The sequence below is a fragment of the Manacus candei genome, unplaced genomic scaffold, assembly GCF_025592945.1.
Source record: "Manacus candei isolate 608988 ecotype Guabito, Panama unplaced genomic scaffold, ASM2559294v1 h1tg000026l, whole genome shotgun sequence".
In the NCBI taxonomy this organism is placed as follows: Eukaryota; Metazoa; Chordata; class Aves; order Passeriformes; family Pipridae; genus Manacus; species Manacus candei.
The window spans coordinates 2,365,587-2,436,372 of record NW_026138074.1 but is presented as its reverse complement, the minus strand read 5'-3'; the positions used below and the strand labels follow the sequence as shown (position 1 = coordinate 2,436,372).

Genomic DNA, 70,786 nt, shown 5'->3' with positions numbered 1-70,786 from the left:
ATAATTGGTGTAATATTCAAGCAATTGTTGATCGAATCTCTATCCTGCAGGCAAGGGCGAGAAAAGGTAAAGGAAAACCTATCGTTTGTTCAATATTAGGTGCAGCTGTAATAACTGCAATTAACAACAAAGAACAGCAGCAAAAAGCTCACATGAAAGTGGTTAACTCACTGCAAGAATCAATTAAGTCTTTGCAGATGCAGTTGGAGGAACAAACAACTACAGCAACTGTCTTCCAGGAAGAGATAAGGAATGAAAGGGCTACAGCCCGTGTTCTCCGAGAGGAGCTGTATGCAAAAGATGCTTATGGCAAAGAACACAAAATAAGCTCTCGGTGAATTTTTCCTACATTTTAATATTGGGCCCTAAAAGGGGCCAGACAGACCTTTTTCTTTTCTTTTACAGGTAACTGCCCCACGGAGAAAAGTATTCAGAACTGTGAATGAATAATCTCAGATTTGGACTATGGTTCAGCTTGCTGGTAACTGTAGTTATAATGTGTTAGTTATGTTTGTATGGTTATTTACCTTGTACATGTTGTCAGCAGAACAGACTGTTAAAAATGAAAATCAAAGAAACCTTGCCTGGGAACTAGTCGAAGGGTTTGCAAAAATATGGAATCATACCGATCAAGGTGTATGTGTATCTTTACCTGAGTCTGCTGAACAAGGATTGCGATTTTTTATGATACCTTTGAATTTATCTTTTGTTTTTAACATGGCTAGTGTGACAGCCCCATTAACCCTACCCGAAAAGTGGACCAGCAAGACCAACGGAGCCCAACTACTCTGGAAAGGTATCCCTATAGTGCATGGTCTTTACCAAACTTACACCCCACCTCCTAATATAACTCAAGACTGGATGTCACGCACCAAATATTGTAAAACAATACGTCCAAAGGTAAATATAACCATCTTATCTCAAATTGAATCCCCTCACCCATCTATTGCATCAAGTAAAGGTGAATTTAAACCTGGAATAATAACCTTTGAGGAATATAATGCTAGACAACCCTGCCTTATTCACACATGGGATCCACTCTTTGACCCATTATACTCACCAGATGTATACGAAAGTAAATATGGCACAGTTTTTAGTCCTTCCTGGTGTGTACAACTTCCTAATGTAACAAATATAACTCCAATTAACCGGAAAAACTTAATGTGGGCATGGTCTGTACAAGCATTTTTTGGATCCAAATTTACAGAACCCAAATTTACCGTGCCTCAGGTAGAAGAAAGTCCTTTATTCAATTGCTCAAAGGTTATAACATGCAAAGAAGGACCAGGAAATCCTCCAGAAACGTGGTTTTCACTCAGAATTAGAACTTTGATAAGAGATATGTGTACTTGTTGGAGATACCCTTCAAAAGGCTGGAGAAATCAGGATGAATCCTGTAACTCGACCTACAAATATCTTCTTAATCACTGTGGAGTTCCCTACACCCACTACCCAATCCACGGTACTCCAATAAATACTAAACCAAAAATCATCATCCTTGACCATGCAGACAATACTGACTGTAAAACTGCAAAATATATAGCCCCTCTGGGAATGGCTTGGGGATGCTCTGATGGAAAGTTTTATTCACATTTGTCATTAGAGCAGCATGCTGGACTTAGGTGTGCACCCGGAATTCCCTCTCTGTGCCCCAGACGTGTCTTTACTTTTACTAAAGTGTCTAAAGAACGTCACCACGCAGTGTTATTCCCTCTCCAAAAGCAACACAAAGACCAAAATGGGCGATTAAAGAAGTTGATTTTCCGGATTATTACACCACTGGGCAAAAAGCATCCCTTTTTCTTGAGAATTTCTTTACCCCCTATGTCACCTTAAAAAGACACCAATTTGTATTAGAAGATATTACCTGACAATTAAGTGTTTTAAGTAATTGGACACAACATGCATTTGAGAATTAAACACTCAAGTCCAGCAAACTACTGAAATGACATTGCAAAACAGAATAGCATTAGATATGTTACTGTTAAAAGAACAAGGTGTTTGTGGAATGTTAAATTTATCAGAAACTGAATGCTGTGTAACAATTTATAATGCTTCAACCTCCATTGAGGAGGCACGAATAACAATGAGAGAAATAAAAAAACACTAGAAATAAAAAAACACTAGAAATTTGTTTTATGCAATGCAACCACCAGAAGTGTTAGATGGAACATGAGTTACCAACATCCTAGAGTCTTTTGGACTTATGGGATGGGGAAAATGGATAGCACAAATTGGAATAACAATTGTCATTGGAATTTTGTTCCTGATTACTGGCATGCATTGGCCTGGTTAAATGCATGATAAACCGCTTGCTTGTTTCTTTCTCCCCCTCTGTTCGCTATATTCGCATTGCCACCACTGAAGAAAACTACCTCGATGTGCCAGGGGGTGGAGTGTTATATGTATGTTATCTGTCCAGCCTGTCTGAAGCTGGACCCCTGCCGTCTTGGAGTGGACCAGACCGGGACCCACCGTGCTCCCTACGTGAGTTCTTTCCACCCCAACGCTATTTCTGACAGGTACAGCAGGACCGAGACCTTTGCACAAGCCTGAGACAGGGCCGGTGTGAGTGACGGCGTGAGCTGCGGAGAAGCCCACATCCTGGCTGCATTCCAGACCCCCTGGAGCTAAAAGAGATAACATCACACCGAAAAGCTTCGGAGCCCGAGAGAAAAAAAAAGGCGAAAGCTGCTTCTTTCTCTCCCTCTCCCCCCCACACTCCACAAATCAGCTCAGACGAATAGGTAGTTCTCGGTGGTAATCTTTTCCTATGCTTCTAAAAAGTAATCTTAGCATTTTCTAACCTTTTCTTATTTTTTTCCTCTTTCTCTTCGCATCTCTTAGCAATTAATAAAAGCAGTTTTGGCATCAACAGTTAACTTGTATGAGTTTTAATTTTGCTCAAGGGAACATTCGAATATAAAAATTCTTTCTGCAATAATTTAGCTGATTGTAACAAGCTGCCACAAGACAGCAGTACCCTCTGCATCAGTCCTTCAAGTGTCACGGGGAGGCTTTGAAGCCCAAGTATAAGGTTTAAAAACATGGCCCAGGAGACTTGGAAAAATCAGGCAGCACTCGAAGGCACTGGGAACCACAGTATCTGTTCAGTTAAATAAAGGGTAATTGATTCAGAGCACACTTGGGTCTGCACATACTGAACTCAGATCAATGGCTGACTTTATTTACCATGATTTGAGTGATGCTTGCAGCTTTAATTGCCGTACTTTCACACTCTTCCATCACTTCCCTGCTCTCTGGAAGAGGCACTCCTATAAAGCATGTCTGTTTCAGGCAGGAGCAGGCATCAGGAAGGCAGGTTTGCCTGAGGAGAGTGAAAGTTTCTTATCTGCTCTCCCAGCTTCCTCTCCCTGTACCGCAAGCAGCGTGGTGCTGTGCTATGTGACTGCCTGCACCTTGGTCTCTGGGTGACAGCACTTAGGGCAGACAAAGTCAAGCTGCTCCTTTAAAGAAAAGTGACAGCAGAGGAGACTACAACCCAAAACTGGGAACATCTATGAAACAATGGCCTCAAAGAGAGCAGAGGGGAACGAAGCCATAGAAGATCTTAGGCCTCTCCTGGGGCTTCCAACAAGTGCTCAGTGACCATCCTGCTAGAGCTGTGGGTAAGACATGAGCAGTGTCCCACGGGAGGTGTGAAGGGACAGGGGAGACAAACCCTTTGCCTTCACGGAAAACTCCCCTCCTGGGAAAGTGCATCAGCTGAAGGCTGGGGACAGCCTAGTGAGGCATGAGAGCAATTTTGGTAGGATAAATTCAACTAAAACATCAGGGCAGAGGGACAGAGGAGCCCCAGGAGGGTTTGACCACAAGGAGTTATGCTGCTGGCAGATGGAGGCCCTCAGCAGATGGAAAAGGGGGTAATGACAGCAAACATTTCCATGACTGAGCCACTGCTCTGTGGTGGCCAGCAACAAGGGACCCCACCAGTGACGAGGCTACAGCCAGAGGGCCTGTAGGTAGGCAGCTTCCCTGCAAATACACGAGGCACCAACAGCCTCGGAAGCCACCAGCAGCTGCTGGACTGCAGGCAGCCGTGGTGGAACAAGCCCAATGAGGGAAAACCCATCCCAGAGGGGCTGGGCCCTGGCAAAGCAGCAGGGAGCAGCCTGACTCAGAGCAGGATGTTCATGACCCAGGGATGACCCCATCACCCCAAACTGCTCCAATTTTGTTGTCGCTTCACCACCCTCAGCAGTTTCACCTGCTGATCAAGCATGAATATTTCTCGTGGCGTTTTGGGGAGTGAAGAAGCTTTTATCTTCTCTGAGAAGGCCACAAAATTCAAGTTCCCGGGAATGCAGGGAAGAGGAGCTAGAGGCCCCCAGACAGGACCAGAGGTTGGCAGCCCCTAAAGTTTGCACACTTGTTTGTTTGCATAACTTGGCGGCTCTTTGGGGCCAGGAGGACCCTCTGACTAGGAGCACCCTCAGCCATGGGAAGGGCTGCTATGGGAAAGCATCTGCCCGCAGTGTGCTCCCTCCTCCCTTGCCCTCAGAAACCTGCCTTCCCTCCCAAAACTCCACCCCACCCCTCATCTCAGGAGCTTAAAGCTGCTGGTGCCTGCGGAGTTCTCAGCTGCACCCCAAGGGTTAGATATGTGAAGTAAACCCTGTTAGCAAAGCTTTCCTTTGGCCTTTTGGAGATGGGTAAATCCTGTCATTGGAAAGAGGTCATGTGTATGGATCCAAACCTGGGAAGGACGTGTGGGCAAGAAACAACCAGTTCATCCTTTTGGGATATGTGACAGTGCCTTTGTTTAGCAGAATTTCAGCTTCTGTTTGCGGAATACAGATTGCAAAAACCCCCAAACTCTTCTTGCACATACAGTAAAAAATATGTACATCTTTGACCATTTTTTTTCCCTAAGGAAAAGTTAAAAAAATATTTTAAAGTCCAACAAATGTATATAGAACTAGAACCCCATCTACTTAGATGTACCCTATCCACTAGAAAAGCAATGCCAAACAATGCAGAAAGCTTGTGTTTATCAACACTCTTTAATGATAAATGCACAATGAAACCACTTTTTACCTGGAAGAAATAATTAACCAGAAAGCAAACTAGGTTAAATGAGATTATTTAAAACAAAACCTCCTGAGCACTATGACTTGCAATTGAAGACTGGGAAGTGGAGGCTTGCAGTCAGGCAGGACAGGCAATGCCATGTCCCTGTGAGGGGATGAGCGAGGCACAATGGACACACGATTTCCTGTGGCTTCAGGCACTGTTACAGAACCAACACTGGCACTCCAAAAGTCCTATAGAAGTTGTGGGGTGCATTACAGCACAGCATTTTGGGAACTGCTGCCTCTGCCAACCTGAAGTCTCATTCCAAATGTCGTTAAGTTTGACACTTAATAATGCTTTGTCTTAGTGGCACCAGGCTAAATATATTTTGTCACTGTTAGCAAAGATACCAGCACATAACTGGCAGTCAGCTGAACCACGGGTTTGGTTTTTGTGTTCTGGTTTACTACAGTTTTGCACCATTCAGAAAATATCCCTGGGACAGACAGTGCAGTGTCTCTGATCCCCTTGAATTTTTACTGTGAGGTGTGATTTGTTTCCAGTACCAAAGTAGGAGCTATAGCATTAATTGTACCAAATTTCACCTGACACCACACAGCTAAACTATAGGAGAAAGGCAGGTCAGATTCTGCAATGACCAGTTTATGAACACAGACAACTGGCTTTTCTTTGCAATAAGAACCACATGAGCAGCAAACAGAGTTGCATTTGCCCCCGCACAGAGAGCAGCATTTGCCCCCTTCAACAAACCAGTGTTGGAGCTAAAGGCTGTTCTTTACAGGGGAGGGGATCTGGTGCAGGAGTCTGGCAGGGCACTGGAGTCTGGCCACCTGCACAGGAGACCTGGCATCACAGCAAATGAAGGCTGAACTCCCTCCTGCTGCTTCCTATGAGGAGGAGGAGTGGTTCATCCTGCTTTATCTGCCTCTGTTGCTGCTGTTACTGGTAAGACTTGTTATTTCAGGCTGTGGTCAGAGCTGCAGATGGGCCAGCTATTTACAGCTGTCACAAAGATAGCTTTTGTCCTCTGTCAGTTCTGCTTACAGCAAGTATGGTTCCACTTTGCTGTTCTCTGCCAAAGGTTTCCTATCTTTTCAGCAAGTAAACCTCAGTTGGGTCCCACACATCAAGTACAGGGCCACCAACCCTTCCTGCTCCTCTGGGACAGTCTTTGGGGTACACAGGTGGTTTCCAAAGAGTCTCATGTTCCTCCGGAGAGGAGAGAGTGAGGACTAACTTACAAGAGGACTTTGCAAGGAGGGGACATAACAGAGGAGGTCAAGTGAGCGCTAAGGATCAGGGAGTTCCTCATCCGCTGCCTCCCCAGCATGGTAAAGGACCAGTTTGAGCTGTGCTCCTGGCTGTCACAGGCAGGGGAGAACTGCTTTTGGACCCTGCTTCGGCAGCAGCCACTGCTTTGCACCATCCTGCCCAGCGCTATCCTGAAGCGCTCACCAGCAAAGACATAGAGGAAGGGGTTGAGGCAGCTGTGGAGGAAGGCGATGGTCTGGCTGACCTGCAGCCCGATGTCCAGCCGATTGGCAGCCTGACAATTGTACACTGCCCCGGTGTAGGTGTCGATGGCTTTGACCAGCAAAACAATATTGTACGGGAACTGAGAGAGGAGGAAAGCCGTGATGATCATGGCGATGATCTTCACTGACTTCTGTTTTTGGGATCTTTTGGCTTGTAGGAGGGTCTTGATGATAAGAGCATAACAAATAACCATGACAAGGAGCGGGAAGAAGAATCCGATTGTGACTTTCAAGACCAGCACAGTAACTCTGAAGATCCTGCTGACATTTGGTGGGTACGTGATTTTGCAAACTATTATGTCACCCACCTGCATGGTTTGGCTGTATATGATTTCTGGGATGCACATGCCCAGCGCTGTCAGCCAGACGGCCAAGCACATGAGGTTGCTGCGCAGGAGCCACCTTCGCTTAGAAGTTTTAGCTTTCATTGCCTGGACAATAGTGATGTACCTGTCAAAGCTGATGCAGGTCAGAAGCAAGCTGCAGCCATAGAAGTTGATCTTATACAGACTGTTGACGACTTTACACATGAAGTCCTTGAAGATCCAGCCATCAGAAGCAGCCTTGGCCCAGAACGGGAGGGTGAAAAGGAGCAGCAGGTCTGCGATGGCCAGGTGCAGCAGGTACCGATCCATCATACTTCTCCTGAAGTGGTATTTGCAATAGACAAGCACAACCAAAGCATTTCCTACTGTGCCCACAGTGAAGATAAGCCAGAAAAACACCGGCAGGAAGGCTTGAGAGAACTGCCTGACCTGCCTCTTGTCGCACGTAAAGTCTGTGTTGTTCACTGGGTTTCCACACAGGAACAGCACTGCGCTGTCATTCCTGTAGTAATCCAGGCTAGTCTTGTCAGGGTGGGTGACCTGCAATACGACATCTGGTAAATTCGTTTTGAGAGGCTCAGTAAAGCATGCATTTGCCCCTCTCCACCAGATGCATTTGAAGATGCCTAACATATTCAGTTTAAATGGGAAAGTGCAAAGGCTGCCAGGGAAACAGTGCGTTTCAGACTGCTTGAAGTGTTCAGCACAGCAGAGACTTCTAAAAAAGACCCACTGAGTAACACACTCTTTACAAAAGAGTAGTTCACCACCTCCAGCCAACTTCAGTTATTAAAACAGCAGGTGGTGAAAGCATTTTCTCCGTCAGCTCATTCAAAACATGGTTGGATTGGCAGCTTCGAATAATACAAAACGCAAAATTCCCAACTTGGAAAGAGGTGGGGAAGAGGGCTTTGTTTTACTGCTACAGTGGAATGGCACCACTGGCTTGAAAGAGGCAGAAAACTGATGGAGGAAAAGAGGGGGGAGAGGAAAACAGTGATGAACAGTAACATAGCTGTATACTCACTATGCTTGCAGCTGCCATCTTCAGCCAGATTGTTGCTCAGTATTGAAGGAGGCTCCGTAGCCTGGAGAGGAAAGATCAGGGAAAACAACTGATTTGAAACAGCTCTGAAGTAGGACTGTGACTTTCTTCTTTCTTCCTCTTCTTCTTCTCCCTTTAATAAAAACCTCAACTCTATGAAACAAGTCTGGCCGGAAGATGAACAAACCACACAGAAATTGATGTTACTGATTTGAATTATTTAGCTATTTCCATTTTACAGATTTACACTTATCCTACTTTAGGTCTTCAACTTCTCTATGGCACTGTGCTGATTAAGTCCTTTGATGCACTACAGTCACTGCAATCTCGTTTTTAACAAGCTGTAGACTGCCCAGCATACACATGTAATAAGGAAGTAATCTGAAAGCACCATATCTTCAAAAAGATTCAGGAGAAAAAATGAAATATGTCTCTTAAATATCTAGCAACCAATAAGGAAAAGCATCTGCCTTTAAGGTAGTTTTCAATCTTAAATATTTGCATCCTCTGCAGCAAATGATTAACCTCTGCCTGCAACTTCTCTTTCTCATCTGTGACCCTGAGATTACCTCAGTTGGTTAGAACATAGTGCTAATAATGCCAGGGTTTGGGATTTGACTGCTGTATCGGCCTTTCATTTAGGAGCTGGACTCGATGATCCATGTGTGTCCCTTCCAACTCAGACCACTCTGTGGTTCTGAGTTTAGGCACAGCGCTCATTGCCGTTGGCTTGTGAAACCTATGCCCCAGTAAACAAGTAAATATTGGGTTTTTTATGCTGCAGATTGTTTTTCTGGTCAATCCACCATCACAAAAGGTAGCTGAGTCTCACAGGCTTGATGCAAAACACATGCACCCAAGTATTATTCAACATGGTCTGCACTAGCCTGTCTGTGATAGTGCCTGGGGATGAAGCCTGGGGCTACTGGGAACCCTCAAACAGCACAGACCTTCCCTCCAGAACCCTTCAAAAGCAGGTCATGTAACCAACCGAGAGGGTGCCTTGCAGAGCCAAACCTCTCGCCACAGCAGAAGCTGGACAGAGCCGAACCTTCTCCATGGAGAAATGGCCCATGTTCATGCTCTGGCTTCCCTCTGGCTGCTTGTTGCCTGTTGACTAAAAGCACCTGTGACTGTGGCTGGCACAGGCAGTCAGCGAGCTACTGATTTCTCCCCGTACCCATTTCTAACATGTTGTTGCAGCATCTGCTAAAGAGTGCAGAGCTGGGCACCCCCAGTGGGCTTTATAATGTCATTTTCTTTTAGCTGTCAGACCTACCCTAAATTGCAGTGACAAAGATGATTGTAACTGGGCCAGTTGAGTGGCAAAAAAAAAGATGATTGTAATTCTGTTTCCTTTCCACGGGGGTTGAATGTGGGAAAGACAGATATGAATAGTGGAGAAGGCAGGGGACTCCCTTATGAGACAGGCTTGAGAGAGTTGGGGTTGTTTGGCCTGGAGAAGAGAAGGTTGTGTGGAGACCTCACAGCAATGTTCCAGTATCTAAAGGGGGCCTACAGGGAAGCCAGAGGTGGACTCCTCATCAGGAACGGTAGTGACAAATTAAAAGAGGGTAAATTTAGGCTAGAAGAATTTTTTTACTGTTAGGGTGGTGAAATACTGGAAGAGGTTGCCCAGGGAGGTTGTGGATGCCCCAACCCTGGCAGTGTTCAAGGCCAGGTTGAAAAAGGTCATGAAACCTGGTCTAGTAGGAAGTCTCCCTGCCCATGGCAGGGGGAGATGGGACTAGGCAGTCATCAAGGTTCCTTCCAACCCTTAACATTCTATGGGTGTGACTCATTGGCACAATCGCTGGGGAGGGGTGGGAGGGGGGCAGCCTGGACTTGGTGCCCAGCAGCCACACCTCTGCATGTTTGCTCTTTAAACCTGTAATCAACCTTTGGGCTTTTTGTAGGCTGAGCTGGGTGTGTGCTCCTGGGACCCCAGGCTGATTAGACCTGTCACAGACTGTTTATTCTGTGGTTTGCAGGGTTTAGGTGGCTCAAACACAGATGGCAATCTTCTTCTTTTTTTTTTTTTTTCCCTTTTTTTCCTGGTAAACTCTTTCAATAGCAAAAGGACAACATCGCATACCATCGTTTTTCTGCTCATGTGCATCATCTAGCACAGGGCAAATCAGAGGCTGCTCCCAGGCTGTGTCCTGCTGCAAAATGCTTTCACTGGAGGAAAAAAATATGCTGGAACAAGAACTGGATCTCTCTGGGCAGCCTCCAGTGTACCCTGGGGAAGCTGCAACAGGAAGGAGGGTCTAGTCCTGCCCACTTCAGGCTGACCCACAGGCACAGCTTCCCATTGTTGCACACCAAGGCTGCAAGCAAGGAGGAGCCAGGGTAGCAGGAACTGCATCATGCCTCACAAAAACTGGTGCTTTGCAAGCAACAGCAAAATGGAGCAAAACAAAAGTACACCACTTTCAAGAGGAAAGGCCAGGCTATTCCTGCTGCAGAAAGTGGAGAGACCCAGGACGGGACTGCAGGTAGCCATGTAAAGTTCCTGCTGGTGACAACCATCCAGAAGAGTGACAGGAAAGATTTTGAAGAAGAAGGCAGTGAGAAGTGGTTAATAAATATATGAATTTACACATCTTATGTCTTCTTTCTGGTAAGCTGACATGCAAATTATTCTGATTTAAGTTCCTGTTTCTGCAGGAAGTCCAAGCATCACAGTATTTTGCTTTAGTGATACTACCATTCAGCTATGACTGATGCTCGTTTGACTCACACTTCAAGGAAACTTCCAAATTGCAGTTCAGGCTCAGTTCCAGTTAAGGAGAAAACAATGATTCTGGCTAGGTTTTGGTTTGGGCTCCACTGTTACTTGGCATTATGCTCCAGTGTCAACAGTGTGGCATCTCCTTCCAAAGGGAAGGAGCCCCAGCTGCTCCACGCTCCACCACTAAGGTGTCTGCATATGCTTAATACTTAGTTGTCATCCTGAAACTCTTCCTGAAACAGGTGTAGGTTTGTATGTGATGATACCTCCATATGACACTTGGCCTCTCTCACAGCCTGGGCCCTCCAGTAGAAAAACAGAAGTGAGGGAGTAGTCTCAGATAAACTCCAGGGTACCTGCTAAGGAAAGCACAGGTGTGAAAGCACAGACATAGTCTCTGGACTCTGGCACAAGTTACTCTGGGCTGGCAAATGGCTGCCTGACAGGGGATCCATGGTAATTATTCCTAATTCAGGCTTGTTTGGCCCTTGGTGTAATGCAAGCTGATTCAGCATTGGGAGAGCTACATTAACTTCAGTAGGGTAAAGGCATGCCCATGGGTAAAGCCTCTGATGCAAAGGATCTTCACATTCTTTGGTGTCTCCTTCATGAATCTGAGCCCTTGTGCTCAGGATTTAAGTGACTTTAATCAGACTTAATTTAATTCTCCCTAGAGGCAAAGTAATAAATTTATCTTATCCCACCACTTCACACAGCCCATTTCGCTGTATTAAAAGTCCCTGGGGCAGATAAATGTCCAGACCAGAGCACAGGGAGCTACTCATCTTGTTCATTACTTTTCTGTCAAATGCCATTTGTTAAATGTGAGTGTTGCTGACAGCAACAGCTTTTTTGCCCCCAAGGGTGGGAACAGAAGCAGAATGGTGTGAACGTTTGTCCATTTGCCAAATTTCTGCGAAACTTGCTCCTTATCTTCGCTCAGTGCCATCCACAGTTAGTTCCTTTCAAACAAAAACTGTGTGATTGGCAGGGTTGTGAGCCTTCAGGTAAGGATTAACAGACAAACAAATACAGCAGATGTCATTGCGGGAGTCTACTATAGGCCACCCAGCCAGGATGATGACACCAACAAATTAGTCTTTAAGCAACCAAGAAGTGCCTGTAGATCAACACAGCTGATACAAACAGGTCCAGAAGATTCCTAAAACACCTGTACTTATTGGTACAGGTACTATGGGAACTGACTAGGAAAGGTGCCTTCCTTGATTTGTTACTTGTTAACAGACAGGGTCTCGTGGATGAAGTGGTGATTTGGGACCATCTTGGCCACAGTGACCATGAAACAATCAAGTTTAAAATCTCCACTGTCAGGAAGAAAAGTGACAGCAAAACTTCAACTCTGGATATGTAGTGAGCAGAATTCAAGCTGCTCAGGGAACTAATTAGTGAGGTCCCCTTTTGAAGGTGCTAGGGTCCATCAGTGATGGTCAGTTTTCAAGTGCCATCTCTGAAGAGCACCGGAGTGGGCAATTCCAAAATTCTGGAAGTCAAGCAGCCGAAGTAGAAGGCTGGTTTGGCTGAGCCGGGATCTTCTTCTGGAGCTAAGGCGAAAAAGGGAAAGTGTATGACCAGTGGAAGCAAGGCCAGGGGACATGGGAGGACTTCAGAGATGCTGGAGTAGTGGACAGCCAAACTGCCAATCATGTGGCCACTGCTTTGCTGGGAAGCTAAGCAGAGGTGGCCCCAACTCCTACCAGGATAGGAGAGTGCCAGGGAGGACTGCCTTCTTGCTTCTGCCTTTTGCTTCTGCCCCTTTCCATTTTGTTTTTTTCTTTTCCATTCCTTCCCTTCTTCCCCTCCCTGGCCCTGGATTTTGTCATCCTCCTTCCAAAGCATCCTCACCCGCGAGGTGGAAATCAGTCACATGGATGGAAGTGAGAGTACGGCCATCTCCCCATCCTCTTTTTGTCCCTTTGGCATCCATGCCACTGTCGCTGTCCTGTAGACTGGGAGATCGCTCTTGCATTTCCTTGGCACGGGTGTGCGAGGCATTTCTGCCCAGCCAAGGTGATGGGGGCGGGTGTTCTGTCATCCCCTCTGGGGAGCTGGGACAAGTTCCGGGGCCTGGAGCCTGTGTGGTGCTGCAGGCAATCGCCTGCCCACGGGAGATAAAGGCCAGAACCAGCCTTCTGTCCGGGCACCTTTTCTGTGGGAGTAATCTTTGGAGATGTATTCAACATTGGAGGTTGTATCTTTATTTCGGTGCCGGGCTCCTGAAAGAGGATGACAGAGCTTTTACATGGGAAGGAAAGCACCTAGCCCCAGTGTGAATGATGGGCTGCCCAGGAGAGGTAAAGGCCAGAAAGACCTTTCTGTCTTGGAAACTTTTGTGTGGGAGCAATCCTTGGACTTATACAATATTGGAGGTTATATCCAAAAAGTCTGCTGTGAGCTCCTGAAAGAGCATGACTGCTTTAGCACGGAACGGAGAGCACCTAGCCCCAAGGGCAGACGATGGTCTGCACAGGAGAAGTCTCCTGGGAAGTGGTGGGAGGCAAGGGCAGGAGGAGCCAGGGCGCTGAGGGCGGTGCCGTGGGTGCCGCTGGGGCGGGAGGAAGGATACCCGTTTCCCGGCGGAGCCGTCAGCTGACGCCGCCGTTTCCTGGCCGTGCCCGCCATGCTGCGGCTGCTGCTCCCGCTGGCCGCCCTGGCCGCGCTCCTCCGGGCGGCGGTGAGTCCCTCCTCGCCTCTCCCTCCTCCAAGCGCACCCGGGGCCCTGGGGGGCGGCTCCGAGGGGCGCAGGGGGCCGGCGTGACCGAGGGCTGGCAGGGGCCTCCTCCCGCCGCTGGAGGAAGGCGCTCCGCCCTCGGTCCGTTTTTAATTAAAGCATGAGCGATTTGGGGCTCATGGGCGGCGAGCAGGGCGCGGGTGCCGGGATTGTGCTGCGCCGAGGGGGAGGTCCCGCGGCAGGGACAAGGAAGGGTCCGTGCCCTTCTCCCGAGCAGGCCGTGTGGGGCTGGGGAAGGGCTGGCGGTGGCGCCCTCCGGGGGGGGATGGCCGGGGTCGTGTCCGGCCCGGAATGGCGGTGCCAGCTGTCCTCCGGCCGGCGCCGGGGCTCCCTGCGCTCCCGGGAGTCGTGGAGTGCAGGGCCTCGCCGAGCAGCCAAGGGCGGTGCGGGAACCGGTGCCGATCCCAAGGGAAAACTCGCTCGTCCTGTGGTGTGTGAGAGGAGGGAAAGGAGTTTTTCCTGTTCTGCATCGACTCTGTAGTAGGCACTTTGTCGCAGACCACTGCCTAAGGACAAATCCTTGGTCTTGACAGTCTTGTGGTTCATGCCTTGAGTTTGAGGCAGTGTGTCTCTATTACCTTGGTAGATGGTGCAGTTGAATTGTGCACAGGTGGTTAAAGTTGTATGAAAAGCAGCACAGCCTCAAGTGAGACCTCTGTGGAATGGGTGACAGTAAATGTGGGGGAAGTTATGGCTGAGCCTTCCAAAATTCTGAAGGTTGGTGGGTAAGAGGAATGGAGAACCAATACTCACCAAATTTGGTGGTATTAGCACTCCTGGGGGATTTAATAGATTAGTTTAAAACAGATTAAATACTGTAAAAATATATAGTGAATTTCAAGAATTTGCTGCCATGTGAGGTTGTAGAAGCAGACAGTGTTTATTGGATTAAAAAAATTGGATTTGCCAAATTTAAATATATCAGGTTCATAAACAACATCCAGAAATGACTAGGCAAGGATTTGCTTTCGAACATCCCTAGTGTAGCAGCTTTATCAGCTGGAGGAGTATGAGGGAGCAGACCACAGACAGTGGCCAGGGTCATGTAATTTCTTTAAACAGCATTTCTTGTTGCTGTTGTCCAGACAGAATATTGCCTGGTGTCTAGAGGACCTATGGACTTGGATCACTAGATTAGCAGGGCATTTTTTATGCTCTTATCCTTCCTAGCTTTGTTTGTGTAAAATAGCAGTTTTTTAATATGAGAGCTTGAGGAACTGAGGGTGGCAGACACGGTTTTTCTTATCAGCCCACATTTCCCTGACACAAGCAATGAGGGAAGGGATCCTTTTAAAACTTGCTCTAGTCTTCGAAATAGAGCAAGGTCCTGTTATCACAGAGCTGCTAATGTTCTTTTAAATTAGGTTGGGAAGGTATATCCTACAAATAAGCAACCTGGCAAACTGCGGTTTTGAGACTTCTGGACTCAGGCTCACTGCTGAGCCCTCCAAGGCTGCTTTTGTGTCCTAGTTCTGAGATATTTTTGGCTGTAATGATTGCTTTTTCTCTAGTTAAAGTGTGGACTGAGAGACAGGAAGTGTGTTGAAAATAAGCATATGGCACTGCATGACTGTTATGTCAGACATGATCTCTATTGTATATTATAAAAGACCATCCAAACTTTTTTCATCTACAATCAAAATGAAACAGTAGGTTTGTTTTAAATAGAAATATGCGTTAGTAGAAACACTGTGACTGAGCAAAATACAGAGCAAACCAGGGAATTCTGGTGCAATTCAAACATAATTGATCCTTGTTTGTTTTCAGTCTGTGAGCAGATATGTGGTAGACTCTGCTCCCTTCTAAAGGAGCAGAGTATGTGACGTTTTGATCCCTTTTCAACTAATCCCTGTTAGAATAGGATATGCTGAAATAGGCATTGAAACTTGGAAACTGTGCATGTAGTGGAAGTGGTCTGGAAGCGAGTAGCAAAACACAATGTGAGTTTCACTGATCCTACTGATTTTCAGGGCTTTGGAGAAGTCTGATTCACAACTGCAGGCAAGGATATCTGCTGATACATCATCTGCAGTTTCTGGGACCACAGTTGCATCTGGTAGCTGTTCCAGTGGGGATTTCACTGCTGCTGTAGCATGTGTTAGTAGAACCTCTTGCATTCAGTAAGAATGAGGTAGGGTGATGCCTGCTTTTCAGATGGAGCCAACTGCTTGGGAAGAAGAACAGAAAACACATGTTAAATTAATATCAGAAACAACTTAGTCCCAGAACATGTATGAAATTTCCAAATACTATAATGATTGTTTCCAGCACTCATTGCATCCCTGTTGCGATTTATTGCCATCTGCTATAAGGAAGTCTTAATGAGAAAAGAGCATATTAAAAAAAAAAAAAAGGGTGGGGGAGGAATCATAGAGGGCTGCAGGCAGGGAGCTTGGAAGGGGACTGCCAGAATCCAGTCTTTTCTGTTGTCTGATTTATTCCACATCAGGACATCTCCTCTGTGTCTTTATAACAGTGATTCTGCATGACCCAGCATCTTGGGTAGTACGTAGAGTAACAATCCTTTATTGCAGTCTGGGAAAAAGGGAATGTGTGTAATATTTTAAAACGGCTGATACTGGTTCCTGGTTGCAGGCTTTGTTGACCCAAGGCACCCCTTCATAACCACATTATTGCCTACCGGAGACTTCTGCAGAACAGAAGGGAACAGTCAGGAAGCAAAGATGATCTCCTTCAAGCAACTGCCCCTTGAAGCAAAGGCTGCAGTGGCTGCAGGAATGGTTTTCTTCTCTATGATGCTGTCGCGGAGTTATCTGGCAGAAAAACTCGATCTCAGGATGCGGCACTGGGTTCTAAGGCTGCAGATGGCACTATTTACCAATACACTCATGCTGATGGGATCTCTTCATGTTTGGAAAAGCACAGTCACCATGTTCACCAGGTCTTCAGCTGCCAGCTCCCTCTGTTTCATGCTGTGGAAAATAGCTGTGTTCATGTTTCTAGCTTTGGCTCATTCAAGCTTCTTTACATTGCTATGTCTTGTTGCAGAAGAGCCCTATTTCTTTTCTTTAGCTGCCTACACCTGCCTTGGGGCCTATATCATTCTCATCTTCTTCCTCTTCACTCTAGGCTCTGTAGAGCAGGCTTACAAGTTCTTGGTGGGGAGAGGCACTAAGGCAGGCACTGGCAACAAGAACAGAACAGCAATGAAACCAGTTTTGGCAGTCGTGCTGACTCTTGTGCTGACTGTTGTCGGGCTGTTAAATGCTTCCCAGCCTCCTGCTGTGAATTCAGTGGAGATTCCAGTTCACAAGCTGCCCTCAACCATGACTAACCTGAAAGTGGTGTTGCTTTCAGATATCCATCTGGGGCCTACTGTTGGGAAGACCAAGCTTGCCATGATAGTGAGAATGGTTAAGGCTTTAAAACCAGATATCACGGTGATCGTTGGGGACCTGACTGACGCTGAGGCAGAGATCATACGACCTGCTGTTGAGCCTCTTGGAGAACTTGATTCCCCTTTGGGGACGTACTTTGTCACAGGAAACCATGAGTACTACACATTAGATGTTAGCAACTGGTTTGAGCTGTTAAAATCTCTTAACATTCAGCCGCTGCACAATGAGAATGTGAAGATTGTTTCGCCAAAGAGCACTGATGACTGGTTCTGCCTGGCTGGCGTGGATGATATTGAAGCAGATGCATTACGCTACTCGGGACATGGCATGGATTTGAAAAAAGCTCTCAGAGGTTGTAGCAGTGAGCATGCAATAGTGCTTTTAGCTCATCAGCCAGTTGCTGCAAAGTGGGCCCTTCAGGAGAGACCAGACATAAATTTAATTCTCTCTGGCCATACTCACGGAGGGCAGATTTTCCCTCTAAATGCTGGAGCTTATCTTCTGAATCCATTCTTTGTTGGCTTGTACAAAGTTGGGCAGAACACCTTTGTCTATGTCAGCCCAGGGACGATGTACTTTGGAATACCCATGAGGTTGGGCAGCAGAGCTGAAATAACGGAGATAATCCTACGTTCTGCTTGAGTTTTCCATTTGACAGACTTCTACTGTTCTTTTTTTGGTCAGTATATTGGCTCTTCTGCTGTGAAAGCAAATCCTTTTTCAGGGAAGCCAGAGAAGATGTACTGGGCTGAACTTCAGCGGGTTCTATTAAGTTTAAGCAGAAAACACTAAACTGTATCTTGGGCCTATGAAAGAAATTTGGGGCATGTTAAAATACTGAAGAAGTTAGTTCTTTGAGTTCACTATCATTGAGATTCTGCATTGAAAGGTAATGCTGATGTCATGCAGATAATGTGTGTCCTGTGCATGCTTAGTAATATCTGTTTCCTGCACCTACTTGATTTTCCAATGTTTGCTATCTATCAGGCAGCTGCCTTATCCAGTCTCAGGCAGGCAAAGTTCTGATCTCTTGCAGTGAAATCACTCATGCATGTTTTGCAGAAGGGACTGCAGAGTGCCCACTGAGTATGCAAAATCTAGAAGTCTTATGCTAGAAACGTTAGGGGAAGGGAATAGTTGAGGATTTTTTTTTTTAATTGAGGCTGGAATCTGTATCCTTCTAGCTGTCTGCAACATGCATGAGGGCTTCCAGTCTGTGCTTACTAGTACAGTAAGTTGCCAGCCATCAGTTCCTGAAATCCAATATTTTCCAGTTAAAAAGTTGGTGAGACTGATATCAAAGGATGAAAGTAGCAGTCATTCTCAGGCATTTCCCCAGAATAGCTGAGCATCTAGTAATTACTTACTGAAAATAGCTCTAATAAAAGCAAATGAGAAAGAAATTTCAAAATTAATTTCTGTTGCTGCCTAAGCATGCAGTACCTCCTGATGTAGAGCACAAAATCCGAAGCTGAAATACTAAGTGTCTTTTCATTCTATGTTTTTTTTTCTTTCTACCTGATTTCTGCTCTGTCATTTTTCTCTTGCAAGAGTAAGGAGATGCCATTTGAAAACAATGCAAATAGGTTAATGCTTGAACTTTGTTTAAAGGCTTTAATATCTCAAGTAAATTGTGCCCTTTTTCAAGGAGACTAAGCTCTGCAGTGGGTGACTTTCCTTAAGAGCATTTGCATATCATTGTCCTGGGTGTCTGTAGCCACAGGGCTTCCCTTGCTCTGCCTTTCTGCCCACCAGCACCTGGGTTCCTCTCAGGCAGACCCATGTAGCATGGGGCAGAAGAGAGCAGTTTTTACGTGGGAGACTGAGGATGGCAAGACCAGAACTGAGGTGTTCAGTCTTTTCCTGTGTGAACCTGAAGCACACGACCATACACACTTCTGTTTTGTTCTTCAGCTTCCATTCTCGTTTTGAAGGAGGTGTATTTGAAAAGTGCTATAAGCTTTGTAAAGTTGAGTTTTTCTCTGAGTTAATAAATTTTGAAGTTTCGCTTCATCCGCTTCCTTCAACCCTCCCCCAGGCAGAGTTTCTAACTGCTAGGCTGGTTTTATATCCTGTTCCTATGTACAAACATCTTACCTTTTTACTCAGGAATATTGAGAAATACTGTAAATGTGTCATGAAGGTCAGTGGAATTGTTGGAGAAGTCAGTGCTCTTTTAGTCTGAAAACTGAACACCTGACCACTCAGGCTCTCTACTGGCCAGACTAGATAATTTCTGTTTCCTGACACCTATAATTTTGTGAACTTTTTTTTTATGCTCATGAGATGATACCTGCTTAAGTATCCTGAAGTTTGCATGTATATTTAACGCTGCCCACTGTCTGTGTGGGCAGTGAGTGCCACCACTTTGCAGTCGGTGGCATAGTGTCAAATGGTCTTCGGCAGTGAGAATTTTGATAGCCTGTAACCCTCCGTTTACTTACCGACATGCCTTCAGTTAAAAGCTTTTCACTTGTTGCACTGAGTGCTTTACCATGTAAAGAAGACTAATTGTTAAGCAAGTTTCCTTAACAGGAGGCATTTGTTGGACTGATTTTAGATGGTGTCAGTTTCTCAGTGAGTTGCTAGTATTACTTTTATTTTTTTTTCCTTGCCCTTTTTATTCTTCTCTTCATTCTGTCCAAGTGTGTGCAAAAACCTAGCTGAAGAGGTCTTTCCATTCCAGGATTTCTTAATTACTTTTTATGTGCCTCACTTGGAAGATTGTAATATGTCCTTTCAGAAGCCAATATGCATCCTTTTAGGAGTGGTCATATTGTCATTTCATAACTTTATTGAGTTCTCCCACTGTAATTTAGTTCTTGTTCAATTTGTTTTCTGTAAGTCTCTCCCTCTGAAAGCTTGTTTGCTTGATGATTACTTATTACTTAACATGTTTTCTTTCTGTGCCAAAACATTTCAAAACCTTTTCTTATTTTGCTTCTTAAATATGAATGGAAAGTATCTTAGATCAACTTTCTTCTTGATAAAAGGAATTAGCTGTTTCTAAAACCTAATAGAGTAATATCTAACTGTCCTTCAAGGTTCTTCCTATACATTTTCCTATTTGACTTGAATGTCCACAATGTAGACCCATGTTCAGTATTCCAGATGAAGAAAAATTGCTGTGCTGCTTATTTTGTAATTTTTTTGATTTTTTTTTTTTTAAATTTTGTGTGTGTGCGTGAAATGTATTTGATCTGGAGAACGTAGCTAAATGAATATGTATTTCTTTCCATAAAAGGCCAGTTCACTGAGGGATGGGAGGGCAGTTAATTACTGTCAGAATTAATAGCAGAATGGATTAGTATCATCACTTTGTGAAAGTTATATTTATTATATAATTACTCTAGAATGGATTAAAAATATGTAAAATGTGATATAACAAATGCTTTAAATGTTGGGATTTAATAAAATTTTATTCTTATATCAAGAAATATGCCTCTAATGACCTCTTATTTTGTACCAGTATATATTGAGCAGTTCATGCTGAATAGTTTTAACACACTCGTATTTACTAACAAAAAGCTACCAACAATAAACCTGACTAGTTTTGGAAAATCTTGCACCCACACTGCTAAGCAAGACATGGGGAAAAGTGGGAAAGGTAAGGCCACTATTAAATTTTCCTGAAGCATATTAGGAGAAAACGGTGCAGGCTGAAGAGATGAGAATGTGATGCAGAGAAAAGGACTGCTGCAAGGAAAGAGAAGGGTTATTAAGAGAATTCTTTGGAAGGAACAGAAGTGGTTTGTGGTTCTCAATTTTGGTACTTATGCTTTGGGGTAGAGGAAGGGCTGTTTTGTGTTTGAATGGTCTAGATAGGAGAGGCCAGAAACCTTCACAGGTGGAGAGGTTTGTTGAGGATTTGTATCCACATCTGCTTGCTTTCCAAATAAGAAAAAAACCCTGCTTTGTAAATTTGGAGAATGAGAGATTCTAGCCACTGTCAAATAAATTTTTTTGTTGAAGTTATGTAATTTTTTTTATATCAGGAGACATATACATTATAAAATGACAAAATAGTGTTAAGATTGCAAAATAAATTCTTCCTTCGTTTAAGAAAGGACAAATTCTTTAGTTCATCCCTTTTTAGTGTGAGTATGCTCTGAGCAAGTAAGATGCAACATTGCCTCTAAGGGTCTGAATTTTCAGCTGGCACTGATGTGATTTGCTATGAATGAGCTGGCATCCCAAACAGTGCTGTTAGGGTGTGTCTGTTGAATCTACTCGCCAGATGAGCAGACCCCCTACCCCATCTAGGGAGATAGAGTGGGAATGAATTCCCTGCATATTCACAACCATGAGTATGCAATATTGACAGAGCCAGACATAAATTCATGATGAGAGCTCTCGTTTTCATTGCAAGCCCTGGGTCATGAATTAACAATAAAATACTGTTGAGTAATTGATCATGAGTGGAAGTCTGTTTGCAATGGGTGATGAATGAGGTAAATCGGAAGTACTCTGGAATCTTCCTCCCTCTCTTCACCCCTGTAATAACACTGTGTCAGGAAGCATATGTGTTGGGAAGGTGACTTACAGCTTTAGAAGCATGACTTCTAAATGGTAACTGGTTCAATGATGACCACTTTCATAATTAATACCTTCTTTTAATTGTTTTATTGCTTTAAGGCAGCCTTGGTTCTCTGCCAGAGGTGTCTGTCCCTGGGGGCGTGTAAACAGTTGTTTCAACATTCATCATCTCAACAGTTATCTGCCACAAATGGAACAAGTGTCTTTTCCATAGGCCTCTTGATGTGGTCTAAAGTCTAAATGAGAGGACTAAAATTCTCTTACAGAGGGAAGCCACAGCAATTTTGACTCTCCTTATTTCCAGGGATAGTGGCCTTTTAATGTGTAATGTGCTTTTATCCCTAATGATGCCTTTGTTTTTTCCTCTTATAGCATTGCAGAACTGCATTGCTGCACCTGGGTTCTGAGTTCCATTTAGTCATGATCATTTGGAACACTCAGCTCTGCATTGGTGCTGTGATTTGTCACAGGGCCCTACAGTAAAAAACATTTGAAGAATGTGAAACATCTGCTTGGTGTTTGTAGGGGAGAACGGTTTTGTTCAGGGGTACACACAGTACAATTTCATCCTAGTGCAGGAATCAAGATGCAGGTTTTAACTGAAAGATCTGCAAAAAGCCACATATATTGGAATTGAACAGAAAGTAAGCAGCTGATCTTAGCATCCTTTGCAGTGATAGTTTACTTGAGGCCTAACAGCCTGGAGTTACTACAGAATACTAATTTCCTATGGAGAATCCCAGCCTTTGAGTTACAATTGTTCCATAGCAGTTGGTTTGTATTTCTGAGCTCTGTAAGGTCCTGATTTTGTAGAAGTCTGGCATGCCCATGCCTTTTTTGAGTCAAGATTTATTTCAACTTTCACGGAACTCTCTGTTAAGTAATCTTAAGAATGGGTCCGTGTTTATGGAATGAGAGCATGAAAAGCTTCTGCTGTGCCACACTTGGCAATCCCTTGCATTTCTGGTGTCCCTGCCAGCTCATTGTTGTATCTTCCCATATCTGTTGTTATATGTTGACCACACTTGCACTTGTTCACTATTGGCAGAATGTTTTGAATTGCTATGTGCATTTAGGACATTTTCCGCAACTTTTTTTAGGTTTTCTGCAAAAAATTGCCTCTGTTGCAGCTGCAACACAATGTAGTCTTCCTCATTGAAATTTGTAGTCTTGAAATGTTTGTAGAGAGTTATCTCACTCAGTTGCTCAATTTAATGACAGTCTAGGCATAGGCATGTTTGCTGAGTAATTTCATCCTCAGTTTTTCAGGAGGGTGTGTTTTTATTTTGAACTATATCTACTAGTTTGTACTCTTGTTCTTTTGTCCTGTGACACACTGCACTGGTTCCTGTTTGCTTTTGTGTTGTGCTGAGGCTCAAGTGGGCTATAGGTAGCTAGTCATTCACCATCTGTTATTTTAGGACCATTGTATCTTCTGTTATGGGCAACCCACAGGTGTTGTATAGACTGTTCTCTGTGTCTTTCAAGGCAGGAAAAAATTACATCGTGTGTTTGTTTGTTTTGTACGCAGAATGTACCCCAGAGGAGTTTTGGGATTGATTATGATTCCAACTGCTTTGTCAAAGATGGGGAGCCTTTCCGTTACATCTCTGGCAGCATTCACTACTCACGGGTGCCCCGGTATTACTGGAAAGACCGCTTGTTGAAGATGAAGATGGCAGGGCTTGATGCCATTCAAACGTGAGTAGCTGATGACTTTCCAAGAGATTTGTAGTCCTGGGAGCTGTATGAGAAGTAGTTAAGTGGAATGTTGCCATTTTTAGTTGGTTTGTTATTTTTTAAGTAATAGGTGAGAAAGCTCTGGAGAAGTGAAGGGTGGTACAGGATGACCCCTGTGAGTGTAAACTGGGGCAATTGGGCAGGTTATAACTAACAGGCAACACCTATTTCACAACCCAGGGTGCAAATGTGACCTGAAATAAATTGTTGGACTGTGAACTTTGGCAGCTATGAAACAGTTGTATGTGCTCTGCCTTTGCCAAGGACGTTGTATTCTGTGGTCAAAAGGCAGATCAGGCGAGAGGACACAATAGCCTATTTAAAGCTCTTTCACCAGGAGCATTTAAATTTAGAAAAATGGTTGGGAACTAGGTGTTCTTGTTTAAAAAAAAAAAAATTTAAAAGCTTTCATTTTTGTGTGAATACCAAACCCTTAGTCCCTCTTTCTTGTCTTTCCTACTTATTGCAACAGGTGAGGCACCGATAAAAAAAAAAAAAGAAGCTTAGTCTTATTTTTGCCAAAGCTTTCTTGACAAGGGGAGCAGTGGAAAAGTGTAAGGCACAGTCTTTTCAAGCAAGGGTTTTAATTCCCAAACATGTTTGTTTTTCTTTCTTAAATCATTGCAAGGCTTAGAGCTTCTCTTTGAAGCTGCCTGCTTTTGTGCTATGGACTGCCAGACAGTGTTGGTTCTTTAGGCCTGTAGGCCAGGGCACTTTGCTCTGGGGGAGTGTTGCACCACCTCTCCTTCCCTACCCTTGAAATCGGTATTTTTGTTAGACCTGCAAGTTGCCTTGTACACTTGGGGGTGTGATTAGTCAGGGTTAGTATGTAAAGAAAATACAGCAGTGAAAGAAAAGAAGTTGTGTTTTTCCAAATTTAGGATTCTCTATTATTTTTGTGTGTGATCTTCTCTGTGTTGAGATGATGCAGTGATTGGTGAGTGGGTTTTGGGTGGTTTTTGTTGTCTTCCATTAAAGCAAGCAAGCTCTGTCTTCACTCATGTTATGTAAGGGAATGAGATTAAGTAACACACTTGCTCAGGACAGGGTTTCTGGAATTGCCCATGTAATTATTTTTTGCTGCAATAAGAGTAATCTAAAGTGGACCTGAAAATGAATACCTTTTGTTGTTTGGCTTGAAGGTCAGCCTGGGTCCAGAGAGTGGCTCTGTGACTCCTGCGATCCATAGTGTCTCATACTTCCCTTATGTCTCTGATTAATTTTCCTCCTCCTCCCAACACCCATTTTCAGCTTTTAAAAACAGTCCCTTCCTTTTTTTTGTTTAAAATTGCCTGTTCCTGTCTCTGCTGTGTCACAGGCCTTTTGAGATAGAAATATTGTCTTTCCCGTTCACCCTATCACTGTTGTTTAATGGCAAAATTGCTGCAGGGCTGGTTTGTTTTCTTCCCTGTTGCTTTCCCCCTCCTCCTTTATAATCTCCCACTAAACCCATAGTTTTTTTCTTATTCCTTTTCCTTTTTTTTTCCTTGTTGAAATCTCTGCTTTACTGTTTTGCATTAGCATCCTTCTGCTGTGCAGGAAGGAGCGGAGATTGTCTTGTTCTGCTGGTGCCAACTGTTGGTCTTGGGAGGGCTGAGTTGTGTCTGCTTTGGCACAGAAGGTGCTGTGCAGCTGGCAAGGGGTTATGGGACCTGTGGGCTTAGGTGTTGCTGGATGACAAATGACAGATAACAGTTTTATTACAACCTCCATTTCTCTCTGTAAGAGCACATTGAGATTCTTGAACTTTCTCCCCTGTTATTGCTTTACCTTTGGATTTTTTTCTGCTGTGGTGAAAGATAAAGTCCTAAATGTGTATCTTAGAAGCAGAAATGACCCCAGTGCCTTGTGTTTTCTACAGGAATGAAATCCATGCATTTTTCTATTTGATACCAATCTCTCTCTCTTTCTCTCTTGATGCTAAAAAAACACCTCACCCACCAAAAACCCCTTTTGTTTTTCTTAGAAGTTTGCCAATAATCAAGCCTTACTGTTCTTTATTATTTGAGATAAAGCAATAAATGTTCATTATCCCAAACAAATCTGCTGTGATTTTGTGGTTTTGTTAAAAAATGAAAATCAATGTACATGATTATTTAGTTGTGCTTTTGTTTTCTCTTCTTCTACATACTCTTTCCTGTATAAGTGATGCTGTTAGCAAGGGATTGTGAAGTCATTCTGGACTAGACTTCCTGGTAGAATGTGGTAGTTGGACTCCCAATCTTGAGGCCACCTCTGAAGATTGTGATTTTGCAGCTTGGGGTTTTTCCCATGAGATAGGAAACAGTCTTGCTATAATTTAAAATATGGGAGCCTTCCTTGTTCTTATCAAGGCGTTCCCAGTAAGGCTTACCACTTCAAGGAACACAGAATCCTTTTGTTATAGGATTGTTCTTGTAAATACCTTGTGGTCGAAGCCAGCCAGACCTGTTCTCCTTCCTATTCTCTGCAGCTTCTTTTCCAAAAGACTCACTATGCCTTGATGCATCTGTGATAAACAAAGTCTCGAGTTTCTATAAGTTTCGAATAATAGTTTATTATATGGTAAAAGCAAGCAGCCGGCTGGGTGACAGAAATGGGACCAGTTTCCCAAATCTGCACACCCCTACTACAGGATACATTTAGTATTTATCTTAGCTACTTCATGCATATTAATTATATCATATACATATACATTCTACAGGTTTTTGCTAAGTTTTTAATATATGGGTTTTCTTACAGCTGAAGCTAAAAGGGTTATCTCTACAACCAGTCATAATTCATGTATTCTTGGATGAACAGGCGCCTAAAGATTTAGTTCTACTATATTTTATTCTTAGGATAGTAAGGAGGTTTTAGGCCTCTTGACCTTGTAAGGGTCTGTTTTATTTCTTTATGGGGGTGTAATTAAATTTTACAATCCGTTTGTTTTATTTTGATGTAATCACCCATTTGTTTCACGAATCACAATTATTTATATATCACACATCTTTCGGCTCCTGACTGAGTCAGCAGCTCATCCTGGACTCTGGAATAGGTGAAGGCAGTACATATATATAACTGCCTGCACCTGGTAGCATCTTAAGCAATAACAGAACATGAGAAAAGGGGTGATAGAAAGCTTGATCTTACATTAAAGCTTAAAATATCAAGGCATACACCTTCTAAATAGCAGGTTGAAATTTAATGTTGTGGTTGGTGTGACATCCCAGAAAATGATGGAAAAGGACACTGAGGAGCTCTACTTCCCACCTCAGCAGGCAGCACACAAAAGTGTCTGGTCACACGAGGGTAATTCTGTGTTACACTGAACAGTAACTGTACGTGTGTGCTGTCAAAGACATCTGGAAAGGTCTGAAAGTTAGGGGTTTGGTTGGTTTTTTGGGGGTTTTTTTGCATGGAGGAGGTAAGCAATTAACCACTAGATGGAGGTAAATATATACAGGATTTACAGATCGGTTTTGAAGCTTCCTGGAAGAATCCACAGTTACCTTTGTGGGCTCATAGAAGGTTAAAGTATGTTGAGCATTTTCTTTGTTGGCTCCATTTGTTGACTAATGAGTGGAAAACTGTAAACCTGTAGAAACTCCTTCTAAGAAAGAGCTGCTGTTTGTCTCTTAAAATTACTTAAACACAAATGACTGTTTTTAAATACTCATATATGTGTAATTTAACTAGCTATAATATGTATAGGTATAATATGCTGCTCATTTCTGAAAGTAGTACAAGTTACTTAATTTTACATTATTAAAAAAACCCACCCTGATATTACAGAGAGAATTATTTTGTACATTAAGGTAGTTAAAGTATGGGGTTTTGCCTGTTGAGAGCTCTGTAATAGGAGAGGAAAACTGTGACTTCTGAAAAGGAGAAGACTATAGGATAAAGCTTAGAAATTGTGTGTAAACGGAAAGTAAATGCTATTACTCAAATACAGAAGAAATACCACCTTTCAGGTTTGAAAAAGGGATGTGGCTTTCCTATATAAATTCATTATTCTGTAGGTAAAGCAATACAGCATTAACCACTGACTGTAAATTTGTACAATGGCATATAAGAATTATACTCATTAATGATAACAATTTCAAAGTAAAATGATTTGAGGCCATTGCTAACTGTAGAAAATATTGGGAATTAAAGTGTCTTAATAACAATTTTTAGACCAGTGTTTATAATACGTTTATATCATGATTCATTCTGTAAAAAAACACTTCACCTACATTTTTTTCTGAATTTTCTTCCCTCCTTCTCCACTAGAATCTGCTTTTTTTCCAGCCTTGTGGTGAAGCATGGGACATAAATGAAAACTGTTTCTGGAAGAATTTTTCTATCTTCTTCCATCTTGGAAGAAGAGCTGGAGAAACCCTCCAGTCCTCACTTGAGATGCTATTAAACGTATTTAAACCTTGAGACTTGTTTCTAGAACAAGTTCATAAAACTCTCCAATGAGTATATTTTCATAACTAACCGATGACAAGGTGTGGTTAAATTGCAGCTAGAATGCTTTTCTCATATTAACCTCTAATTTACTTACCAGTGATAAATAGCTGGTTTGGTAGACTAAAAAGAAAATAGTATAAGTGGTTGCTGTCTCTCTGTAGTCGTATTTTAGGCAGTGAGAAACTGTTATGAAGTTAATACCTAGTCATCTTTATTGAGCTCAAACAGGTGCAGCGCTCTTATAGAAGCATTTTTCAGTGAAAGAATTCCTACATCTACCTCCCTGATGTACAGGAACAGACAAAACTTTGCCTCTTACTGCAGTGTCATGTTGGTGATTCATAGTCAGATGGTACTTCTCAGTGGAACTTGCAGACCCTTTTCCTATTAATACCACTTCCGTATGTCTTCTTTCTCATTTTGTATTTTTTTACTTTTTCAATGCAAGAGAGACTTGAAAAGGGATAACTCTTAATCCCCTGTTGATTTTAGACTACGTTGCTCATTAGTTAAAAGCACTTAGAATCCTCGTCGTGTTCACTCATCACTTTGCAAGTGCTCCCCATTTGCAATCATGCAGATGTCAATAAAAGCTTTGGATATAGTTAGACCTACCAAAGAGACTTGGGATACTCCTCCAAATAACCCATTGCACTCCCAGCATATTGTGGGTTGTTGTTTTGTTGTTAATTTTTTTTCTATGTTGTTATCCCAGTTTTGCTCTTCTTTTTTTTTCTTGCTCACTTATAGGGATGTGGTACAGCAAAGTACCAAAAGCTTTGTTAAGTCAAGAGACATGAATTTTTTTCTTTTAATCCTTTAGGCAAATTTTCCAAAGAACAAATAGATTTAGGTTTATTTGTCCGTGACAAATCCTTAGTCACATATATATGTAAGTTAAAAGAATTCTGCATTCCTAAGCAATAGTTTTGAAAACAACAGAGCTGTTATAGCTTATAGCAAGTTATAATTATACTGCAGTGGTAGCCTGGATGATGGTATGTGGAACACGGAAAGTAAGTACAGTACAATACTCTGGTATTGTCTTTTTTAGGTAGGTTGGGCATTGGTTTGTCTTAAATAGTTTCCTACTTTATCCACTTTGACCTTAAATGTCAGCAATCAGCTTGCTCCTCTGCTTGAAAATTAGACAAAGTGCACAAAACTACATTAACATCGCATGTATTTTCACGTGATTCACGTATTCATTAAATGCACATTTAGTTTGTTTTACAAGCGAGTTATTCGTGTGCTTCAGAAACAATTAGAGCATGTTGACAAAGAAATAAAATATATCACATAGAGGGGAAAATCTGCATTATGATGCCTGAGTGCACTGCTTTGACTCCATCCTGGCATATGACTTTTAAGCTTCATCATCTCAAACAGAAGCTTAATACTGTACTCTTTCAAATTTTGGCATTTGAAAGGGTATGATATTAACTGAGGTTGAAAGATTATAATTTTTTGTATTTGATGTTCATGTGCTTGTTTGTGTGTGTATGGCCATTTCAGTAGTGTACTTATTTGAGGGTTCCTATTTTTCCTATTGAAAGCACTGTTTTATGCACTTTGTTTCCCTCTTGGGTAGTTTTTAGAAAATTAACTATGAAACATATAAACAAATACAGACAGTAAGACAGTGAGAGGATCTTTGCTTGACTGAACACAGTTTTGACTTTAGAAATTTTTCTCAGATTTATTCTTTCTAGAACAGTGGCAACAATTCTCCTAAAAGAAGAATTTGCAAAACAAACCCATGTGCAAAACAGTAAATGCATGGAGAATGAGTTTTCCCATTCCCTTGAATCCTTGCTCAGGCTGTATTCATCCCTGGTTTTAATGTCTGTCTGTGCTGTGATAGCCACTTAGTACTATGCCAAGCCAAAACACTCATGGCTGTCAAGAGGTTGTCCAGCAGGGACCTTAAGCTACAACACCATGCATAGTAGTTGGTAGCTTACATGTTTCTTTGTTGTCTTGCAACCAAGTGGTTTTTTTTTTATTTGTGTGAGATGTTCAGTGCCGAGGTTGCGGTTTCTTAAGTCCTGGAAGTAGGAGAGAGGTGTTCTTTCAAATGGTGATCTGCTTGTTTGGCACCTTTATTACTTAGTTGAAATGAAGTTTTACTTTGTCCAGGCTCTTGGGCACCTTAACATACTCCAACTTGACCGTTCTTCCCACTGTTGTTTTCCAGAACTTGCTTTGCTCCTGGTCAATGAAAACTTTCAGGACCAAGATGCAGTATTGTTTGAGACTTAGATGTTTTTTAGGTTCTTTGTAGTGGCAGCAGCATGGACCTGTCAGCCTAGTTGGTGTTTCTTGTGCAATCTAGGTGTTTCGTTCACGAAGGGTCATGTGCTGTTTTGCTTCCTGACCTCCTCCTTTGTGAGTGGTTTACAGTATTCATCTCCTCATCAACCTCCCCCCACAATATAGCTGGCACCTGACTTGCTAACTTCAAAGCTATTAACTACTTAAATTTTGCAGCAGACATCATAGTTTCAAAACAGCACTACCAAAACATGTTCTTGCGTTGATATGGATTCCTGGAGACATACTGCAAAGTACTAAACCTAGTTTCAGTATTAATTTCAATGTCTTCTGCCATATGAAGTAGCTCACAGAAGGAAGGTTGTCTTGTCTTTTACTGACCTTAAGGACCAGTTCAGCATTACAGATCTCTGGGGTGGGTAGTGCAAATTGTTGTTACTCTGAATTCTGGTTAGTCTCAGTTTCCTAATGGAAGGTGACTTTCTCTCTTAATAGGTATGTCCCATGGAACTACCATGAAACCCAGAGGGGCGTATATGATTTTTTTGGTGGCAAAGATCTGGAGTATTTCCTGCAGCTTGCTAATGAAATTGGATTGCTTGTTATCCTGAGAGCTGGACCTTACATCTGTGCAGAATGGGACATGGTATACAGCCTTTTGTGACAGTTAGCTCATTTCTAGGGTAAATCTAATGCAAGTATTTCTGTCTTAAAGTAGACAAACATACTTGATGTATCCCTTGGACAAGAGTCTTGCTTTAGTATAATTAAATCTATGCATCCTAAGTGACTTCTTACAATACAAGCTTCCTCAGTATTTGTTTTTTCATTAGGAATTACTACTTTATTGTAGAAAATCAGTCTTCATGTCTCACTGTATATTTTGATAAAAGACTAAATTCTTCTTAGATTTCCTAAAAATGTTTACTGAAGTGTTTCCCTTTCTTTTCACAGGGAGGTCTTCCTGCATGGTTGTTGGAGAAGAAATCTATTGTTCTCAGGTCTTCTGATGCAGGTAGAGACATGAAAAAGGTTATAAAAAATACACTTTGGCAGCAAGGCGACTTGCTGTTTGAGGCCACTAGTAGATAATTCATATTTCAGCTTAAGTTTTTTTGTGAGTAAAATTTTTCAGTGCTTTTACTCAGACGTGTGCATTCAAGAGGTATATAGAATGAACAAAGTAGGGTAGAAAGTATCCGAGGTATTGACAAGTGGGTGCCAAGAGGGAAATCATTGTCACCAAAGACAGTAGCTTCAGCTTTGAGATCCTTGGTTTTGTCATGGCCAATTGGCCACTCATCATGGAGATTCCTTCTGGCTGGTCACTGTCCACGTAATTCCAGAACTAGTTAGAGCATTCTCAGGTGCTGCCTGGTCATGGACCAGTTACAGAGGGATGAAATGAGACAAGAGGTTAATGTGTTTATTGGAGTGTGTGTTGGGCAACAAATATATAGATGTCAGTTTTGCTCATTGCAGGTTAAATTATCTATTTTAAAAATAGTACACCTAGCAATGTTTGAATTCTTTTCCTGTTGAAACATGTTAGGACAACCTGTGTGAGACATGATGAAATCCCTTTGGTGATTTTCCAAGTTCATCAGTATTTAAGTGTTTTATTTTTTAGTAAACGGTACTGGATGCTGACATTTATGAACAAGTATAAGAACACATCTATTCAAGTATAAGAGCAATCTGTTCATCAAATGCCGTTCATAGTTTGTATAATTAGAACTATGGTAAAAACTATCCCTGTGTAAACAAAAATAAATAAAACAAAAATAAACCCCCAGAAATTTAGGTGAAATGTTTATGCTTTGTGTATCACAGATTACCTGGCAGCAGTAGAGAAATGGATGAGTGTCCTTTTGCCAAAGATGAGGCCTTACCTCTATCAAAACGGAGGTCCAGTCATCATGGTGCAGGTAACCTTCTGGAAATCAGATGACTCCTAGCAGCATGAATGCCTATACCACTCTTTCAGACACTCCATGGGTCTTGGGTGGTGGTGTCACAGATGCTCCTTAGCAGTTTCAGGTAGCTGAAAGTTTCTGCTGAAATACCTTATCCTAAAGAGCTGAATGCACTGTTTCCAGAATTCAGAGAGAGCTCATCTGCTCTGTTGAAGTTGTTTCCCACAACCATAGAAAGCAATAGAGGGAACTTGTGTAGCTTTTTAGATCTGATATTCATGCCAATTCTCACATAAAGCCAAAATACATTACAAACACCTGAAACAATTTGACAGGGAAAACCTGCAGATAGAAGAAAAAGCAGTATGGAGTAAGCCTAAACCACATGACAAAAACTGCCTGAAAACTTAGGCTTTTTAGTTCTTAGCACCTAACTTAAGTTGTAAATGTTTCCAGATGCAATCTTGTACGTTTGTGGCGAGTAGCTTCTCTCTTAAACTCCTTCTAGATGCGCAGGGGTGATTGTTCTATATTCTTAGAATTTGACCATAATGAAAGCGTTATTTCAATTTTTTTCGAACTCTGTGGTTGACACAGGATGGGATAAGAAGAGGCCCTGCTTGTAATATGCCCAAGATCATTTAGCTGAACAATGTGTTTTGTCTGTTGAGCAGAAGCACTGGGAAAAATTATTCTTTGGCAGAAATAAGATGCTTATAACAGGATTTTCAGAAATAACCTTCAGGTCCGTGTGGTGTTGGAGATCTGGAGCTTAAAAGTCCATCTCCTTGAGAAAGGAGCAAGATGTGTACCTTTCAACAGCAGCATTGTCCTTCTGCCCCAAGTCATTCTGAGTCCATTGCAGGGCTTTACAGTTCATGAACCCTTTGTAGATGTGCAGTTTTGTTGCAGTTTTGGTCATATCACAACCTGTTCTATGGCTTTATTGTTCTCCTTGGGAAGGTGGTTGTAGATCTCAAATTTTAATAGAGATTGTGTTGTGATCACTGTAGCCAAGTAGCAAGGGTAGATACTTCTGGTGGGGGTTGATTTTGTAGGAAAATGGCTTAGCTCTACTCAGTGATTGCTCCACTGTGAGATACAAGTGAGGGGAATCAGTGCCTAGAAGTCTTGTCTTCTCTTACTCCTCAGATCTGGAGTTAAAATGACATTTTCAACATTGCTGTCAAAGGGTTTGGGCTTTCTGGTTTTGGTATTGGATGCAGACTGAAACTGGCTATGGCTTTACTGACTTGCTTTTACTCTACAGGTAGAGAATGAGTATGGAAGCTACTTCGCTTGCGACTATAACTATCTGCGTTTCCTTCTGAAACTCTTTCGCCTGCATCTTGGTGATGAGGTGGTGCTTTTCACAACTGATGGTGCAAGCCAGTTTCACTTGAAATGTGGAGCTCTTCAGGGTCTCTATGCAACAGTGGACTTTGCCCCAGGTTAGAGACTGCTGTTTGATACCAAAAATTCTGTTTTGTGTGTGGTTGTGGCGGAACAAACTGACTTGACTGCTTGACAAACCTGACCGCTTTGTTTAAATGGGGTAATAGGCATTTCTGTGTATTTGGTGTACTCTTAAACTTACGAGAATCACCCATGAGCACCCAGTTAAAGAGTCTTGCATCTTGAAATCATGAATTAACAATTTACACTGCTCATAGTAAGTGTCTCCTAAAAATAAGCAGTAATAGTTGTTGTTGGTTCCATGTATTTTTTTAATATTTCTTTTTGGTCTTTGAGTTTTTTAATGTCCTCGTCTGTCCTAGAATCCAGCTGTCAAAGTACATTTCTTTTTAAGCCAGTGATTATTAGAAAAAAAGTACTGCTGAAGATCATAATTAAAAATGTGCACACTGCCACAATTTGGTGTGATATCGGTCTGAAGAATGGCTTAGCAGCAGTAGTGGGATCAGAAAGTACCCCTTTAATAGGAAAGTTAAGGATTTAAATGTTCATTTACTGCATGGACTTGGCAAAATTAGGCTTAAGGCAAAAATAGGCTTAAGGAACAAGAAACAAACTCCATGATAGATATTTTCTTTTTTTTTTTAATATGTGGCCTGTTCTGTACATTATTCTCTCTACAGCCAAACGTGTGCTTAGCGGGATCTGTTTTCTTACAAATTGAATGAAATTGTGAACTCCTTCATGTGTATCATTTATGAGATGGTGAGATACTCATGGAAGTGGTTGTTTCCATTCACTATGGTTTGAGCCACTAGGAGTGATCAGAAGTGAAAAGCCTCTTTAGAGACTGCCTGGCTTCTGTTCTTCCCCATAGTCTTGGTAATGTAACCCCAGACCTAGACTTTCCAATGATCAAGTAGCAATTCTGACGCATCTCAGACTTTTTCATGCCAGAATGTCATTGCTGAGAAAAGCTGGGTTTTCAAAAGATGTATCTCAAAAGCAAAGGCCTATACATATGCATGCATACATGTATGTATATACTTTAAAAAAGTTCTGCAAATGAAACACTGGAATCAAAAGTATTGATTTGTGTGTTTGCTGGAGTAACTTCTCATGATTTTTGCTAGGTTGAAAGGGAGATAAGACACCTATCTCAGTAAAATGAATGACCCAGAAAGTCACAGATGTAGCAACTCAATTTTATTTCTTTCTGTTTATAGGTGGCAACGTCACAGCAGCATTCTTAGCTCAAAGGAGCAGTGAACCTAAGGGCCCTTTGGTATGTCTTTTCACTTAAATTTCTTGTATACTTTCTAATCTTGAAGTTGTTAATAAGAGTTAATAAGAGTTGACAGCAGTGCATTGAATAGTTTTAGAGACATGTTGGCAAAGACGTAATTTCCAAGTCAGTCAGAAAAAGTGAATAGAGGAGCTTCTGTGGGTGTTTGTCAAACCCACATTAACTGCTGTTCGGCGAATACTATTTTAGTCTCAAAATGTATTAATTTTGTGTCAGTAGTTTTCCTTGCTAAGGCAAATGTTTACAAAGCAGCGGAAACGATAAGTATGATTAGATGAGTTAGTGAGATATGTGTGTAGGTGGAAGCTAAAAGCAAAATTAAAACAGCAGGTTAGAAGTTGTTTCCTGTTTTCAGCTACCCTAGAGGTTTTAGACAAGCCATAATGGGATGTAAGATCACTTTTGACAAAGGGAAAAGGCCCACTGGGGGTACAAGATTATCTCTGTGCTATGAAATTGTTTGTAATATTGATTTGTCATTACATCTGGTCTATGTATGCTATTATGCACAGAATATGTTGGATTCATCGTTATTTGAATGCCAAGCATCTGAAACATTCATGTTGACCAGTTCCCAGGAAATCCATGTTCATTGATACTTAAGCATTTGTTTTCAAAGTGTCCCTATAAAATTATTGAAACGATCCTTTAATTTCTTTGACTCAGTAGTCTGAAAGTTTGACCAGTCTGCTGAAAAGGACTGATTTAGTATATATTTTACTGTATTTGTAGTAGTTTAAAAATGGCTCAGATGAGTCAAGGTGGCTTTTTTCCCTTCCCTCTCACACTTAGTAACCTTAAATCACATTGCATTCTGTTCTTGTTCCCTCTTCATGTTTTCCCTTCCTCTTTTGCCCTTCCTCCTTTCAGGTTAATTCTGAGTTTTATACTGGATGGTTGGATCACTGGGGGCACCGTCATTCTGTTGTGCCCGCACAAACTATAGCTAAAACACTTAATGAAATCCTGGCACGTGGTGCTAACGTTAACCTGTAAGTGTGTGTTCGGTAGAGGTTAATTTTGGGGGGATTTTTTTTCCCAGTTCAGCAAAACCTGATTTAAGTGGATGGCTTTTTTTTTTTTTTTCCTTTTTAGGTACATGTTTATAGGTGGGACTAATTTTGCCTATTGGAACGGTAAGAAATTATTTAGAAGATACTAATGATGTAGGAGAACTGTTTATGAATTAGGTAGTAATGTATTCTGTGAAAGAATAAGCTGTGCCTACTTTCACAGGAGAAAAGATTACTGCACTAGCTATTTTCTGTCTATTGTCCGCATATTGTACTAAACCCACATAGTATTTGTCTTTGCCAAGGCTACTTCTACCTCACTCAGTGCTATGAAACAGTGTTTCTCTTCAGAGTATTTCTGAAGACTCTGTAACAGAGCAGTGGGAGCTCACAAGGACCTTGTCCTCTGTCAGGAACAGTTTCTCTGTGTCAAATCCCACATATCAAGGCCTGCACTGAATCTGAAAATGTAGCTGAGTCTGACTGTGATTGGAAAGAATTCTCAAAGTTGATGCCTTTGGAAAAAAAACAACTCTTCCACTGCTTCTATGGCTTCTTTTTTTTCCTCTTGCCTTAGGTGCTAATATGCCCTATATGTCACAGCCCACTAGTTATGACTACGATGCTCCACTGAGCGAAGCGGGAGACCTGACAGAAAAATATTTTGCCTTGAGAGAAGTCATTGGTATGGTGAGTGCCCCCAGGACATTTTTAGAATGGTTCTTTGAAACATGCCTGGTGTACTGCAAACTCTCTTGTTCTTGCAGTGGTATAAGTCACTTCTGAATTTGCTGTTTTCTGCAAGTGGTGGAAATGAAGTAGAACAAGACAATGAGTCCAACCTAACTGCTTGTTGTTAGAAAAGGGAAAAGATCTTGCACTTCTCTGGCTATCCCTTCTGTCCTGATGGATCCCTCCTTTCTTTTAGAGGAGAGGATACAGATGTAGCTCTGACACCAAATCATTGAGCTGTCCTTTCTTAATGTATTTGCTTTCTTTCAGCTAAAGGTCCGTAAGCTGAATCCGCTCCCTCAGTCAGCTGAGAGCCAGTGCTACCACAAGGGGGGCAGAGAGAGCCAGGAAGGATTTGGCTGGGAGTAGAGATAGGGGAGGAGTGCATAGAGCTTTTTCCTTGCAGCATCAATCAGCCATTCAGTCAGTTTAGGCTCATGACTCAGTATCAGCCTGATGTGTGCTACAGCTTAGTATTTTGGCTGCCTGTATCCCAAGCTTCATGCTGTGGTTTTGGGCCTCTGTGAGAAGAAGCATGCTTATCCAGCTTGGTTTTGTGATTTCACAAACTGTAGCTAGTGGGTGGGACCAGCTTTGCATTGCTGTAAAAATGCAGTGTCTCTACAAACTGGAGACTGAACTGAAACACGGAACCTGTGTCCAGATTTTGAATAGCTTTGCATTGGAGGCTGTTTAGATGAGGCTTAAAAACAGATTCCACATGAATTCCAAGGCTGAGGCTTGTACTCGTCCTGTTGCATGCCAGCAACATTCCTATTCACTAGAAGACATTTTTATGCTGGGAGTAGATCTCCCAAAATAGTACTACCCTTTCTCTAGTGTTGAGCATACCTGTATCTCTGTAAATGTGGAAGGCCTGCTGTGGATTGTTTCCTTCAGTTTCTCAATTTTCCCCAAGCTTGACGGGTTAAATTGATGGGATAATTTTGATGGCCTTTCCAAGGGGAACCTCCTATCTTGATACAGCCCTTTTCACCAGAGACATCTCCAAACTTCCTGATTTACAGTTGATTTCTTCAAGACAAGGTTCCTGTCTGAGATGTAAGTAGTATGCTAGTGCAGTGAGAGAGCCTTGATAAGATCTGAAATGTTCAGTATAACCTCAGGTGTGTTGGGTCATTTTTTGGTTTGGTTTGTTAGTTTCTTACTTTCCATATCCATAGGTTCTCATGAAGTTTTTCTGTCTCTGCTGGGGGTTCTAAACCTGTAACAGTCTATCTACTTAGTTGCAGTTTCAGGTGAATCTGATGAAAAAAATTAAAGTTGCCTGTAACTGATGACTGAGTTCAACATGTTAGCTGTGCTACAAGGCTAACATTATAATCTTCCTTTACAGTTTCCTTTGGTTAAAAATGTAATGAAGAAGAGTTTCAGTTTACAGCTTCTTTCAGTTGCTTACAGCATTCTCTAAGTTTTACTCCTTGAACTGAAATTTCCTTCTTCTCTTGGGTGAATACAGTTTTTGTTTTCTTAAAGTCTGGATATCTTGATTATTTCCAAATACAGAGAAGAAGGAATGAACTTGTTACCGGAAATATAAATCAGGCTTTCATCCATCCATAACTGACACTTGACAGGACAGCATTGAGAATTACACTGCTGTGATCTGTTAAAAAAAAAAAAAAAAGGCCAATTAAAAAGACTCCTTGTCTTGGTGCCAAGGCAAGCTTTTGAGCCTGAGTTTTATGCTGGTTGTGTAACTTATTTCACTTATACCATGTGTAAACCTAGAAAATCATGCCTTGTCCTAAAACTTCCAAACTGAAATCAAAGTAAAATCTCTTTAGAAAAAAATCCCTTTCAGCCTCTCACCAAATTAATTTTTAAAACAAAATCTGCCAAACTGAACACTCAGAATGTGCAGATGTACAACCTTCACAAGGGCAGTCATTTGTGATATGTATTAAAACGTAGGCTTAGACTGCTTGCTTACATGGGTATCTTGTCTGCAGAAGGTTTTTCTCTCTAATGTGCAGACAGGACAATGTTTAGTAAATGAAAGAACAGGTGAGAAGAGTGGACATTACATAAGACAAGTAATGGCAGGAAAGGGAGAAGAGGATGATTGCAAGGAGAAAAGGTTGTGGGCTCACAAAAGAGAAGGCTAGGTTATGGGACAGAAAGCCTGGTCTGGTCTGCCTTTCCTCAGAGTAGTGGATGCCCTTCATCCCTTCTCTCTGCTGATGTCAGGTGGTTATTCCTAGAAATATAAGGCAAGAAGTATACAGAAGTAGATCCATGGTCAGTGTTTCCTTGTCATGTTTCCCTGTGATTAATTGGACAGTTGTCTAGACCAGGACTAGAGGAAGGTAAAGATGGGACCTCAGAGGTTTGTGGAACTCTGGTCTCAAAGCTGTGCTTCTCGAAGACCCCAGCCTAGGAAGTAATGGATTAGCAGGAAAGGCACAAGAGTCTAAAAATTCCCATATGGAGGTGCTGCTAAGGAAGGGTCAGGTGGAAATACTATTTTACAGACTTTTTGAAATGTTCACTCAAGCCCCTATGGACTGGGGAGATGACTGCAGAAGAGTTGTAGAAGTAACTCAGGCTGAAGCCACAGGAGGGCTCCAAGGGCACTGTGATCTTTGGCAGCTCAGTTTATTTGTTATGCCTTTTACCGTTACCTCGAGTTGAATAGTTATTAAAAAATTTTTACCATATGTGATCAAATCAGATTTTTTCTTTAAAAAAAGTTCCTCCATTTTAAGACTAGATGCATCTGTAACATTTAGTGAGATCATTTACTTTTAGCCAAAGTTCTGTTTACAAAGTTTGTAAGTTGTAAAGTATAAAGTGAGAATTCAGTTAAAGTGTGTTTGTATTTAAGTTTTGAGTGTGTTCTTTTTTACTTCTTCTCTTTCCAGTATAAGCAGTTACCAGAAGGTCTTATCCCTCCAACAACACCCAAATTTGCATACGGGAAGGTTCGCTTGCAGAAGGTAAAGTAACATCTGTAATATATATCTTTTGTAATGCTCTGTGTTTGCTTTTTACAAAAAACTGCTTATAAGGGTGTTATGTCAAGCTCTAGATATACTACGAAATAAAGAGGAAAACCTTGAAAGCAAACTTTCAGGAAGGAGGGAACAGAACTTCAAAGTTAAGAATCATGCCCATGTTTGAAAATGAGAAAATACGTCTTATCTGGACATAAAAAGGTGATTTTTACAATATTCAGTATGTACCTGAAGATTTACTTAACTGAAATTAATATACTATTAACACAATAGAATCACAGTTATCGAAGATAACTCATGTATGAGTAATGTAGCTGGGGGAATGTTACCATAAGAGCTATGAGCAAAGATTGTTTCTGTAGCTGGTGATGCCTCTGAAGTAGAGGCAGCAGGTAGGATATATGTATCTTTTAAGTACTTGTATATGTTTAAATTTTGAATATGGAATATTTTTGATAAATTTTGGAGTCTTATGAAGTTTCTTACAAGATTTGTGCAAATCTGTAGCTGACGAGAGAAATTGGTTTCTTGCTGAGGGAGAAGCACACAGAACCTAGCATGCTGAACCCAACCTTGCTGTATCCTGTACAACAGTGGTGTAGCTGGTCAGCTTGCAGGTATCTGGAGTTTGTCCATAGCCCCGTTGTTTTAGGACCAAGGACAATTTTTTGTGACATATGGTTGAGAAGTAGGTTCCTGCAGTGAGTGAAGAGGGTGGTTTAAAGGGAAGAAGAGAGAGCAGGTATGAACTTGGCTATATTCCTTCTGCTGGGCACAGACGAATTTTGAGGTGGAGGATTACTGCAGTTGGTGTGCTGGATACAGTAACTCCTAATGCTCTGATGTTATACTTTGTAATTCAGTTTGGCAGCCATTTTTCCAGTTAGCGATATATCTGATCTGTTATGTACTGCAACTGAAGCATTGCAAAACTTGGTAGTGATAAGGCTTTGCAGGCATTTTCAAGTCATTCTGCTCAAGTGGTGGGCAGAAATACTTAAATGCAAGAAGTGGTTTACCAGTGATGTTGAAATAGATCTATATTATGTTCAGCAATGACTGGCAGTTGTGACTAATTATATGCTCTTATCAGTACATCCACCACTGTGGCTGCTGTTTAGGATTGCCTGCACTTAGGAGCCCAGCTGTCAGATTTTGGCTCTGATCTTCTCATGGATCATGGCTCTCAGATAAGGCTGTCCAGTTTCACTAGAATGATGAACTTTCTCTTTCATGCCTTAAATGAATGCTGCTGGGTCCCTGATCCAGACACCCATCTTACAAAGGAGTCAGATGACCAAACTTGCTCAAATATCACAGCTTTGACCTGGCCATCACATGGGGAGCCCTGTTCCTTCACCTTCTATGCTTCCTGCTTTATTGAGAGGAAGTGTTTTACTCTCCACAGAGCAGTTTTAGGAATCCAGATCACACGTGTAAACTGCCAGGCCTGAGGTTCCTGTCATGCCTGTACATATACTGCCATCTGCACTGAAAGCCTCCAGAACTGTTTTCTGTGAAAAAAGCAGCTTTTTGCTCTCTGACCCATTGCTTAACTTCAGCAACCGTTTGCTCTGCTTGGCTACCCCACAGCACAGGATGAGTCTCAAATCACAGAGGGTTTGTACCATCCCAGCCAAAGCCTTCCTCCCAACTCCATTCTAGCCCCTGCTGGGACTAGGTCCAATGCACCTTGCTGTATGGAGAAGTGAATGTATTTGGGTGAATATCAGAGAGGGAATATTTTAAATAATAGGACACGGCTTTGGTAATAGTAAACTTCCCAGCTATATCATTTGCAGTGACACTGCTAAAACAGGTACTGTGTGAAGCTTCACTGTGCAGCTGAGGTCCAGCAGTCCGACCGTCTGCTATCCAGAGCAGTGAATCTACTGCAGGGAACCAACTCCCTTGTCACTTTCTCAAAAAGGAAAAGGGAAAGGAGACTCCAGAGTATTTTCAGGAGTCATATGTTATACATAACAGAGGTACATGTAACCAGAGCGGGCTGTTCTCTATTGATTCTTTTCCCCACAAGATATTCTGTGACAATTCAGTCTTTACGTACCAACTCCCCTCATCAGGCAGTTGTTCATTTGAGCTCGTTTGAGCTATTAAATTATTTTGAAGAATCCTTCTGGGTGGGAAAAATATAATTTATTAAAAGATACTGGAGACACTGATGTTATATAAGACCAGAAGACAGGAAAGCAGGTGATAAGGAAAAAGTCTTGTTGCATAGATGCAAAAGAGAAGCGCTGAAGATGATGAATGAGGGCAAGCAAAGGCAAAACAGCAGCTGGAGCTATTTTGTTTCTTTTTTCTTTCATGCTTGGTCTTACACTTCAGTTTTGAATACTTTGCTCTAAAGTATTACTATTTTTTATTAGTAGTCGTTTGTTGCTTTTCAGGTTGTTTTTAAAAACTCCTGACAATATTTGTGATTTTTAAATTTACTGTTAGGTTTCTGTTGTGATGCTGATTGTCCACTAAGTAGCAGTCAACAGGAACTTACAGCAAGACCAGATCTTGAGGGGTTTTTTTGTACGCACAACTGAAGACTGAAAAGCTGAACAAAAGTAATACATTGATGTTTCAAAGAAACGAGCTTCTACCTGCCCAGTCCCTGAGTGAATCATATGTGGTTGAACCATATTAATAGAATAGAAGCCCCCTTGGTAGCAGGAACTTAAAGTCAAACAGCCACATGTACAAGCTGCTGATACTCAGTTCAGCAAGGCACAGAGCAGCACTCATTGCCAGTTAGTAGCTCGTTAAGTGACAGTGTGTGTCTTAATGCTGCTTACATTCATTTCTAATTTCGCTGTCCACCTGGGCTAAGACTATTAATGCTCATAGGTTTGTTGTTTAGTTCTATAAATTAACTCTGCCAGTGTCTGTGCATCTCTTGCTTTACAGCTGTTGTAGAAGACCTGGTAGTTCAATCTCTACTGTAGCCTACCAAGTCCTGCATATTGCTGTAACATTACTGACTCCCTTGAAGGAGCACAAGATAAGCACATACACAGTATGGAATATTTGGGGAATTTTATTCTATGCAAGGTGACACTTATTTTAGGTACAATGTTTAAACTGAAAATGTAAGAGCAAACTACCTTCATGAAAATTTTGCAAGCCATTGTGTGACCATCAGGCTTGTTGCCTGAGTGAACATGCTTAGCTGTGGGCTAGTGAGAGTGACCCAACCTGCAGGTAGTGATGACCATTACCTTTTGTATACTTATGGCATCCTTCTGCTTTCTTATTCCTAGCTAGAGTTAAGATAAGCTCATTTTAAAAGTTGGTTTAGATCTGTGTCTACATGCTTGTTGTGGTTAAATCCTGGTAGGCAGCTGAGCACCACACAGCTGCTCACTCGCTCTCCTCCAGCAAGGTGGGGGAGAGAATCGGAAAGGTAGAGGTGTGAAAACATGTGGGTTGAGATAAAGATAGTTTAGTAGATAAAGCAAAAATTGCAGGCATAAGTGAAGTGAAAACTGCACACATAAGTAAGGTGAGATAAGTTCATTTACTACTACCTATCCACAGGGAAGTGTCCTGCCATCCCCAGGAAAACTGGGTTCCATCATAGAATCATTAAGGTTGGAAAAGACCTCAGAGATCCTCACGTCCAAGCGTTAACCCAGCACCACCCTGTTCACCACTAAACTGTGCTCCTGAGTGCCACATCACACACCTTTTGAATAGTTCATGTGTATTGGTTACTTGCCAAGATAAAAACACTGTCACTCCAAACATCTCCCCCTTCCTCCTTTTTCTCCCAGCTTCTATTGCCAAACATGACACCATATGGTACGGGATATCCCTTTAGTCACTGGGGGTCAGTTGTCCCAGCTGTGTCCCCTTCCTACCTCTTGTACGCCTGCAGCCTGCTCTTTGGTGGGGTGGAGAGAGAACCAGAAAAGCCCTTGACTCTGTGCAAGCTGGACTCAGCAGTGACAAAAACATCCTCGTGTTATCAGTGCTATCTCCAGCAAGAATCCAAAACACAGTCCCATATTAACTACTGTGAAGAAGTTTAACTGTATCCCAGCCAAAACCACTACTATACTGCAGAATTAATTATGCATACATAGATGATACATGCTGGCTTCTGTTACATCACTGCAAAATGCTGTATGTACATTTTAATATTTCAGCACTGGTTTTGTGCATGCACACAAAAAGTTCAACAGTTCTGTTATTGAAGTAGCCTCAGAAGTTTGAATTGCTGTGAATGCTCTTGCAGTACAGTTTTACAAGACTGTAAAAACCTAAATTTTTTTGCTCAAGCATTTGAGAATGCTTGAGATCTGTGCTCAAATCTGTGTTTGAGAAGTATTTTGAATGTGAACTGAACACCACTGAACAGTGACGATAATTCTGGTGAAACAGATTGACATCTTGCAGCAAAAATTTGATTTTTTGAGCTTGTAAGACAGTAGGCATATTGTGGGCATTTTGACTAACCTCAAATTGATCGTGAACTTCGAGACAGAATTGTAGATTGGTAGAAAACTTTGTAATCGTGAAAGGAAATTGGGGATGGCAACAAAAGACAATTTAATTGTACACATCTAAGTCCTTGTTCAGCAAGGTATTTATGTATCTGACTGCTCTAAACCTTGCTCCCAGTCTTACTAAAATCAGTCCAGCTACTTACATGTGACAACTGAATGACAGCCTTGAAATTTCTAAAATAATCTAAGACTAAATAGGGTAAATTCATCTTGGATAGCTCTTGATGGAACCAAATTGTATCCCTACTTAGCTCAGAATGATTTCAGAGTAACTCAGTAGATATCAGTGGCACTTTCCCTACCTTGAGTCTAACTGAGCAAAATTTAGATAACGTAGTTGTTTTCTAATAATTGTCCGGAGCAGTTGTGTTTGTTTATAGAAATTTGGTGAGAAAGTCCTGGGTTAGTTCTTGTTAAATAATAAAGGGTCATTTTTATTTTTAGGAATGCATAGCAAATTTAGAACATCTACTCTTTTAAAACATTGCTCCACATGTAGCATGTTTCTTTCAGAGTTCATCAGTCGTCTGTACTGTATTGTATTATTAATGTGTCTGCAAGGATGATGTAAAGATTTATTAACTTTCTAGACAGATGCAGCGAGCTGGCTTGGTGGTATGCAAGCTGTTATATTTGGACTGAACTTACTGACCTTCGCATATCTGCCTTTTCTGTGTTGCAGGTGGGCACTGTGGTGGAGGTTCTTGATGGGCTGTCACCTTCTGGACCAGTGAAAAGCACTTACCCATTGACCTTTGTTCAGCTAAAGCAGGTAAGGATTCCTTCAGTAGGCACTCTGCAGTAGTTTTGTAAAGTTTATTTGAACAACCCTCCGTGGTATTACTCTTCTTATGTTATGTGTTAAACCTTATCGCAGCACAGAAGTAATAGTATTATACAGGTATCCAGGATTTTTGCATTGCAGGCTTTTCCATATTCTACAGTGCTCCTGTTTTGCACCTGAGGTTTTCTTCTTCCTGTGCTGTCCAGGCTTCCACCTTTATTTCTCTCCTCTCTGAAGTACTGACTTTCAGATTTTTAAGAGACTGTTGGGTTTCTTTTTAAATCATCTTCATAGCCCTCTGCTGGACCCTCTCCAGTAGTTCCGTGTTGTTCTTCAACTGGGGAGTCCAGAACTGGACACAACGTTCCAGATGCAGCCTCACCAGGGCTGAGTAGAGGTGCAGGATCACCTCCCTCAATCTGCTGGCATTGGTCTTCCTAATACACCCCAGGATACCATTGGCCTTTTTGGCCACAAGGGCACGCTGCTGGCTCAAGGACAGCTTGTTGTCCACCAGGGGCCCCAGGTCCTTCTCTGCAGAGCTGCTTCCCAGCAGGTCAGCCCACAACATGTACAGCTGCATGGGGTTATTCTTCCCCAGGTGCATGACTGTGCACTCACCTTTTTTGAACTTCATTAGTTTCCTCTCCACCCAACTCTCCAACCTGTCCAGATCTCAGTAATGGCTATGACATTTTTTTCTGTTCCTGATGAGGAACATAGTGAAAAATATTCCTAAATGTCCCTGATGTAAACCATGCAGTATTTAAAGATAATAGATAATTAGATAGATAAAGATAATAGATAATTAGATAATATTAGAGAATATTGATTTGATGAATATGTCACTTTATGGGCAGTGGGTGATGGTGAAGTCAGTTATGAAGGGATTTTCCAGCTATCTTTTCATTGATTTTAATGAAGAAATAATACTGCTGGTCATTAACTGCTTTGTTTTTATTGAGGAAATACCTCTTAGAGAGTGCCCTGTCTTGTAAAGTTACATAAATCTTCTGATGAAATTTAAAAGTGGAAACTCTGGGGGACTTACACTCATTACCTAAAGGTCAAAGTGAATCTGAAATGGTGTCTGTGATAGACGCTATCTGAAGTGAATGGAAGTTAACATTTGAATCCAGCTACGTAGGCAGAAATATGGGATATTTCTAATTCTGACCTGAATTGAAACTACAGAATTACTTGGTTCATGAATCTGCTTGGGTTTTTTTTTCTTTCTTTTCTTTTCCTAGTATTTTGGGTTTGTACTGTACAGAACTACACTTCCAAAAAACTGTACGGAGCCAACGGAACTGTCTTCACCTTTAAACGGAGTCCATGATCGTGCCTATGTCTCTGTCGATGGGGTAAAAGCATTGTTTGCTGGTGTTCATTTCTGCCAGGAGTGGCCTTCATGGAAGTCATGGATGCAGTCTACGGGTTTCTTTTCCTCCTTTCTCTAGATTACCAAGACAACGCTGATCTTATTTAATCATACAAAGGAAATAAGGAAGTACATATAGTTAATTCATACCAAATGTTCAAGTTTGTATTTGAGAAAACATGACTATTATCTTGCCATTTTTGAAATTTGAATGTTGACACAGATTCATGACTTAAGTGAGCAAAAGACCTAGAGAAAGGGTTTACTTGCAGGTTCATGAGATGTGTTAATGATATATATGCTTGGTGGCTTTCTGCAGTATTTCCATAGATTTTTTTTTTAATTATTATTCTCTTATTTTTTCCTTTGAGGGTGGGAGGAAGAGAAAGCCTGAGCCTATGTTTTAACTTATGAAACTGGCTTCTGATCACAGTTTCAGGACAAAAAATGTTTATTGTACCAAATGTGAAATTTGTCTTTCTCCCCATAAGCAGGGTTTTATTCCTGCTTAATGAGAATTAATATAAATTCACAGACTTTCATCATCTATTTTTTAATTAATATTTGACCTACGCTGAACTCTCATCACCTTTATGTCCAAGTCAAGCTCTTTTTTCTTTATGTTATGGGAATAGGAACAAGTAAAACTAAATATTGATACATGCTTAATTGGAAGATGAAACCCCTTTAAATGACTGATATTGCCAAAATCTTTTCAGTCAGTAGACTAAATTTAGGAACCTGCTTTTTTTGAATCAGGTGCATCAAAACTCACTAGCACATCTATTTGATGTGTACCAAAATGTGAACATTGACGTAGCAGTTCGGGAAATTTTTTTTTTCTTTGTCATTTTTGTTTTCTTTGTCATTTTTGTTTTCTTCATGCAGGTTGAAAAAACAAATAACAGGGTATTTTTGTTGTTTTCTAGGTTCCTCAGGGTGTCCTTGAAAGGGACAAATCACTTACGATAAATATAACTGGAAGGGCTGGAGCAAATCTGGACCTCTTGGTAGAGAATATGGGCCGAGTCAACTTTGGTAGATACAATAATGACTTTAAGGTAAGTAAAATCAATTGAGTTATGGGATTGTAATGGCTTTTATTCTTTTCCACAAGTTAAAATAAAAGTAGTGGGATAGAAAGAGCAAAAAGGTCAGGATTACACAGCTGGAACTTTACCTCAGAATATAACTACTCACTAGTTTTCATTTGAGTTTTTCCAGTCACTGAAATCAATGTGAAATTAAAAACTGCCAGACATATTTTAAACTTTTTTTTGTTGGTTCACTTACAGTGTCGCCCACAAGACTTTCAGATTGAGTTGAGCCTGTACCTAACATTTTAAAATGTGCAAAAACTGCTTGTATAAACTCCATAAATGGGTTGGAAATTGGTCTAGAACTTGATTGTACTTTGAGTTTTGTGAATCCTGGGATTGCATTTGGGAGGTTGGTGGGTTTGGGGTTTGTATATGTACATATATACACTTTTGTATCTCTCCCTGTCCCATTTCATTTGTCAGCAGTGTGCCCTTGCAATAATTTCAGTGTGGCTGGGAAAGGCTGTCTCACAAGCACTTCACCATGCAAAAGCGCCAGTTCAAATTTGGGTTGGTCAGAGGTTAGAGATAATTTTTAGAAAGCTTCCAAGTGCTTCTGGGTCTGTGCTGCACTTTGGGACTGTCAGCTCCATGCATGAGTGGCTGTGGTGGGTTGACCTTGGCTGAACCATGTGCCACAAAGCCACTCTGTCGCTCCTTCATCGACAGGAGAGGGGGAGAAAATACAATGACAAATCTGTGGTTCAAGATAAGACGGAGATCACTCAGCAATTACCGTCATGGGCAAAACAGGCTTGACTCAGGGAAATCAATTTATTGCCAATTAAACAGAGTAGGATAATGAGAAATAAGAACAAATCTTAAAAACACCCTTTCTTCCCAGGCTCAACCTCACTTGTGATTCTTCTAACTGCTCCCCTTGAGCAAGGAAAGGGGACAAGGAATGGGGGTTGCAGTTAGTTCATTACATGCTGTCTCTGTTGCTCCTTTCTCCTCATACTCTACCCTGCTCCGGCATGGGGCCCTACCTATGAGAGACAGTCCTTCACAAATTTCTCCAGTGTGTGTCCTTACTATGGAGTGCAGTTCTTCATGAACTTCTCCAGCATGGGCCCCTTCCACAGGGTGCAGTCCCTCAGGAACAGACTGTTCGAGCGTGGGTCCCCACCGGGTTACAAGTCCTGCCAGCAAACCTGTTCCAGCGTGGGCTACTCTCCACGGGTCCACAGGTCCTGCCAGGAGCCTGCTCCAACAGAGGCTTCTGCAGGGTCACACCCTCCTTTGGGGGCATCCAAGTGCTCTTGCCTGGGATCCTCCTCATGCTGCAGGTGGATATCTGCTCCACCGTGGACCTCCATGGGCTGTGATGGGACAGGCTATGTCACTGTTGTCTGCAGGGGAATCTCTGCTCCTGCACCTAGAGGACCTTCTCCCCCTCCTCCTCTACTACCTGGGGCTCTTTGTTTTCATTTTTCTTCACTCCTCTCTCATGGCTGCTACACAGTTTTGGGGTTTTTAGCTTTTCTTAAAAATGTCATCACAGAGGCACTCCCACTGTCACTGATGGGCTCAGCATTGGGTCTGTCCTGGAGTCAGCTGGAACTGTCTTTGTTCAACATGGGGCTGCTTCTGGCATCTTCTCAGAAAAGCCCCACCTGCAGCCCCCCTTGCTACCAAAACCTTGCCATGTAAACCCAATACCATGGAGGTGCCACTAACATAGCACTAGGAAGGGCGGGGCAAAAAGTAAACTTTTTTGGTTTTAGACTTAATGGGATCCCCAGTGCTGTGTGATAGTTGATAAAAGAGAGGAGTGCTGTAGAGGCCAGTCTTGTGTTGTGTTTGTGCTGTGTAGAGTTCACAGCATTCCTTTTTTTGTTTTTTTGATATTATTAGGACACAAGTGGGCAGCAGTAGTGCCAACTCTGTCCATGCTGTCTCTTCAAGATAACTTCACCGTTATCTGAGTGGTAGGAGAGGGAAGCTAGTATCCCACTGCTTTGCTTTCATGTTGAAGGAGCAGCAATATTTTTGTGTATTTAATAACAGGCAGGTGATAAGGAAACTTATGTGCCTAATGCTAAATTAAGGTAACAAAATAGAGGGTTAGAGGTTGGATTAGGGAGGTGCTCAGTGTTGCTGTGGTTGAGCTGAGATTCACACTTATACCAGGGTTTCAACCGTTTAAAGATTTAAGAGTGAAAGCAAGTTTAGGAGACATGTCCCTGGTGAGAATAATACTCTAAAACCAGGATCCTTCTGTGTAGAAAAGGCAGCCTTTCTCAGGTAGTTTTGGACTGTGTGCATTGCTTCTTCCCATGAAATTCCTCCGTCATGCTGTTGTTTATGTTGATTTTGAAAACTGGAAATAATGATACCTTGGGTTTTAGATATTTTGTGCTTTTGAAAATTACGTTAGTTGAAGAAGTTCCTGCCTTGTGAAGCCTCACATTTTTAAGCAAATAGGATGGTTTCCAGGGTTTTGTTTGACTGGAGTTTTATCACTTTTTTGAACTTGAAATCAAAATAGGCATTTAGCTTTTGTGAAGGAATCTTAAAAGGATTTTGGTTTTAAAATGTCCTTCTGACATAAGTCTTGTTGAAGGACACAAAAGAATGAATAGTATGGTTTCTGGTTTTTTCTATGTTTTCACATGCTGTGAAAACAGCATGTGTCTCAGTTATACTTCGAAAATTTATATCCACATCTGGACCACTGAATGTGCATTCTTAAGCAGACCAAAGTAATAATGTTTAGTAGGCAATTCATATAATTTGAAAAATCCCACTGTTCATAGTGCCTACGGATGAGCTTAGGGAGGCAGGTTAGAAGGTTTGACCTAAAGTGACATTGCATTACTTCAGTTGATTACTAGACAGAATAGAGTCTAGATTGTACAGAAAGGTTTTGTCACTTAACACTCTGCAGATATTTTATTTTGACATAAGAAAAATAAGCTCCTGTTCTGCAAAGTGGACATTTAGGTAAAGGAAGAGAAAACCAGTTAGTGCTCGTACAGGTGATGAGGTCTGTGGAGTCAATGCAATGCTTATTAGACATCACAACAGACACACAACATAGTATCAGCCCTCCAAAGCCGTAGAAACTGTGGTTTTACTTGTTCCTGTTTGACATGTGGTGTTTGCAACAGAACTTCAATCATGCTGAAAAACAGCTTCTGTGCAGGGTGTATTCAAGCAGTTAAAATCAACCCCTTGCATCGCACTGAAATACCACTTTAGGAACTACTACTATAACACAGTTAGGATGTGTGCAGGGGTGACTTAATTTTTCTTTCATTCTTCTTAAATCATGGCCTTATCTTGCCTTGCACTCATTGTGCAAGTACCCTGGTGTGCTGTGAACCAATGTGTACATGGTTCCATGGAAACGAAATGGGACTCTGTGGGCTTAAAGCTGACTGTAAGCTTAAAGTATTTCACTGAATTGGGCATGTGCATTGGTTTTTATGATACTTTATCTTATCTGGAGAGATTTGTAGGAAGTAAATACCACTTTCTCTAGTATGGTGCAGGTTAATGTCTTGGGTTAGTGACTCAGTGTTACCAAATGATGGTATCACAGACTTAATGATACTTAATGTTGCTTCTGCTTTTTGTTAAGCCCTAGGTTTTGTAATCATGTTAATGTTAAAGCAAAATAGATATTTTCCCAGTTACAGGAAAAAAGTTTGAAAACAAACTCTTGGGTATCAATGAAAGCTTAAAACTTTGAGGAGTAACAGATCTCTCACAGAGAACAAATGAAGCCCTTTATTCTTAAGCAAAGCTTCTAACTTGGTGAACACCAGATGCTTGGCTTTTTCATACACAGATTGGCAGCCAGCTGTTGCAAGTACTTTGATTCAGTTTTTATTCCTGATTATAGTTGCAGAAAAATAACTTCGATAACAAAAGCTAATTATCTTATTTTGATGTTGGTTTTTCTTCTTCCTTTTAGGGTCTAGTTTCAAATTTAACTCTTGCTCAGGATATACTTGTTGGATGGGAAATGTATCCTCTAGACATAGATGGAGCAGTGAACTATGGCATTGTTCCTCTCTTTGATCAACCGGAGAGATTTGTTGGCAGTCCGCTGAATGAGGAAGTACCTACGTTTTACACTGGTAGTCTTTCAATTCCTGGAGGGATTCCAGACTTGCCACAAGACACCTATGTCAGTTTTCCTGGCTGGACAAAGGTACAACTTTTTGCTGTAAAAACTCAAAGTCTGCTTAGAAAGCTATCGAAACTTCTGTGGACAATCAAAGTCCACCTCTTTTGGATGGGTAGAAGTTGGTTGTAGTGGTGGGGTGTTTCAAATATATTTAAATAACTAAGAAATGGATTCTTTGCTTTAGGTAAATCTAGAAATAAAATATTAAGAGAAGGGAAACACACTCCAAAGACATGTGGTATTGGTCTAAAAAGTGGAGTAATCACAAAAAGAACCAAAACAACACAACCAAACCACCCTAGTTTTTCAACAGTGAGGAAAATCAAGTGTCAGGCTGTTTAGAAAGGCTGCATTTAGTGGTGAGAGGGTTTTTTGTGTATTTTTTTCTTGAGATGTGAAGCAGAAACACCTTTTTGTAGGGAAGAAAGTGAATACTTGCCTTGAGGTAACAGGTTTTTATTCTGGAGAAAGTGATGTGCTGCAGGACACTTTCCTGGTTGTATGGTTAAAAGTACCTATGAACATATTGGAAGTGCTGTGTGAGGAACTATACATCCTGTTGCAAAGCATAGGGTTGGACTCCACTGCTGGTGTTGTGCCCATAGATACATAGATAACATGGAGGAGGCTACCTGTAACTGGACTGAATGGATCAGGGAGCACTGCTGTGGGACAGATCTCTGTTAATGGGAACTTCTCACAGGGCTGGAGCATAGCTAGAGCAGCAAGGAGTGTGTTTTCACAGTGCCATGCTTGAAACCACCAGCACGCAGGATGGGTAAGGACCAGCTCAGCTTGCTGGGGGGACAGAGGGAGCAGAATGTGTGCACTGAAGTGCCACTCCTCTTGGAAGCCTAAGCATTTAAATCCAGGGTTTAGGGAAGTACCTGTGACAGTGTTAGGTAGCAAAACTGTTCCTCTCTGGAACAATTAATTTACTGCTATTAAAATAAAGGAAAGGAAATAAAAAAAGGGAGAAGGAGTTGCTGTTGATCTGTCTTATCTACCAGTATTGTAGTGGTTAAAGCACTTCACAATATGCAGAAGACTGTGGTTCATTGCAGGCACTTAGTGTTGCTGGCACTGAGCTTGGATGAGGAAGTCTGACTTGGTCCCTGTTCCTGCATATATATGCATGTCTCAGTCACTGAGTAGAATTTAAAAATAGCTTTTTTTGCATGGCAACTGGAATCTGAGACTTTTTCAGTAAATTCTGTGACCTCATTGGTTATAAATCTTCTTTAGGAAGCGTGGTGGCCATACCTGCCTATTGGCAAATTCATATATAAAATGGCAAATTAGTCCAAGAATTCTTATATATTGGTGAAAATCTCTTCCTCTGACCTATAGAAACCTTTGTTTTACATAGTTTGTATACCCTCTAAAGCAGTCATGGTGAGAGATCCCAGATGAACTGTAAGTCGAGCTGATGAATTGATCCTTCAAGCTTTATATGGATTGGTCCAGAGTTTTAAATAGGATATCCCAGAGTAATAAGACTGACGTGATGCTGGGTGTGGAAACTGAGACTTCCAGGTAACTTTAGCAATGAACAAATACCTTTAAGGCAGAGGGCCTTGAGGGTATAAATTCCACTCAAGTCCTTTTGTATCTGGGCCTTAATTCCTTGAGTGGCACTATATAAATTGCTGATGCCAAAGTGTAGAGAAGGATTCTTAATAGGGGTTAAAACTCACATATTTGAGATGTTGGAAAACCATGGAAGCAACACTTATCAAGGAAACTTATAGTCCTAATGATGGTTCTGCCTTTGCATACTAAGGCAAGGAATATAGCATGGTGGACGACCTGGAAGGAAGGATTGCAGCCTTGAGAGTCATGCCCTATTGTTGTAGCTTGCTTGTCTTCAGTGGTTTTTAAGCCCTTAACTAGTAATAAAACCTCCTCCACCTTCCCTTGAAGAATCACGATGCCCTTGAGCAAACATGCTGAATGTATGGTTAGATTTATTGGACCTTTCTTTTTCCTCAACAGAAAATAGGATTTGGAGTCAGGACTGTTCTTGAGTTATGTGGAATTGTGGGCTGTAGTTGCTTTCCCTGCTAAGGGAAATCTTGCTACTGAAGATACAGTTTCTCCCTCTTTTATTTTGTCTAAGACATTTTCACTGGTAGTGTATGTAGTGTCATAATTTGCTGGTTTCGGGCACACAAATTCCTGAGTGTGCGCAGTGTTTAGAAACTTCAGTGTTAATAAAGACAATTTTGGAATTGAGAAATTTAAGTTTATAGCTTTACTGCAAAAACGCGTTGCAACCAGTGACTGATAAAGATCAGAAACGGAGACCTGTCTGATCATACTGCCAGCATTTGAACTATAATGCAGTTGATTCCTGCAGTAAACACCTACTTCCCACAGGTTTACTGTCAGTGTCTGTAGGAGGAGGTCTACTGTCTGTTTAGTGGGTACACTAATGAATCTTGGGGGGGGTGGAGTTGGCATTAATGCTATGTTGTCTTCTAAATCTACTACAGCAGCAAAGTAGAGAGTTTGAATAAAGATAAACTTGATTAAAGAAAAAAATTTTGAGGTCAAAGTTTATTAACACCTTGGCAGAACGATGCAAGATAGGATCTTATGCCACGGAAGTGGATACAGAGCTGAAATAACTGAACTGCATTTGCAAATGTACTAACTCCTTAAAAGCTTCTCTTGCATGTTTCATAAAATTTGTTTTCATAAATACTTGAAAAAGGAAACACAAGAAAGATACCTCTGAAACAGCCTGAACAGCAATACTCACCATGTTACAATTGTGCCTCTATAAATCCTTTTAAAATATTTTTCTGATTTCAGTTATTCCAGAAAACTTTAGAAATTACTTGAATTCAGTAAAAGTCCTTTCTTTCCACTGATTCAGACAATTTTGTTATTTTTATCAATGCACATCAATGGTATGAGTTAGTTTGTTTTTCCTCTATATTTTGATTACCAAAGACCAAAGCAAAAGGAGAAAACACAGATGCAGTTATCTGTTCCCATCCCTTTTCTTGAAGCTGAAATCTTGTTTGACATATGGTGAAAAGACACTTTGAAGGAGTAAAAGCAAGTTACTTATCCAAATCAGTTGTATGCTCTCCCTTCTCTCTTGCTTAATAAGCAAAACTCAGCTGAACTCAGTAGGAGTCACTTTACAGTTTTACTAAACATTCTGCATCCCACCAATTTATAGACTTTTGGAAAAATCTGCATTTGTGTCACTTCGGTGTGTCTGTTTTGTGGCGTATAAATGATTGGTTTGACTTTTTTCTTTTTCTCCTTGCCCATTTTTTTAAATCTTTTGAACTTGAGGTATTAATGATGTTAGGACAATATTTTGAACTAGGGGTTCTGACCACCTCAACTATAAAAAGCAATTTAAGGAGATTTTATGCCAAGTTAACCACATTTAACCTAATACTAGCAGACCCCCAAAGATTTTAATGATTGTCTGTAACCGCAGCAAAATACAGTACTTTCTTGCAGTGTGATTTCACAAGTACTTTTGTTGACTTAAGTATAAGAGACATCTGAGTTTCATGTGTCTAGACAAGCTATAGCTTTCCATGAAATCACAGAAACAGAAAAGGACTACCAAGGTAGTGTAGTCTTACACTTGCACAGAGAGCCACAACAGAATTAGCATCTGCATTTTTCTTCTGTGAGTTTTTTCTCCTTTTAACAATCAGCTTCAAGCAAATACAATTTTCAGGTTTGTTTTGATCTTAAACTTGGTGAAACATTCAGTGCGAGGAACCTGCAATTGTTTTCCTAAGTATTGTCACATTTGGAATTGCTGCGGTATTTGACCACTTTCTTTTTAAATATTAATGATAGCTTTAACTGCTCAGGGAATTTAGATTCTTTTGACTGTCTTCAGCATTTTCTCAAACAGATTTTCTGTCCTTGTGTTCTATCAAACTGAAAGATGAAGGAAATTCAATTACTATATGAAGAGCGTTCTACTCAAAGCTATTTTGTCATTTGATCTCTGACGAATTATTAAAATGTTGTTGTTTTTTCTTTCTCTCTTCACAGGGGCAAATTTGGATCAATGGCTTTAATCTTGGTCGCTACTGGCCAGCCCGTGGTCCTCAGTTGACCCTTTATGTTCCAAGGAATGTACTTGTTTCATCGGTGCCAAACAACATAACAGTCTTGGAGCTGGAGAGTTCTCCTTGCAGCACTCAGGCGTGCGAAATAGAATTTGTAGATGAACCTAATATCAATGCAACCCTACAATATGAAAGTTATGACCACCAGCTCTTCGTTAGAGACATGTGGCTGACCCATCTATAATGATTTGAGTGTTTCTGTGTCTTTCCCCCACTTTGCTTCCCTTTCCATCAAATCATACTGATTTGACACCAAGTCTTTAAAAAAGGGAAGTTGCTTTGCTGAGGCAACTTTTTAAATTCTTCAAAGACTTTTTTTTAAATCTCTCAGAGGTAAATATTGAAGTTCTTTCTAAAAATAAAAGCTGCAGCTCTAACATTTGTCTTGGACTGTGAAATTGAACTCAACTGGAAGGTAATGTTTGCATCAGTCTAGTAAAAATGTACACTGCTTGCACTACAGTAACCTTCTTACACTTTTATTTTTTTACTGTGTTTTGCAGCTAGAGAGGAGCCTACAAAAGGGATGCAGCCATGTAAGCCATGTAAGCCCCTGCTGGCTTACTGGTTTCACTTGTGAGACTGGTAGCTCAGAGCTGCCAACAGACAAGACACTTTTAGCTTCTTTTTTCACCTGGTTAGTATCAACATTGTTTTAGTCTGATTGGGCTCACTGCCAGCATTGAGTGGACCTCATTTTTTTAATGACCTCTGTACAAGTGACTTTGGGAAAATTTTAGTTGGTTTCTTATGGGAGCTGGTCCAAACAGCAGTAAAATGGAGAGGGACCTTGTAGTCTGCATCTGTCCCCTCTTAGAAAGCCAGTTTACTGCTTCTGTTCTGCTATCCCTGAAAACTTAAAGTAAATTGAGAAGTACAACGACATATGAAAAATTTAGACTGTTTTGGTTGGCCTCTAACTAACCTGTAGGTTTAAAATGAGCCATTTTTCCTCTAATATATCCTTTTTATGTTTATTTTCTTTTTTTTTTTTTTCCTAATGGACATGGAGTACCTGCTTTTTATAGGCCAGCACCTTGGAAGTGGAATGTTTTGAGTTAAAGAAATTTATTTCTCTTTAGTTATCTGTTTTGTTCCAGTAAACTGATGGTCTTTGTAAGTGCCTGATATTTGCAAAGGTGCACAAACTCTGTCAGTACAGCTGACTTTCTAGAGCAGACAGAATCTTCTTTTTGATTCCTATGGTTTTGATGTCAGTCATGAAAACTCCTTGGTGATATTTAAACAACAGAATATGATGGAATCAAGTATTTTCATAATCAGTGGTTTCTTACTTTGATTTTTGTCTGACATTATTAAAATGGTTCTTTAAAGATTAAATTTTTCCTCTGTGTGTTTGAGAAGGAAAAAAGGGAGGAGGAACAATTATTAGCAGTACTAAGGAAGAAATGAGGTTGTAAAGTCTCTACGGATGAGGAGTTATTCTTGTTGACATCTTATTTATTTTCTGTGTTATGAAGATGTGTACAAAGTAAACAAAATGAAGTAGCTGTGATGAGCTGAGTGGACACTGAAAGTGCCACTGTTTTCTGAGATGACCAATGCAAAAACCTGACTATTTCTTCTCAGCTGATAAGGATCAATACTGTCACCAGAGAAGGCGGTGAAAAGGAGCTTCAGTATCTACTTCAGGTCTGCTCCGTGTTTGACGTGTTTGATGGGTTTTCAGAGCAGACTGATGTGGTTCACCCGAGACAGAGCTTGTACTTGTAATTTCTCACCTCAAATGCCAATTCTGATGATTGAGGACTGTGTGTTCAGTACCAAACACACTTCATTCTTGGAATAAAGTGGTCTGCACTGACCCTAGAATTGCCTTTTTTGGTGTTCAAAGGCAATTACAGAGTTGCCTTTTTAGTGTTAAAAAACGGCAGTTGCACACAATTTTTCTTTTGTGGCACCATCCCTATGGAGACCCTGGAACATGCTCTGTGTGCAGTTAATTATTAAGAATTAATTACCTCAGATCCAGGCTTTGAAGGTAAGGAATGAAACAGAATTAGTTGCAAATTAGTTATGGGTTTTGTGGCTCGAAGAGTTGTTAGAAAGCAAGGCATTACTTTATTTGCAGCACTGGGGGTGTATGTGGCCGACAAAACTCCTGCTTCTACACAGACACCAATACACCACTTTTTCACCTATTCATACATTTTTAACAAACAAATTAATATTCATTGGTTCTTAATTACAGAATTCTCTTTCATTAGTTAGTATTCTACCTTCTATTGCTTATTAATTTCCCACTTTCTATGCTAATTAAGTCCACATCTTTAGTCTTTTTAGTATCCTTCTCCTCTGGTAGGGACCGTCCAGCACGTATACTGAATTATTTGTTTATTCTTTTCTTTATCTGCTGGTTTCTGCAAAATGTCCTTATAGTTCATTCCAGATGTCTCGCTTCAACAGCACATCTTTCTCAGGCTTTGTTCACTGAACCATATCAAAGTTAGTGTAACAAAACTTAAAGTTTTAGTACTTTTCCCAAGCTACGTTCTCACAAAAGTAGCTCATAACAATTTTTTGCTAAACACTGGGTAAAAATGATTTGAGGCCTAACACAGCATCTATGATTAATTAAAACAACTAATCAAAAGGTTAATTAAAGTTATTAAAAATTAGAAAAGTTATTTCCAACTGTGTGCAGAATGACACATTTATGTATTATTTCTACAACAGTTCACTGCTTTATAACCAGGAGTATTTTTATTTTTCTGGCAGTTAGTGCTGTGAGGAGAGCAGAATTTTGGTTTTCACTCCATTTTGCTTTATATTGTACTTGTGAAAACATAGTGTATCCATGAAACTTCTTCACTTGTTGCCATAACTGTGTAGTATTGCAAGTAAAAAGGTTTTGTATCAATAATTACAAACATACCTCTGATTAGATCTAAGAATAACAATAACAACATGGAAAGAATGATTTTAAAGTTTTTCAAGTAGGGCTCTAGGCTGCTTCATTGACACACCTGCCTATTTACTGCTTTCAGTGAAGTGGTCTTCTGTCTACAGAAAAGACCTGAGAGCTGTGGCCCTGATTCCTAATCGTGGTCTACCTACATGAAACACTGCTAGAGATTGTATTTGACTGTGCAGAAGAGAGGTCCCTGTGACAAAGGAGCCTCAGAGTATATAGCACTACTGAGAAGAACCTTTGCCAGTTACTGCTGCTTTACCCAAGGCTGTGTCTGTATGTGCTGTAGCAGGGTGTTCTACCCTGCCCGTGCTGCACACAGGGTCACTGTGCCCACACACTGCTGCTACTACGTGGCTGGGACTTATCCTGTGTTTCCTAGCCTTGGCATGCAGTCCTGCTGGGACTGAGTATGTGACACAAAACAGGACAGCGTGGCATTTGCTCCTTTGCAGTCTCAGGCGGGTCAGTTTTTCTAACCTATCCTCAGATAGGTTCTGTCAACCACGTCCGAGATGGAAATGAAATCAGAATGAAACCTTCTGACTGAGGGAAAATGCATAAGAGGAGCTGTGGGGAGTTACCTGGTTCACCTTGACCCAGTGGGCAAGACACTGGTGTGTCTAGTTTGTTTTTGAAAGGCGTGGTGTGAAAGTATTGTCAGATCCCTGGCTAGTATCTGTGGTGTAGTTGTATGAACTATTCCATGTGCTGAAGTTCAGCGGGATGGTCTGTGTGGTGGAGCCAGCTGCCTCCTGAAGGCCTGGGAAGAAGGAATGTTCCTAATACTAAAACTGTGGGTCCTCAAATCCTCCCTGCTGCATCTCCTTGGGAATGTGCAAGTGCTTTGCTGACACAGCAGTTGAGTAATGAGCACAGCATTCTCTGATTTTGGTGGTCAGTGCAAACCCGGGATTTAGTCAGAATCAGTCTGTAAAAAGCAGGTTTTGTACTGGTGCCATCTGGAGGGTATGTGGATCCTTGCAATTCTGTAGGGGCGTGTAAAATTTAGCTGCAGGGGCTCAGCACAGATGTTTGTGGGTTTTTTTCAACCCTGGAGTGGAGTTTGTAAACTTAGACTGTAATCCTGCCTGTGCATGAATGAAGGCCTTTAAATGTGATTATTTGGGATGAATGAGCAAAGAGAAGAACATACACTTGTGAATAGTGTGCACTATATAGATGAATTGTATTTCTTAACCTATGTGCAAGGCTACTCTATCCCTTACGTTCATAATGTTGCTATGTCAGGTGTTCAAAAATAGCAATTGCAGAACAATACTGTGGTTTACAGTGTGCTCTGAAGGAGGTGATACTGTATTTTACAGGCTGAGAAAGCATCCTCTTAACTAAACCCTGAGTTTGGATGGCAAGGAGAAGGAATCTGCTCTGTTTGGATGGCCTTTGTCCCTTTGATATAATCAGATGGCTGACTCCAGGCTATTGCAGTCCCTTTGTTTCTCATTTTGGATATCCTAAAATCACTGGGGATAACAGCACCTCTGTGTGTGTAAAATGGATATTCTGACACTTTTCCTAGGATACCTTTCCTGAAAATCCATCCGTATTTGAGCAAGTAGTTCACAGTGCTGACAGATCCTAACCTGAGCCTCTGGCAGCAGCTTGGTTATTTACTAACCATTTCTGTCTGTACCTGCAGGAAGCTACTTGAGAATGTTTTCTGTTACGGGACTTTGCAGTTGCTCATCATCCTCCCTTTTTTCACTTGCAAATGCTCTAACATGACTTCCCAAAGGAGCTGCTGAAAGATTTGCAGTCCCCATATTTTCTCTTTAATCTGTTCTTGTATGTCTTTTCCAGACTGTGAACATCATTTTAACAGATAATACAAGATGAAAGGTTTGCGAGAGCTGATCTGGCCCTTTGCCCCTCTAACCTAAGGAAACATCATTTGTATCCTGAATATTATTCCCAATGTGTTTGTTTAACCTATTCTTCAAGATTTTTTATGATGGCGACTCCAGTCTATCCTAGGCAAATTATTCCAGTGAATACTGTTGGGAAACTTGTCAACAAGTAACTGAAGTCTTCATTGCTGTATGTAAAGCAGTTATCACTTTCACTATCCAAAACCAACACAAAGCATATATTTGTGCTCTGAGGCTGTTTTGTGCCCTCTCTATTACCCTTTTATCTCCCTGTGGACTGGATTTGCAGAGTAACACAGGTGCAGAGTAACAGAGACGACATGGCAAGGATGTGAAAGGGTGACCAGCTCCTGAATAACTTGGTCCCAGTGCTACAGCAGCATTTTTTGAAAGAAATGACCGAGTTACAAGAAAGTTGTCTTGCAGGCTGGGATTTAAAAACATGGCAGTTAACCCCAAGGTCCTGGCTGGCAGATCAGGTGACAAAAGGAACTGGAAGCTACAAAAGAATAGGGTCTCTTTTAAAGGTTCTTCAATGAGAAGGCAAAACTGGGCAGAAAGAGATTATCCTGGAACTCGATGCCAAGGGCTGAATGGAAAAATGTTGGAAACGTATGTCACAGGGATCTTTGTTATGCTTTTGCTGAATAAAGTGTGTATGTTTAAAAATCCCTTTTCAGAAGATATTCCCTGTTGCTTGTTATGTTATTAAATACGGGAGTAATGAACTTCCCCAGTTCTGGGGGAAGTCTTGAAATTGTGTGTTACCTCAAGAAGTTTCACAGAACCAGTGCTTATTTCAGGCCCTTGGTCATGCAGTCCCCTTTCAGTAGGATATATGGTCTTGATGGCCAAGAAATTGGGAAAGTTTTGGGCTTTAGCACATACACCTGTCCCTCAGGAGGCAAGTATATATAGAACTCCCAAGCCAGGGTCTTAGGAAGGTCCCACTTCTAACTCTGCAGAGGTGTAATGGCAAGCACAATCCAGCTCGTGAGACTCCCCAGCACACGTTCACAGCAGACGCTGTGCAAGCATCGCAATAAGATTGCAATCTTGCACTTTGGTGGTGTGCCTACAGCTGCATGCCTAAAATTTAGCCTTTAAAAATTGTGGGGGGGGGGAAAGAAGAGGGGGAAAAAAAGACTCCTTAATGGACATGGGATTTGAGTTTGAAACTATAGCAGAATGGGCCTTTGTTAAGTAGAGCGGACCTGTTGAATACCAATGCAAATCCAGTAGAAAAATGCAGCCAATATCTACGGTCTGAAAGGATTTTCCTGTTAAGTTTCCTTCTTCATTGTAAGTATATGCACTAGTTTTATTAAACTTGGTGCTTCTGTAGAGCTCATGCTTCTATACTTATATTAACTGAGCATTTTCAGTCTTTTCTGTGGTTGTGGGCCAGAGGATGGATCTGGGCACAGTGTGGGCAAATGCCTCACAATTGAGGGTCATGCCTCTGATGCTGTAGCTAAGAAATTTTTCTTCTCTATTTCCTGTTTTTTACTTAACTCTTGCTGATTCTTCCTCTTGTAGTAGGAAAGTTTTATGTGTAGAGAAATTCAAAAAATTTCCTTCAATGTGTTTTTGTTTGTCTGAGATGGAGTTAATCTCCAATCCACTGCTAGTTTGCAAACTGGATAAAAATACCTGCCTGTGCTTCCAACTGTCTCCTTTCTTCCAAATCCCATTCAGAGGTTCGATTTTGCAAGTTCCACCAGTCTTCATCAGGTGTACAGAATGAACACTCTTTATGGATCTCTACTCCAAATTTAGCCAGAAGTCTCCCCTGGTTGTGGACTTGTGCAGTAGCACTTTCTGTGAAATCTGTGAATAATCTGTGAGAGCACTTGCCTTGGGAGAATGTCAGCTGCTGTGTGTTGTTTCTCATGGCTTCAGGATCTGGATATGTTCCTGTGCTATGGGTGAAGGGGCCATCTGAATCATAGGCAGAATTACTGAGGAGGAGGAAAGAGAAACAGATGGCTTACTCTTAACCTTCCTCATGTCCTGCCTGTTGCTGAGCTTCAGACTGTAACCTTTCTCCTGTTTGCTGCAAATGTTGGTTGCTGTTTTCACAGCAGATATGTATGGGATAAGACAGAAACAGCACAGAGGAAAAATTTGCACTCCTTTCTTTTCTTCTCCATGTTAAATTTTATTTCTGGGTGTTGTAACACTGGTGTACCATCAAGGCTTTCTGAAAGACTTAAGGTTCTGAGAGATGGGTCTGAATCCTGCATACACATATCTTCTTTCAAGCTTTTTTACTTTTTTCTATTTTAGGATGTGGTTTGCACTAATCATGAATAGGTAGATCTGGTGTGCTGAAGAACACAAGAACCTGATAATGAACTCACAATGATTTCCTGCAAAACTTGGTCTGAGCAGTGCCTTCTGCTGTCGTGCCTTCCTATGCTGCTCTTTTGGTCCTTTGATCCAGAGCAGTATCTACTTCAAAAGCTCAAGTTAAAACAATGCAGGTCTTTGACTGTAGCCAAATATAGACACTTTCAGACCTGACTTTAAAGCACTGAGTCTGTCTAGCTCTGTTGAAATAGAAGAAAGTTCAGCAGAAACAACTAGCAGCAAGCAGCCCTTTTTTAACTTTTTCAAGTCTAACCTCTCAGGTCTGTTGGCTTTGATTCAAAGGCTTCAGAGATGGTGAAAAAAACCCCAATTTACTGCTTCTATGGATCATTTCTAATTTTCAAACTATATGATGCCGAGACAGTTGATGGTTTATTGTTAGCCAAATTTTTGACACCCCTTAATGTCTTTTAATGGGAAAAGAGGGACAGACCACATACCCCTACTACCCCAAAATTAAGCTTGTTCGCCTGTCCTAGGAAATAAAGATAACTTGGACAGCTATGCTGAAATCAGCCAGAAGGCTTTTTAGGTGTTTTTAGTTCTGAAAAACCCAGTCTGTGCAAAGATACTGAAAAGAGATTACAGTAGCAGACCTGATTTGTGTGAACCTTGTTTCTCCATTCCTCTAGGTACAGTACAAAGTGCTGAAACAGGGGATGTTTAAGCACTATGGAGATATAAGCAAAAAAAGAATATTCAGTGTTACAAAACATTACCTGGAGGCAAAGTCTAGTGAAGACAGAAGGGAAAGCATAATAATATGTCTGGTAAAGAGTGGGTTGTTTGTTGGGTTTGGTTTGGGTTTGGGTTTTTTTCTCTTGGTTTTTTTTTCTCTTTTTTTTTTTTTCAAACCCAAGCAGCTTGGCAGCAGAGAGGGGAAGGAAAATAATTTCCCTTCTGGTACCTCCAGCTACAGGCTGTGGCCTTGCATCTGACTAAACTGGCAAAACTGAATGATGCTGAGCTCTATAGTTTTCAGATTTCTTAGTTACAAGTGGAGAATTTTTACATGAAAGAAAGGAGGGGAACTGGAGTAAAGATTCAGCTCCCCTGGCTGGATGTGCAAAGTAGGGAAAATACATCCAAATCCTACCAAAAAGTCTGCCTGACCACAAGACTGGGAATGTCCATAGTTCTGCTGGTACTTGCTCCCCGGCTGCTTATCATAATCTTGTCTTCCATTTTATCCTTGCAATGCAAGGTAGAAACCATGCTGTTTCTGTCAGTCCTTGATATGCATCACCTGTTTTCAGTTGTTCACAAAATAATAAGGTTAGATGATGCCTAGTTTGGTTTCACTGTGGTTTCTGGTGAGCGAGTACCTTTTTTGGAAATCCAGCCATGCTGTTATACTTGTCCTGCAAGGTGGGGGAAAGAACATTCAGGGGTTCCCAACTTTTCTCCTCTCTCTGAGTTTGTCAAGGGTTTGGTGCAGCACACAAGGATGCTTTTGTCTCAGACTGAGGGCTTTGAAAAGACACAGAGCTCAGCTCACATTTTTTGTTGTATTTGTTTTCGTTTTCTCATTTAACAGAGTTCTGTTTTTTCATAAAAGAATAATGCCACTGAGTTTGACTAAGGTCCGTCTGGCCCTGTATCCTCTTTTGAAGTAAAGCTTATCTAATCATCTCTTTTTGAGCTTCAGGACCTGAAACTTTAAGGTGAAATCTTTATCTTTGTACAAAGTTGAGCTGAAATTCAGTGCATTTAAGCTCTTTTAGAAGAGACTCAGCTTTGACTGCTGACTCAGCTGCTTGCTTGCCATGACTCAGTTTGCAAAAATAATGCTGAAACAATTCTGAAGTTCTCACTCTGCAATGCAAACTGGAATACAGCAAATGAAATAACTTAAAAGCATCAGCTCTGTTCAATAGCCTTGGGCAGTGCTCTGTAGCGTATTCTAATTTGGGAGATTGCTTGTGTGCCTTTTGATGCAAAATTGTGTTGCTGGTTTGGCTTGGAAAGAATGTTCCTGTTCTGTCTTGCAAAGTACCCTGTTTTTTCCTGTTACCTGTTTTAGTGCGTGCATGCAAACTGGTGAAACTCCCTGCTGATTACAAATGTCAAAACCTCGAGTAAATGAGGCAAGCAAGTCGAAAAGGGGTAGGGGCTTAATCTGCAAACCTTCATGATTCAGGACAATCACCCATTGACTGAGAAATGTTAGGAAGAAATTGCTCAAAACCAAAGACTTGTGTTTAGAATAATGCATTATGGAGTTGTTTTCATCTTCTGTGGAAGGAGATGAAACTTTCTGTGCTGTGAGTAAGACAGTGCATGGTTCTTGGTGTCTTGAGACAAGGCAAGAAATCTAGTAATGAATACTCAGATTTTTATCTCTATAATAATATTAACTTCCATTGTAGTGCTTTCATCTGCAAAATTACTTGTTTTACAAAGGAAGACAGAGTTTTGATTTCTATGTAGCAAATGCAAGAGTGGAATTGACTGAGATCCCTGGCAAGGCTGAAACCAGAACCTTAAAAACAACTTTTTTTTTTTTAATTAGGGAGAAGTAAAAGACAAAGGTGCTACAGTCTCTTTTGGGCATATCAGCTCTAGTCAATAGGCTGGGACATGGTTGAGCTACTTCTGCCTGCTGTAAGTCTGCAGCCCAATATGATAAGGAAGCCAGTGCAGACAGTGGAGGCCGTCTACTAAGCTGCGGGTAATAAAGCATGTCTTTTTTCTTAAACAACCACTGTCTGCATGAACACAGCTGGGGCCAGTTATGTTCTGCTCCCCAGCCGCGGTCTGTCTGAGTGGGACTGTCAGCATTTGCAGTCACAAAGGAGAAACACTTTCTTTCAAACATCCCGTCTGGCTGTGGGTCTGCGTGAGGTCTCCCCTACAGAGTCCTCAGCAGCTGCTGCTCTTGTTGGAGTACACTCACCTATAGGTGTGCCATTCACTGACCAGGCAGGCTGTGATGGATCTCACTGATTTCTATTATTATTATTTCTTCTTTTTTTCACTGTGTTTCATTTTGCTTTTGCCAAAGCAGTAACTTTATGGAATCTTTTGGTCTCTGGTCTAGAAAACATGGCAGATTTTTTTAGGTGTCACTTAAATTAACACTGATACTTGCTACCTATTTGCTCCATTGTTGGGCAGTATCAGCTTTTCTGCAGCTATTTCTGTACAAGTTTTTGACATTTTTAGAGCTCTTTTTACATTTTTCCAGGAACCTGGAGGCGTATACATCGTACACTACATATGCAGTGAATTATGCTGGTGTGAACTTCAAGAATTGGGCATGTGCCCTCCTGAAAATTCAGGCTGCATTCAGTCATATCGTATTGTGATTGAGGTCTTCATTGTGAATCACCTTAGAGAAAAGGCGGACTTTCTTTTTTTTTCTGCTTATGACACAAGTAATAGTTGCTCTGCCTCTGTACACACCCATTCCTGGAATTAAAACAAAAAAAAAATCATGCAAATTAAAATTCAGCAGAATCTTTGGTATCTAGTACTGACGTTGCTTTCTCGGTCTCTGATGCAAATTGCTAAATAGTTATCACTTAAAGATTGACCTTTCATAAATGTTGATGTGACGTTTGATCACTTAAATTTTATTCACATAGTCTCTTGTGATAGTCTATAAAATACTGCAGTCTCTTTTACGCTATAGAAGCAACAAAAGTTATTTGCTGGGCAAATTGTCATGAACAAAGGGCAGATTTAAAAAAAAAAAAAAGAAAAAACAAAAACCAACAGCAAAAAAATCCTGCTTTTGACCGGTAGTTTTCAGCAAAAGCGGTCGTCACTGAAATTTCGCTTCTCGTGCTATCTTTTTTCCTAAAATCTGGCACATTCCTATGGGTTTGTGGAATGAGCTACTGACTGAACAATGTGGTGAATCTATTCTATCAAAGCTGTTTAAGTGTGTTAAAGAAGACAAATCCTTGAGGTTTTTCTACAATTTTTGGTTACATGAGGACTTCTGAAATTATTTCCCCCATCAGAATAAAATTATAACAAGAATTCAGAGCAGAAATGATGAAATATTTTATTTCGGTAATGTTGACAAATAGGCTGTGCTTACTCTAAAATAGTTTTAGTCTAAAGCTGAAACAAAATGCATATCAAAGTCTGGGGTTAAAAGGTGTTGATCATTAGCCAGTGCATCTGCCACCAAAAATATGCTCTTTTTGGTGTTTGGATTTTCATTGAACTATAGAAGTATTTGGGTTGGAAGGAATGTTTAAAGGTCATCTAATCAAACTCCTCTGCAATGAGCAGGGACATCTTCATAGAACTGCCTTGTCAAATGCAAAACATTCTACCAGTGTAGTCACAAAACAGGCACCCTGCTTGGGTGACCTCTGGGCGTGGAGGATGTGAGCTTAAGCTAGTGAGGAAATGAATGGATTGACTCCATGTGACTGTGGAGAGGAGGTTGTGGCATATGCATTTATGCAAAAAATCAGAGCAGGAGCAGACAGGAGCCAGCCTCCCCATAGGGGATTTTGGAGGTTCCCTAATATTTCTGAGGAAAGGAAGCAAGTACTGGCCTGCATTATGCAAGGATGGGCTTGTGAAGCAGAACTGAAGAGAAAACAGCCAAAATCCAAACTTCCCTTTTATTTCCTTTTGTAAACTCTTCAGCCCCTTCTCTGTAGTGTTGCAGGGTTTTGTGTGACACCTCATGCTATGGGTTTTGCTCTTCTAAAAAGCATAAACAAGTTTCTTGATAGCAAAGTCAAACCTGTTCTCTGCAGCTTCTCAGCACTGTTTGTGTGTAGGGCCTGCAGACAATGTCATTGCTCCTTGCAATCAGCCAGCCTTGTTTTCTTTCCATTCCTGGTGCTTGTGAGTGAGCAAAAAGGGCATAAGCAACAGCAAAATCCATCCTTCTTCCCCTTCTATGTGTGCTTTTTACAGCTTTCCCACATGCTTTGATAGCAGAAAAGGCAAGTCAGTCTGTTGTCGTGGTCTTACTTGTGGCAAATTTCAGTTTACTGGTCTATGAGCAAGTACAGAGATGTGTTGTGGTCTTTCTTCACTTTTATTAAGATGCTTTCGTGTTACTACTAGCTGTGTTACTACTGCTCTTTCTATTTGGGAGTGATGGTGACAGGTTAAATGTTAGGGAGGGCCTCTCTCTTCCATCTACCTACCCAAACCACAGTACTTCTATGGAGATATTTTAAGGAGTGCAAAGTTCCTATGCAAAAAAAAAAACATGCTTTTCATGCAGGGATGTCCACTCCTTGTTCCAATCACTGTCCCAGCCACAAAAGTTTCTTCCTCAACGTGACTGCTTGGACCTTCTCGGAAAATGCTGATTAAATGCCACTGGTCTCTTCTTGAGCAGAAGAGTGCATCTAGTAATGTCAATCTTCACTCAGTCTGTGTCATCTTACAGGCTGCTAGCAGCACTGAGAGTACTTTTTACAAGGGTTTTATATCTGTGGAAAAAAATCAGATTCTTGTAGATAGATTCTTGATTACTTGCTATCATTGTTAAAAGCAAAAGCAAGGAAATAAACGTTTTGGCCTTAGTAGTTTTATTTTGCAACACCTGAATTCACGAAAATCTTGCAGTATGCAGTTACAGAGCTACTTAAACTGAATGCATGCTGTTACTCGTTTTGAAACTAAAATCCAGAGAAACTTCAACTCTTTGAAGATGACTTGAAATAAAAAATAGAAAAACCAGCACAAAACCTAAAGGATTAATATGATGCACTGACCAGTCATGTATTTGGGCTGCATTTACACAGAGAATGAATATTTCTTCTTTATGGATCGCCGTCAAACAGGAATCATTGCTTTCTGGTGTATTAGTACAGACAACACCTCTGCCAGCAAAGAACATCTTTTATCGGAAGATGACATTAGCTGGTCATCTTCTTACCTCCAGATACTCTTCATGTCAACCTGTGGTCCTCCTTGCAGAACTTGGATCCAAGTGGGGAGTTTCCTGGCTAGGCCATCTCAGATTTGGATATCAGAAAGGGCGTGGTGTGGGAGACTCTTACCTGAAGTCCCCCTCACCAAGCTGAAGTGTGGATTCTCTCCAGGGAGAGGTAGGAGGGCATGGAGATTCTGTCAAAAATGTGCGTTGTGCACATAATGTCTGAGCTCTTGCTCTGTGCCTCAGCTCCCCTAGCTATAAGACAGCTGGTATTAAAAATAAGGTGAAGTGTAGCGAGTCAATAACTATGACGATCCCAGCAGGGGCAGAAAACTAGAATGCTTTATTGGACTTACAAGTTCATATTTAAAGGGTTTAGGGTCTACATATTCAACAGGGGGTTGTAACTATTACAATTTATTACTAACAGGGGGTTTCAGGGGATGACATAAGGGAAAACCCCAGGTTAGCAAATTTGGGGTCTTATACATCATAGGGGAAAACCCATCTTATCCTAGGGGAATTACATGGGGGAAAGAGGTATTCAGGTTTGCAGAATGCACAGGATCCAGGGAACACAAAGGGAGAGATAAAACACAGTAAGTCTTCTGCACTGGCTTGATGAGATCAGGGTGTGGACTCTCTGGCTTGGGCAGGGCATGTGATAACATCATGCAAGGAGTCTCTTCACATTCTGCTGGAGAAGGCAGGAAGAATCCACAAGGATGAGGTCAATGAAAAAGGGGGTTTCCGAGCTTCTGTAGCCCATGACTTTTTGCAAAGACCACTTAAATCTCTCTCTGCAGATATTATGTTTTGGGATCCAACAGTCAAGTCTTGAAGGATGCAGACGACATTACTCTCTTCAGCAGAGGTATCATAAGCATGCCATCATTTCTGAGAGTTCAAAGGAGGATCAGAAATAAATTGACACAAAAGCCTGAGGATGGCCTGTGAACAGTCTTATTTTGCAGCAAGCATAAAAGGGATATGTGGAGGGATATACACTGTCAAGGGAAAGAGAACAGCAGCATTGGTCAGTCATGCCCGTGCTCCATCAAGGAGTTGGCAGAGGACTTGATTTTGATGGTCTGGAAAAAATAAAGGACTTCTTCATTTTCGAGCTTCGTTTCTGTGATAAGTGGCTTTCATTCAATGACTGTCCTATAAGATGGGATTTTGTTAGGTTTTTTTAGTGGGTTTTGCTACTGAATGACTGTGAAAAAGAAAATCATCCTGGTAGCTTCTAACTTATGTTGTCAGTGATAGTGCTTGCTGCATTAGGAGTGATTTCCTCTAATTCACGTGATTACCAGTGGCACCTACATACGTCATTGCTGTGTTACATACGATGATTGCAGATACGACCACCACTACATCACCTTTTGATGGTCTTATCAGTTATACAAATGCTAGAAATCTCACCACAATTATATCATTTCCAGTCTCCTACCTAAATGCTTCTTTCATGACTGGAGTGGCAAAGTCCTGTTGAGCTCTCTGTAGGCACTGCCTTAAGCACCATTTTAATGATCATTTTGATTGACATTACTAAATGGCCTGTGATTTCTAACTGTAAATCAAGTCAAATGGAGATGCTGGCATAAGAGATGGGAGTCGAAGAGGCTGGTCTCTGGCTGCATTAAGAGAGAGATGTTGGATAAAACTGCAAACAATTAAGAGCTCCTGAAGGAAAACGTGTGATGTAGATCCCTGCTGGCAGTGTGAGACTGGAAGAATCCTGATAACAGAGGAGCACTGTAGTGTCTGTTGAATTGTACTCCCTTTCAGAGCAGGTGTGCCGAGCTGATGCTGGGACAGTGGCAAGCAGTTATATAGGGAGGAGAAGAGCAACTCCTTGCTGGCTCTCAGACTGAGAGGAGCAGACTGGGAGGAGGCTGCTGACCACAATGCTGCTTCAGCACAATTAAAAGGGATGAAGCTCCAGAGTAAAAGATAAATGTGTCATTCAGCTTCATGTTTAGGGAGTGGTTGTTGTGGCCTAAGCACTGTATGAAAACCAAACAATCAACTTGTTTTTACCTTTTCATCATTATTTGTTTTTAGTATAATTAGTTGATTTTCCCCTTCATCTACCTTTCTACGGAACTGAAGAGACGATGCAGGCTGGCCTTCTGAGGAACCTTGATGTAAAAATGTGGGTTTAAGAATGAGTCAGCTTTGCTTCACTTAAATGTCTGTCCATTCTCTTTCATGGTTCAGTGAGTCTGTACATACATCATTCATTGCTGGAAACTCTTGTTCAGCTAAAATGACATCTTTGTCAACTGACATTTTGAAAATCCCTGCTTTATTTTTGTCTGTATTAATTCCATTATCTTGTTCTTTCTCATCAGGAGATATTTCAAAGCCCTCTCTCAAAAGAGGAGTGGCATTATTGACTGCAGCTTGGTGCATGGTGGGGAGGGTTTGTTCCAAGTGACAGAGTAGGAAGCCACCCAGGTTTGATGAGCTTCAGCCCCAGGACCTGGATTCTTGAGCCCATCACTTAGAGGTGAGCCCCTCTTTACACCCAATTCAGCAAGCCTGCTCAGAGC

The 70,786-nt window shown here is 41.3% G+C and overlaps 4 protein-coding genes across 7 annotated transcripts in view; 3 read left to right on the top strand and 1 right to left on the bottom strand.

Annotated features, from left to right (window-relative positions):
- LOC127471850 (uncharacterized) overlaps positions 1-2,955 on the top strand; it is a 3,903-nt gene extending 948 nt beyond the window's left edge. The window contains exon 2 of the mRNA XM_051789245.1: positions 406-2,955. Coding sequence (XP_051645205.1) covers positions 466-1,836 — 1,371 coding nt within the window. The 5' untranslated portion in view covers positions 406-465 and the 3' untranslated portion in view covers positions 1,837-2,955. The remainder of the gene's footprint in view (positions 1-405) is intronic.
- A 2,325-nt stretch (positions 2,956-5,280) lies between these two features.
- CCR9 (C-C motif chemokine receptor 9) lies at positions 5,281-8,273 on the bottom strand. Its single transcript, XM_051789246.1, has 2 exons — positions 7,944-8,273; positions 5,281-7,456 (listed from the first exon to the last, which is right to left on the bottom strand). Exons 1-2 carry the CDS (start codon positions 7,959-7,961, stop codon positions 6,293-6,295), a joined length of 1,182 nt encoding a protein of 393 aa, XP_051645206.1. The 5' UTR covers positions 7,962-8,273; the 3' UTR covers positions 5,281-6,292.
- Positions 8,274-13,251: 4,978 nt separating this feature from the next.
- Positions 13,252-20,240, top strand: TMPPE (transmembrane protein with metallophosphoesterase domain). 4 transcript variants are annotated; one of them, XM_051789220.1, is made up of 3 exons: positions 13,288-13,387; positions 15,415-15,541; positions 16,040-20,240. In XM_051789220.1, the coding sequence occupies exons 2-3, from the start codon at positions 15,538-15,540 to the stop codon at positions 17,443-17,445; spliced, it is 1,410 nt and encodes a 469-aa protein (XP_051645180.1). In that variant the 5' UTR covers positions 13,288-13,387; positions 15,415-15,537; the 3' UTR covers positions 17,446-20,240. The 4 variants fall into 4 exon arrangements, with proteins under 4 accessions (XP_051645179.1, XP_051645180.1, XP_051645181.1 ...); XM_051789221.1 differs by having other exon boundaries at positions 15,415-15,564; XM_051789222.1 differs by having other exon boundaries at positions 15,415-15,575.
- On the top strand, positions 13,264-55,642 carry GLB1 (galactosidase beta 1). The gene is made up of 16 exons (XM_051789218.1): positions 13,264-13,387; positions 22,871-23,040; positions 30,268-30,418; positions 30,727-30,787; positions 31,606-31,700; positions 32,959-33,139; positions 34,331-34,389; positions 35,281-35,402; positions 35,506-35,546; positions 36,001-36,113; positions 39,041-39,115; positions 44,336-44,425; positions 45,688-45,801; positions 46,748-46,879; positions 50,841-51,080; positions 55,095-55,642. Exons 1-16 carry the CDS (start codon positions 13,334-13,336, stop codon positions 55,353-55,355), a joined length of 1,959 nt encoding a protein of 652 aa, XP_051645178.1. The 5' UTR covers positions 13,264-13,333; the 3' UTR covers positions 55,356-55,642.
- Positions 55,643-70,786: the final 15,144 nt, after the last annotated feature.

Coding starts and splice junctions, on each gene's coding strand:
- GLB1 (XM_051789218.1), top strand. CDS start 13,334: ATGCTGCGGCTGCTGCTCCCGCTGGCCGCCCTGGCCGCGCTCCTCCGG. Junction 30,419..30,726: donor TCTGTGCAGAATGGGACATG/GTATACAGCCTT, acceptor TTCTTTTCACAG/GGAGGTCTTCCTGCATGGTT. Junction 44,426..45,687: donor CCTTTGTTCAGCTAAAGCAG/GTAAGGATTCCT, acceptor TTCTTTTCCTAG/TATTTTGGGTTTGTACTGTA.